The sequence below is a fragment of the Coptis chinensis genome, chromosome 5 (assembly GCF_015680905.1).
Source record: "Coptis chinensis isolate HL-2020 chromosome 5, ASM1568090v1, whole genome shotgun sequence".
Taxonomy (NCBI): domain Eukaryota; kingdom Viridiplantae; phylum Streptophyta; class Magnoliopsida; order Ranunculales; family Ranunculaceae; genus Coptis; species Coptis chinensis.
The window spans coordinates 63,360,791-63,432,879 of record NC_141460.1 but is presented as its reverse complement, the minus strand read 5'-3'; the positions used below and the strand labels follow the sequence as shown (position 1 = coordinate 63,432,879).

General features: G+C 40.6%; 1 protein-coding gene, 2 long non-coding RNA genes and 1 pseudogene across 24 annotated transcripts; 1 reads left to right on the top strand and 3 right to left on the bottom strand.

Moving 5' to 3' along the window:
* The first annotated feature begins 37,221 nt into the window (after positions 1–37,221).
* On the top strand, positions 37,222–42,948 carry LOC147498296 (uncharacterized). 22 transcript variants are annotated; one of them, XR_015195421.1, is made up of 11 exons: positions 38,104–38,194; positions 38,533–38,651; positions 38,819–38,920; positions 39,072–39,127; positions 39,208–39,414; positions 39,511–39,577; positions 39,670–39,750; positions 39,835–39,939; positions 40,479–41,308; positions 41,622–41,887; positions 42,540–42,948. It is a non-coding gene; the product is annotated as an uncharacterized LOC147498296 (long non-coding RNA). The 22 variants fall into 22 exon arrangements; XR_015195422.1 differs by having other exon boundaries at positions 39,198–39,414; XR_015195411.1 differs by having other exon boundaries at positions 38,819–38,985.
* Positions 42,949–50,203: 7,255 nt separating this feature from the next.
* Positions 50,204–51,534, bottom strand: LOC147498295 (uncharacterized). The gene is made up of 3 exons (XR_015194268.1): positions 50,713–51,534; positions 50,509–50,628; positions 50,204–50,342 (listed from the first exon to the last, which is right to left on the bottom strand). It is a non-coding gene; the product is annotated as an uncharacterized LOC147498295 (long non-coding RNA).
* A 1,964-nt stretch (positions 51,535–53,498) lies between these two features.
* On the bottom strand, positions 53,499–65,852 carry LOC147498294 (protein FAR1-RELATED SEQUENCE 5-like; annotated as a pseudogene).
* Positions 65,745–66,512, bottom strand: LOC147498293 (protein FAR1-RELATED SEQUENCE 6-like). The gene has a single exon (XM_086563199.1). The coding sequence runs from the start codon at positions 66,510–66,512 to the stop codon at positions 65,745–65,747; it is 768 nt and encodes a 255-aa protein (XP_086419325.1).
* Between the last annotated feature and the right edge of the window lie 5,577 nt (positions 66,513–72,089).

Genomic DNA, 72,089 nt, shown 5'->3' with positions numbered 1-72,089 from the left:
TATAAACATATGGAGGGACAAGCGGCTCTTGAGGAAACCTATCTGCGATTTCTTTCGGGGAGGGCCGAAAGGAGATTATGAAGCTTCAAGCTACTACGGTGATTGCATACATGAAGAGGATTGGCATTTTTCTAACAACATGGCTCAAGTGCTAAATCACATTGGCATGGAAGAGGCAGAAATTCAACGACCACATAGCACCGAGAAGATGAAAGAATATGGATATCAATGCATAATGGACAATTCATTTTGTCTCGGCATGAGGGACATAAGAGCCAAAGGCCCCACAAGCCCGTATGGTGTAACTTCATATGGAGTGCACATATCTACCAAGGGCGTAAGGAATAGCTTGGAAGTTGGCTCATGGTGCCGCCGAAACGGATGAAGCGACTAAAAAAGAAAATTCGGTGGCCTCGCGATGTAGCATCTGTAAGGGAACAAGAGGAAACATTGGATCACCTTCTATTTCAATCGGCCGGCTTAAAGCGGGTGTGGCGGTATCGCGAGGCGGTGCCGATCTCACCGAGCATGGAATCTACGAGCGATATTGAGAAACAAGGTAAGCCTTCTACAGCTCATTAATTCTAGATATGTGGAAGGCATGCTCCACGACCCGCCCTAGTAAGTCTATGGAAGAATGTGACAAGGTAATGTATGGCGACAAGAGTTCCAACTTCAGGAGAAATCGCTTCTTGGTTGAAGAGGCAGCGGTCGGGGGCTTATCATAAGTCCTCGGGGACATGAAGAACTTCGATGAGAGATCTGAAGGTACCGAGCATTCAAACTCAGCCACAAACTTCAAAATCTCCCAAAATCTTGAATATTCTTTGGAATCTTCCCCTTTGGAATATTAAAGATGAATCACGGATGGAAGTTCTAGGGGTAATCCGGTATCTCGGGGGTGGGGTCTTTGTTTATAGAGATCATAATGGGGCTTTCCTTGGGGCTGCGGCGGGGGATTAGGAGTTTCTACCAACTACATGGCGGAGACATATCACGATAATGGAAGGAGTCACAAAAGCTATAGAAATGGGATGGAGGCATATATGGGTGGAATCGGACTCTTACTGCTTGATAGTCAAGCTTTCCAACAAAGGTAATATGCTTTGGAAGTTAGGAGACCACGATGGCAGCTATTACAAAGCCGTAAGCAACATGGATTAATATCACCTCAATCTGGAGGAAACTAATTTGGGAGCAGATTGTTGTGCTAGACATGGAGCAGGGCTAACTAAAGGGCAAAGTGTATGGTGGCAGTCTCGACCTCCATTTGTGAGACATCTTGAGAACCACAATACTACGTACTTTAGATTTACTCACTAAGCACTGTTGTATTGAGAAGGGTACATGGTTGTTTTATCCTTCTTAGTCCAGTCATGTCAGAATGTTTTTATTTTTTCTTCTTGTAACTTTTATTCTTTTAAGTTAATCAATTACCTTTAAGCAAAAAAAAAAATGTTAGTTACTTAGTAGCTAGACCCGTTAGGGTTAGGAGAAAAATGTCTGACTCCGATGACACTCGATCTAATGAGGTCCGTGAAGTTTCTCTTAATTTTGGGATGGCGAAGATGATGAGAAAGATGAAGTATTGTGTGGGGTGGTTAAGGGTGATGATGAAGATGAGGCGGTTGAGGGGCTAGTAGTGAGGAAGATCGCTTCGATCTGCGTGCTGTAAGCTTCTGAAGCTAGCACTTCAGCTATTTGTGAAGGTCGATCTTGGCGGGATGTCGCCTAGGGCTGTGGATAGACATGCTTTGAGGGCGTTCCCATATCTGAGAGAGAAATATGGGATAACCGTAGCGATGCGGAGATCCATGAGCGACCCGAGCGCTACGGTTTTATAGCGATAATGCGCCCACCAAATCATGGGGTGATCATCTGTGAGGGGCAGTTGAGGGCGTTCATGACAATACCGTTCTCCAAGCTGGTTTGCGAGTTCCTAAACCGCTGTGGCAAGGCGCCTGTTTAGTTTGTGGGTAACACGTGGCGATTGTTCAAGGTTTTTGACCTCTTGAACACCAGCGGTGAGTATCGAATCGAGGTCGCTGATGTTATCGAGCACTACCTCGTAAAGTGATCTAGGTCACTGAACTTTAGCTTGCAAACTCGAGCTACGCTATCGAGCATTCTGGATGATAAGAGTAACGAGCCGTGAGACAACCGACCGCTGCTCCTTGTAGGAAACTACTGTGCTAGCGGGTTCAGTGTGGACAATAAAATATGCGACTTTACTGGTGGGTACCAGTGCGTTGTCTGATGACATCAAATTTGGTTTGGTTGAACTTATACTAAAATTATTGTCTTGTTGTCTACGGATATCCACTTGGAAAGGGTCAGTCGACAATTGATTGAAGTTAAGCTAAATTTGTGGAAAGCAATGGCTACCGAAGTTACTCATTTCTTTGATGAGCGTGGAGGACCGGCAATTAGGGAGAGAAGGCAAGTGCAAAAGCGGAGGAGTGAAAGCGACCATTTGGAGAGTCTTTGGGGCCTCACGGAGTGCAGGGGAGGGAGGTAAACCCTACCATGAAAGATGGGTAATGAGAAGAAAGTTTTTAAAATTACTCGATGCGGGTATTATTTTACCCTATCTCCGATAGCGGTGTTTGGGTGAGTCCAATACACGCTGTTCCCCAAGAAAATCTGGCAAAGCACAGTTGTGCGAAATGATAAAGATGAATGCATTTTGCCAGATCCCGCAAGAAATGGCAAATATGCATTGACTATCGCAAACTTAATGCTGTCACTTTCGTAAGGATCACTTTCCACTTCCATTTATCGATCGATGTTCTAACGCTTAGCCACCATGATATTACTATTTTTTTGATGGTTATTCAAAGATTATTTTCGTGATAGTCATAATCCCCGATCAAGAAAAGACCACGCTCACGCATCCATTTGGCACATTTGCATATAGACGGTATCGCTTCGGCCTTTGGTAATGCACCCGTACTTTCCTTTAACGCTGCATGCTTCACATTTTCGATATGGGTTGAACGCTTTTATGGAAGTATTCATGGATCTACTTCAAATATAGAGATTCTTTCGATAGTTGTCTATCAAATCTTGAAAGGGTTTTACATCGCTGCTAAGAGAAAACCCGGTTCTCAATTGGGAAAAATGTCATTTCATGGTTACAAAAGGAATAGTTTTAGGACATATCGCTTTCAAAGGACGGAATCGGGTTTACAAAACTAAGATAGAAAAAAATTGCTTCACTTCCTATACCAAAATCGGTTCGAGACATTTGGCGCATTCTTAGGACACGCGTTTCTATAGAGATTTATTCAAGATTTCAAGGGTTGCTCGATCTTTAACCAATCTCCTACTTAAAGATGCCGCTTTTTAACACCCAATTCGTAAACAGGCCTTTGAGATTTTAAAACCGATTAAACTACCGCCCCATAATTCAACCACCGATTGGTCTAAACCTTTGAATTAATGTGACGCGAAATTAATTATGCTATTGAGTCGCATTTAGGCAACGGTGAAGATAAGCCGCTTGTCATTTACTATGCTAAAGTAAAACCCTTTAATGAAGCTCAACGAACTATACCACCACCGAAAGAGTTTCTCGCATTGTATATGCTTTGATAAGTTTTTCCCTTACCTAGTGGGTTCTCCAACTATCGTCTACACCGACCATGTGACACTTCGCTATTCATTAGCTGGTGTGATGCAAAACAAAGTTGATCCATGGATTCTCCTTTTGCAAGAGTTTACTCTAGAAATTAGAGATAAAAAGGTTGCGAAAATGTGGTTGCAGACCATTTATCAAATTTGTCGATGTTGATAATCGATACCAAAACCTATCCGGATTCCTTCCCGCATGAACACTTCAGATCTATTTTTCGTCCCCTTGGTACTGTCATAATAAATTACTTAGTTACCGAAGAAGTCCCTTCATCTTGGTCTCAGAATGACCGGAAAAAGTTCTTATCCAATCGCGGAAATTTTATTTCTCGATGATCCCTACCTCTTCAAGCATTGTTCCCAATTAACTAATCCGCTGCTGCTTAAATCCCATTTTAATTGTGGAAATCTTTGATGTATGGGGCATCGACTTCATGGGTCCATTTCCAAATTCACATGGCTTCCTATACATACTAGTAGCAGGCTTGACTATGTGTCAAAATGGATTGAGACATTGGCATGTCGTAAGCTACGATAAAAATGGTCGTTTTGTTCGTAAAAGAAAATATTTTCTCTCGATTTGGTGTTCCAAAAGCTATAATTAGTGATGGGGGAAAACATTTCTGCAATAAAATTTTTGAATCTTTAGTAAAAAAATATGGAGTCACGCACAAAGTGGCAACTCCGTATCATCCTCAAACCAGTGGTCAAGTAGAAGTCTCTAATAGAGAGATCAAATCTATTTTGGAAAAAACTGTCAATATATCTAGAAAAGACTGGTCTCTATGATTATCTGATGTCTTGTGGGCATACAGAACAACTTTTAAGACACCTATAGGGATGTCTCCTTATTGCTTCGTTTTTGGAAAACCTTGTCATCTGCCGGTTGAACTTGAGCACCGTGCTCTATGGGCCATCAAAAGCCTCAATTATAATACAAACGCGGCAGGCGCGAAGAGAAAATTGCAGTTCAGTGAGCTTGAGGAAATTCGGAGTGATGCCTATGATCTCTCGAAATCCTATAAAGCCAACATGAAAAAAGTGCATGACAAGCACATATTGAGAAAAGATTTCAAAGTGGGTCAAAAAGTTTTGTTGTACAACTCAAGATTACACATTTTTCCAAGAAAAATTAAAACTCGATGGTCCGTCCTTTCACCATCTCTCCACCACCCCTTATGGGGCTATTTCTTTGAAAAACGAAATGATGACAAATAATTTCAAGTAAATGGCCCATGCTTTAAACATTATCATGAGTTGCGCCTCCGTGATATCGGGGTAGACTCTTCTCAATTATCCAGTCTACATAGACTAATAGATTTGATGGTGTACTTCTTTCCATGTGTTTAAACAGAAAGAAAGTACACCATTTGGGTAGCCGGGCCCTCTTCTATTTTTTTCCAAAAATCCCTAGAGTGTGTGGTTGCAAGCGCCGGAACCATAGTCCACAAAAAACTCTACTTCAAAACTGAAAGTATAAATGTTTTCGATAATCGAGCAAACGCGGCCTCCGGAAAATAATGGATACCAAAAATTTCAACTCCTTTCTCCTCCCTTTCAATTCTCTTCCCTCGCTAACTCCAACTCATCATTTGGTCCAAATCTCACCCATCTCGAATAGGTAATGGTCGTAGTACTTTTGCTTGAAAGCCGATGAGCTTAAAAAGGATGGGGTGGTATATGAACCGGCCAAACTCCTTTTCTATCCGTGTCTTGATCTTCTATCCGAGATGAGCCGGTATAAGGTATATTATTATCGACACCACCAAAGAAGATACACTTCGTTGTCGCCCCGCCGTTCCCACAAGTTGGGATTCGCCTTGAGGATTTGATGTTAAAAGACTCACATTCGCCTTTGGATCTCGACGCTAAAAGACTCACATTCATCTTGAGGATCCGACGATAAAAGACTCACATTCGCCTTGAGGATCCGACGAAAAAGACTCAACATGTATATATAAAAGACTCAACATTATTTTTCCTTAGCACCAAGCATGGTGCCCAAAGAGAGTCGATATGTAACATCGACATTTCCTAGTTCGTATGAAAGCAATGGATTCCACCCAGCCAACCCCGATCGGTTTTCTATGGATCAGATCAAGGGGCGGCCTGAGGCTATACCATATGTACTAAGGGTAATATTATTATTAGACCATTGCACATTGGTCGGATGATACCGCCCCGAACCCTAGGCCCCCAAAACATAAAGATTAAGCCACACCGGCTAGATTGGGTTCTCCCCTGCAGCCGACATAAAAGTTGCCTTAGTTTAGTCAGTTGTGATGTGTTGTTTTATTTGACTTCGTCGTGTTGTTGACATCTCCTTTCGGCCAAATATAAATTTGTATATAAAAATTGTAAATAAATAAAAACTAAAAAAAAAATAATAATAATAAAATAAATAAATAAAAAGGGTTTGAATGTGATTTTGTCATATTCCAGTTGAATGGCATTTTTAATGCCGATCGCTTTGATATATCATTGTTTCAATTTGAGTTAAAACGAATCAAATTCCACGCTTGAAATTTCGTAACACTTCGACATAAGGGGAATTTATGGAATTCATTTAGGTTTGGGCCAAAAATTGACCTCACCCAAAATCACGGACCTGCATACAAAAACCACACGCTGGGCACCCATGCGCCCATCCTCACATTTCTTCCCCTCAAAATCCGGATCTTGGTCTCCCTCACACCACCTCGCAAGACGCGACTAGATAGACCTGAATTCAACCATACAAGACGCTGGCTAAACAACCACCAATTTAACTCCCTTCCTCCAGCCACCACCATCTCTCCATCACTCCTAGCAATTTCCACCCTCAGAAATTCATCTAGACCTTGCTATGGCAAAGACGGGGAGAATCACAGTTGAGAGAAATTTTGAAAATCTTTACAATTCCCGGATGTTTCATCCATTTTTCATGAGGAAATTGCTAGTAGAGAGGGGAATATCTCTTGCATCAATTCCAAATTCCGATTATTCCTAAGATTTGGTGTTGAAATTTTATGACAATGGAGGTTTCCGGGTGATGAATTTTGATTACGGGCGGATGGGTTGGAACGTGAACTCACTGAGTTAATATCGAATACGTTAATTTATTCCAATAAACTCTAATAGTCCGAACCCCTATTGTTGTCGAGTATCCCACTACGGGGACTTAATGTTTGACACGCTTCTCGAGGGAGAGTACAATAATGGCTCGAACTGCATGTACCAAAGACTCGCCGATTTAAAACCAACTAGTCGCCACTCAATGGTCGGGTTTACAACGCCATTGAACTTCAAAGACGCTTTGACGTGAACAAGACATTCTTGCACTCCGCCGTGGATCCTCCAGAGAAGAAGAACACTTTCAGATGGTCCATTTCCTGGGCCATATTCTTATGACCGCCAAACAGGTCAGCCCTCTTGTTGTAATTTGTTACTCAAATTATGCTTAACTTAGGGTTCCAAATCCGCTACTCCTTACATTCCAACAAGGTCTTTCGAGAATTTTGGAATTTTCGAGACTTGTGTTCGACCACTGGGACCCAGAGCTAGAGATGATATTGAGCGCGATAACGCATCTCCTCCTCCCCCTTCACCACCCGATTATTTTAATGAGGCTACCATGCAATGAATCAACACTCCCATGGAAGCCTTGAGACACATGAACACTAGTATGCATGGGATGTTTCTTCATCGTGAAGAGATGCTTACTTCCCAAAATGACTTCCAAGAAGAAATGCTAATCGCCAAGGCCGCTTTCCAGAGAATGATGATGGCAAATCAGCGCAATTCTAAGATCAATTGCTACAGTCTATAGGCCACATTCCAAACCAGTCAAATTTCAAATTAAGTTCATCGTGGGTCGACGACGAGAAACCCGAAGTTCATCTTCTCGCTAACCCGCAGGATTCCCAATAGTCGCTTTATTTCCTTGGTTTAGAAATGACTATGTCATTTATTTCCCTTATGCATTGCATTTTTAGTTTTCTTGTGATAAAAATATTATATATCGGTTGATTTCTCATAATTTTGTATCTCCAGACGGTTTGAATGAGAAATTATTTATGTTATGCAATTATTGTACTTTCTAATATATAGTTTGTTCCTCGATGCATTAGGCCTACTCTCAAAGCCTAACGGTCATAACCCAACGGACTGATCCAAACGATCAGAAGCCCAACGGTCAGAAATCTAATTATAAATACAACTCTCCTTTTCCACCTTCACTCATCCCTTTCTCTCACTCTTCACACTTCACACACAAATTCTCATTTTCTTGATCATAATGAATCCAATCGAGCGATGGGAAAAGGAGCAACGCGAATGGGCTATCACAGTATTCGTGATAACAGTGTTTATCATTATTCTCCTGTCACTCATGCATAACATAATCCAAAACATCTAGATCTATGTAACCATCTCTTTTTCTGACTTTTATTTTGTATATTACTATGGTGTGTTAAATAATTCTCAAACATTTGTACGGTTACGTATTAAATGGAGAAGTTTCGTATTAAATATTTGTGTATATTAGTTGTCTTTTCCTCTCTAAAAAAAATAAATAATAATAATAATAATAATAATAATAATAAATAATAATAATAATAAATAAATAAATAAATAAACAAACCATAACAAAGAAAGACCATCCAAAACTTACCAAATTAATTAATTGATACTCATGCTGTTCAGAGAAGATCGTGTACGCTACAAGGTACGCATAACACTTGTCACACATGCAGCTCGATTATTCTATCCATATGCTATTACTGAGGTCTGATAATCATTTCTGAAATTACGTGTAAGTCTAACTACCCTGTGAAACTTTCCTCCGTATTTTCTAACATTGAAACATCTCATTAATTGTTTTTGGAAATCTGACATAACAGGACTTACTATGAATCCCCATTGTTGCTATTCATAATCACATGGGTCATTAACTACACTTGAATCCAGATTGGTACGACTCATAGATTGGCTATAAATCTCTTCTTTTTCAGCCATTCTCATTCAAACAATTCTCACTATCCTTCCCTCAAGAATACTACCAATGGATCAACCAAGAAAAAAAAATGCCCGAGAAAGACTACCTAAAAGTTTTGGAAGATGGCCGATTTTATCCTTATTTTGACAATCGAAATAATATGTCGGGATGGACGCCTCTTCTATATCATTCAGCAGCCTTGTTATTCCTAAGAATTGGTTTTGATGTTCTACCAATTTATAGAACCCGAGAATGGAAAATTTTACTTCAATGCTTATGGACAACGATTGAATTGAGTAGGGAAATTATCTCCTTGTTTACTTCAAATACCAATGACTACCCAGAGTGCCTTTTTCCAGAGTCATCATTTGATTCAAAAGTTTACTAAGAGCTACCATATCTTATGGCGGTGGGAAATAGACATCACGCTGTTCTTCATCGCTTTTGAAACAGAATCAACGAAGTTGTGCTCCACCGGTTGGGACACAATGTGATCGGGTACATCTCACCAATCGAAGTCACAAAGACTAACTTCACCGCTTTGATTTTGCAGACTCAAAGAGATGATTTTGTCTAATCCAACACCTCTAGAACGCGATCACCGTGAAAACAAGAAAGTCAACACCTCTACCTCTACCCACTTTAGTCATGCAAATTATGATGCTATTGGGGTTCTAGTCATTTCTCCGTAAACACCACTTCAAATAGTTTATAAGCAGCTACCAAACTTACGACTACTCCATAGACATCACGGTCGGTCAATCCCCATTTGACACGAATACATCGTTTTGGTCGATTTTCATATCCGCTTATGTATTCGGCCTAATTCAGCCCGGGTATGTCGGGCCTCGGTTCGATTCGATATAATTTTGGTTTTTTTTTTTTTTGTGTTATCCGATCGGGTTAGTCGGATTCGGAAGGGTTCAGTCGAATTCGATATTAAATTTCGATATAATCGGTTCGATTCGATTCGATACTCAAATTATTCGATTTGATTCGATATAGCCATATCCGAACCCGAACCCGATCCCCAAACCTACTACTACTCCATTGGTTTTGACTCTTGATACTCTAATGATGAACGGAACGACCCAAGCTCAAACCCCCCGACCGCTTTTGATGAAAATGCCATGCTAAAGTTTTTAATCCCATGGAAGGCATTCGATTTCTTCATCACGCATGCTGGAACTACACGCCGTAATATCATCATTACAACTCTTAAGGATTTCCAAGAACGCCAAACAAAGCATGATGTCAATGTGAGAGGAAATCTTGAAAAATCATTCTCGGTCCTTTAATCACGCCTCCTTATGGAAAATCAAACTACACTCTCATAGCCAAGGGACATTCAGATGCAGCTCCGCCAACAAATGGAAGAACTAAACAACCGGTGCACGAGCATGCATCTCCAAGATCAACATAATAATCCATAATTTTATAATATTACTAAGTCAATAAACAAATAATCGATATGTTATTACATTTTTCGTCAGATATGAATTTTGTCTTATCTTTGTGTCTTCTTTGTATGAAATGCTTAATAAGATTGTCATCATTTGGCGCTTGTGACTAATATAATTTTAACATGTGCTTACAAGAGGGTCTATTTTCTTACATACTCATTTATCCATCCAAATTTTGCCTTTGTCGCTACCTATTTCTTTTTACTTCATCCACTATGGCATCTTCATCAATTGCATCTTCATCAAACATGGTATCTCCCAAACTCATTCCCCGAAAGCAATCCTTTCAGCCTATGATGGATTCCAATACCTATGGCCATCTTTTCCGCGGACTACATTAGAAACATCGGGTGGTCTACCCTAATTCTTCAACCCCGACCAAACTTATTCTCCGAAGTTTGGTCAGATACTTTTATGCTAATATGGAAGACACACACCAAAGATTCAACCATGCGATGGTTTCTACTTACACGAAGTTCACAATCCTAGTTGGTGACACACCTCACATCTTTTCTCAACAACAACTTGCCCTAACTTTGATCTTCCATACCACCTAACATGCCGCATCATGGCATTACATCTATCATAATTTTACCGCTCCTTTCAGGGCAAGCTGCCATTACTTTTTATAGTGATGGTCTTGAGATTAAACAAGAAGGAAATGGCCATGTGCCATGGCGACATCACCATTCCATTAGCAAGCATGACCATGAACATGGGGATCAAGCGATGTTATTTGTACTCCTCAACATTATGGGAGATTGGTATTTTTCATCGCCAATGAGGTCGCCTCAAGGCCGATTCAAGCAGTAATCGCTCAAGGTCATACATTATTTAACATCTTAGGTTGTGTTATTCCAACCCAAACGAAGCTCGCACTTTTCAAGATCAAGATATATATACTTTTATCGGTCACGCTTTTTTAATCATGAAGACACATTTCCCACAGTTTGCGCTACTTTTCATGATCAATCAAGGTAGATTCTATGTGCCCGCAAAACGTAATCATTCATTCATTGAGGTTTTCGCAATGGAAGGCCCCGCACTGAGACATGTTCGTTGTTACCCGAAGGATGAAAATATGAAGAAACATTTGAGAAAATCTGGAGATGAAGAATGGGCAGAAATTTGGCAGACTATTATCTTTTGGCACAATGCTAAGGAAATGCATTTCCTTAAAGAGGACGCCAGACCTTCACATCCTGCTGGATGGTAAACTTGAGCTTGTCATTGTACATATATCTAGCTAAACCTTATGTTTGGTGTGCTATTGTTTTTCATGTTTCGTAAGCTATTGTTTTTCATTATTTCGTGTGCTATGTTTAGTGTGCAATTAAATATTTTATTGTTCTTTCTGAATAATATATTATGTTCTCCAACCTTTCTGTTCCAGCAATCTAGCCCTAATTTTGCTCACGGTTCTCGTGTACTTTCTCTCTTTAATTGTTGATACTTCGAGGACTAAGCATCATTCTCATTGGGGTGCTTTAACCCTCAGAGTAAAATTTAGGCAAATTGTAACCTCAGATATAGTTTTTATTTTCAAGTTAATAATTGTACTTAGTGACAAAGTCTTGTTTCCTTTTCAATGATGAAAATTGTCTAGAAATCTCACATTAGTATCCAAATTAGGATTTGTTTTTAAGAAACTTAAGATAATATGTATGCAATAGTTTATACATCTTTTCATGAACATTCATGTAATCGAAAGTATCATCGATTGTACATAGCAGTAAGTTTCTGGAACCAACGGTTAGTTACTTAAACTATAAATCCTGTGAGAATCTAACCAAAAACCTTGACATGAGTGATTTGTGTGTGATGACACAGAGGAGTAGCTTTTCCGATTAGAGAAAATCACGATCTACTTACTTGATCACCAAAATTTAATCCTAGGCGAGAATTTAGGGCCATCTTTGATCGACATAGCTAAAAATTCTTACTGCTACAAATTTTACCGCTAGTCACTCCACTGAACATTTCATCAAACCTTTCACTTTCACCAAAAAAAAAATCCTTACCCATCTATTAAACCAAATAAAAGAACCTACCTAAGTCATGAGTATGAGAAATAGGATGAAATGTGGAAAGAATAAAGAGAAAGACTTGTCCCAAATAAAAGTCAGTTACTTGCTTCAAGAAAGAAAAATAGAATCATGTTCTTAAGCCATCTAGATAAAATAAAAAAATAAAAAGAAAATAAATAAATCCATTAGAAGCTTAAGAACAAGGTTGGAAAACTCAGTTAGAAGAAGGAAAGAAAACAAGGATTTCTCTAGTGTAAATATATGAAGACCCTATTCTCTCATACTCGTAAATTTTGATTATCCATTTCCATTTTCTTGTACACTATCACCTAAGCCCCACAATACCTAATAAAGACATCTAGCTCAATTAGGAGTAGGGTGGTGTGATAATAAGTAGTAGACGAGATTGATCGACATCGCTCCTCCGACCGCTATCAGATGTGAGGAAATGTGTGCCCACTGCACACTCTCTGGAGTTAACAAAACCTGAGTGGAAAAATTTTGAGTGAAATTGTGTTTTGACACATACCTGTGAGAACCCATTTAGGTGCACTCTCCAAAGGATTCAGAAACAACACTACTAGTACATTTCAATGAAAAGTTAACTGCATGCATGATCATATGTAGATGTTTTAATTATTGAATACATATTAACTTGAGTTTCAAAGAAATCAATCCTCGCTCCCCGCTAAGGAGATGTATGGATATCCGAGATTAATTTAGGAAACGAAGCTCGCCACATCGAAGTCGCCAGAGTATAAATGAAGTTTGTGAGTATCTTCTCTCAAAACTCTCACGAGGTTATAACTCGGCCCACTAGGGAATTCCTAGTGGTTTAAGGCCTTGTTGCATACGGTCAATGCAACCGCACTCTACAAAACGAGAATTAGTTAGGACTACACATTTTGGCCACTTATCCGCTTTTATCGTCTCTTCTTTGCTTGAGGACAAGCAAAGTGTCAAGCTTTAGGGGTAGTGTGATAAGCACCCAAAAGTGTATTATGAAACCCCATTGAGACATATAAATTTGGTTAATTATATGTTTAATAATCATGAAATAAATATGTTTTCATACTTTTGCGTATTCGCAAGAAACATGGAAATATTATTTAAACCTCGCTGAAAAAAACGAGGAACGACATATATATGAATTCTTCCAAACCGCATGTAAGCATCAAACTTCAAGCTCCTACCTCTTGAACCAGACTCAATGCACAAGTGAGCTGCTCGCATAATCGGGCGATGAACTCTACGATAGGCGGAAGTTGTAAAATTGCCCAAAGACCGGACCGCCATCGATTGCACATAGGACCCACTATGGGCCTCACAAGATTGGATGAGTCATCAATCATGGAGCATGTCAAGACAAAAATGACAAATTATTGGTGCAAAGTTGACACCTTGCATGTAATTAATTAGATTAATGTGGTGGATAAAAATGAAGTAAATGTGGTTTGATGTTTCACATGGGAGGAAATGAGATTTCTCTCAAATGGAGAAGAAAACAAAACAAGGGGGACACTCCATTTACTCCCTTGACTTCTTTTCCTTACCTTGTATTATTTTAGTTCCTTAGTCATTTTTATTATTTAGTTTTAGTTTTGTAAGAAAAGCTTGTAATAGTTTTAATGGAGGAAACTTTGGTTTTCTTCTAGTTGAAAATAAATCAAAAGCAAGTGAGTTAGATAATTAGTCTTCTATTTCCTTTTTCTCTCCCTTTGTACTTTCTAACTTGTAATCCTTCATCCCAAGGATCATGAGCTAACTTCCCTTGGGGAGTTAATAAAACTCATGTGAGGGAAAAATCTTTGTTGTTGGTTTGGTGGGTTATTTTGAAGAACAACTAGACCTACACCCTATCCCAAAATGATAGTTGGTGTAGTGTCTAGTTAGGGGATCAAAGTGATGAGCTTAGAGATAAGTCATTACTTTGGTTCCACTTAAGCTAGTATGTATGAGCTTAGAGATGAGCCATACATGTTAGAGATCAAGTTTTCTTCTATTAGACTTGTCTATGAGTTCTAGGAAGAATAAAATAAACTTATTAAAATCAACAACAAAAGTTAACTTCACATGAGGAGGATTAACTCTCCATATTTTCTTTTAGTAAATCGTATTGTGTTTTAGTTGCATTCACTTGAAACTTAATTTTGTGTTTATGTTTTTGTAGAAAAGAAACCTAGTATTAGTATTTAAACTTACTCAGTAGTTCCCTAAGAGTAAAAACCAAGTTGTAGTTGTCTTAGACTTTAGGTTAGATCGAATCTTTACTCCAACTATATGAACACGAATTTTTGTGAGTAAGGAAACTTTGAATTTGCACTTTTGTCAAATTAGAGAGACAATCTCTAACGTAGTAAAAAATGGATATCACTTGACAGAAAATCAATTGGGTACATTCGACAGTGGATTTACGACAGTGACTTTCACTATGTATCCCAAGAGACTACAGCTTTTGGCTTGTGGAAGAAACTCGAAGACTTTTATGAGAGGAAGTCGGGCGGAAACAAAGTGCTGGCCGTTAAGAAGTTTTCCAACACGAAGTACCAAGAAGGTTCTTCAATGTCTGAGCATATTAACGAATTACAGAATATCATCAATCAGATGCATTTGATGAAGATTGATTTGGGAGACGAAGTTAAGGCTTTGTTTCTATTAGGCTCTCTACCTGAAAGTTGGGAGACATTAGCAGTCTCTCTACATGGAGCAGCCAAGGATGGAATTGTTACCATGGAGATGGCTACCACGTCTTTGTTGAATGAGGAGACTAGAAGGAGTTCAAAATGCAGCTCCTCTCACTCAGAGATCCTTTTCACAGAGAAACGGGGGAGAGGTAAAAGCAAAAAACCATCTCGTTCTAGAGGTGATGACAGAAGTAAATCTAGGGGTGAAGCTAGAACTCCTAAGGCAGAGAGGCAATGCTACTATTATGCCACCAAGGGTCACTTCAGATATGAGTGCAGAACACTGAAGAGGGATGAGAAGAATAATTGTGTACATGAAGACATGGTGCAGAGGAATGGAAGCACAGGCAAAGATACTACTGCACTAGTCGACGATCTAGTGGGAATTGTGTCAGATTGTGGTGTGTGCTGTCTTAGTACCTCATGTTAGGATACAGAGTGGTTGATAGATACAGAAGCATCCTATCATGTCACACCGCACAGGGGATTCTTCACTACCTACAGCTGTGGTGAATATGGTGAAGTGAGGATAGGTAATAGTAGCGTCTCGAAGATTATAGGCATTAGAAATGTTCATGTAGGAACCAATGTCGGCTACACCTTGACACTCAAGGATGTAAGACATGTCCCTGACATACGGTTAAGCCTAATTTCGGCTGGGAAATTAGATGACGATGGCTTTGTAAACTTGTTTGGTAACGGGGTATGGAAACTGAGCAGAGGTTCCATTGTAGCAGCCAGAGGGAAGAAACTAGTTTGCTCTCTTTACAAAACACAGGCTAGTTTGTGTAAAGCAGAAGTGAATGTTGCAGAAGAAGAAGCTTCCTCCGAACTGTGGCACAAGAGACTGTGTCACATGGGCATAAAAAGGATGGAAGTTCTTGCTAAGCGTAAGGCCTTGCCGCACATCAAAGGTACACATTTAAATACATGTACTCATCGCTTGGTAGGAAAGCAACACACGGTGTCTTTCCAAAGATTCCCGCCTCACGTAAAGGACAATGTCCTTGAACTAGTGCAATACGCACTTATGTGGTCATATAAAAGTGAAGTCCCATGGGGAGCTTTATACTTCGCGGACCTTCATTGATGATGCGCCAAGAAAGATATGGGCCTATAGTCCAAGACCAAGGATGAAGTACTTGGCGTGTTTGAGAAATTCCACAAAGATGGTGGAAAGAGAGACCGGAAGTTCTTGAAGTGTATTCGCCGATAATGGGGGTGAGTACATTGGGCCGTTTGAAGAGTATTGCCAGAGTCATGGGATTTGTCATGAGTAGACCGTTCCTAAGACACCGCAACAGAATGGAATAGTAGAGAGAATGAACCGTACCATTGTAGAGATATGAGATGCATGCTATCTCACTCTAAGCTACCTAGAACCTACTGGGTAGAAGCAATGCGCATACCGCGCATGTGATCAACCCGTCGCCAAAAGCCTCCGGAATAGTGATTATCCAGAGAGAGTATGGTCAAGCAGAGATATTGATTATGGATACTTGAGGGTATTTGGGTGCAAGGCATTTGTGCATATTCCGAAGGATGAAAGATCCAAGCTTGATGACAAAGCCAAGCAGTGCATTTTTCTAGGTTATGGAGATGAAAAGTTTGGTTACAAACTCTATGATCCGATTAACAAGAAGGTAATCCGAAGTCGAGATGTTGTGTTCCTGGAAGACCAAACCATAGCAGACTTTGAGGAGGGTGAGAAACTACATGCTTTCACCAATGATCTTGTTGATTCAGAACCAGAAGTTCCTACTGTGGAACGTGCAAAAGGCATTGAGAATGCAGAGAACCATGAGTTTGAAGCTCATTATGAGAACTTATTGCTCATGATAGGATAGAACCTATTGGTATAGAAGATGCAGATGAGATGCATGAACCACCACTAGAGCAAGCAGAAGTGCATCCTCCTGAGGCACCAGCAGATAGGGCAAGGAGGTCAAACAGAGAGAGACTAGCTTCAACCAGGTATCCACCACATACGTACGTGCTATTATCGGATGGTGGATAACCTATGTACTATCAAGAGGCACTTGAAGGTACAGACAAAGAAAAGTGGTTGAAGGCCATGCATGACGAGATGGATTCTTTGCATAAGAATCACACTTATGAGTTATTTGAGAAACCGCAAGGACGAAAAATTCTCAAGAATAAATGGATATACAAAGTCAAACATGAAAAGAACAATCCTCACCCAAGGCACAAAGCTCGCCTTGTTGTGAAGGGATTCGGTCAAAGAAAAGGGATTGACTTTGATGAGATTTTCTCTCCTGTAGTGAAGATGACTTCTATCCGGGTGGTATTGGGTATGACCGCAAGTATGAACCTAGAGGTTGAGCAGCTAGATGTTAAGACAATCTTTCTTCATGGAGACCTTGAAGAAGATGTCTACATGGACCAGCCAAAAGGGTTTGAGGTCAAAGGCAAGGAGCACCTAGTATGCAAGCTGATAAATAGCTTGTATGGGTTGAAGCAAGCACCGAGACAGTGGTACATAAAGTTTGATTCCTTTATGGCGAAGCAAGGATATAAGAAGTCTGCTTCCGATCATTGTGTGTTTGTTCAGAGATTTCCTGATTGGGATTTCATAGTATTATTGCTATATATGGATGATATGTTGATAGTTGGCCCAAACATCAACAAGATATCCAAACTGAAGAAAGACTTGAGTAAGTCCTTTGAGATGAAGGATTTGGGTCAAGCAAAGCAAATACTTGGGATGTGGATCACTCGTGACAGAAAGAGTGGGAATTTGTGGCTTTCTCAAGAAAGTTACATTAAGAAGGTGTTGAAGAGATTCAACATGGATCAAGCGAAGCTAGTCAGTTGTCCACTTGGTGGCCAGTTCCGCATAACCAAAGAGATGTGTCTAAAGGGTGAGCATGAGCAGAGTCAGATGGAAAAGATTTATTATGCATCCGCAGTAGGCAGCTTGATGTACGCAATGGTGTATACACGACCGAATATAGCTTTCGCCGTGGGCGTTGTAAGTCGATTTCTATCAAATCCGGGGAAGGAGCATTGGGAAGGTGTTAAGTGGATATTGAGATATCTCAAAAGCACTTCCAAATCGTGTTTGTGCTTTGGTGGAAGTAAGCCCTTACTTGAAGGCTACACTGATGCAAACATGGCAGGTGATGTTGACTCGATGAAGTCCACCTCCGGGTTATCCGTTACTTTGCAGGGGAGCAGTTTCTTGGCAATCAAAGTTGCAAAAGTGTGTTGCCCTCTCCACTACAGAAGCCGAGTATATTGCAGCCACTAAGTGTTGCAAAGAGTTACTATGGATGAATAGGTTCTTCGACGAACTAGGGCTAAAAAGCGTAAAACAGCTTTGTAGTTCTATGTGAAACCGAGCACCATCCATTTTAGCAAGAATCTGAGTTTTCATTCTAGATCCAAACACATACACGTGCGTTATCATTGGATTAGAGAAGTACTCGAAGACAAACATTTGTGTATCGAGAAGATCCATACCGACAAGAACGGGTCGGATATGATGACCAAAGTCTTACCGAAAGGTAAATTTGATATTTGTTGTGCTATTGCCGAAATGGCAGCACACTCCTCCTGTTGATTTGGAAATTGCATGGAGGAAGCCCCCTCACTGTTCGAGAGGGGGAGATTGTTGGTGTTATCCCTCACATGAGGAGAGAAAATGAAGTTCATTCTGCATGGAAATGTCATAGCGCGACCCGCGCCCATGCCGTGGAAGACTTCCAAGATCTTCAGCCGACCGCCGACTTGGTCTTGCCCGAAGGCGAATTCCGCTTCAAGTCTATTTTCGTAAGAAAATTGGGACCGCTGAATTTGCAATAAGAGTTAGAGTTTTTGGCAAAACCTAACACCCAAAGAAACACATGAGAGGGGCAAAGACAAAAGTCGAGAAAAACCCAATCTTGAAAGCTATCAAGATTGAGAGATAACTTTTATAGAGAGACAACCCCGTGAAAGAGATAAGAGTGATCTAGTAAGGTGAGAGACCGAAAGGAGAGATTGTAATCTTCCTTCCCACTTTATAAAGAAATAGCTCTTGTGGAAGTAGGCACCATTGGCCAACCATGGTATATCTTTGTGTTGGGTTTTGTAAAGGTGTGATTTAGCTTTCCCTTACACAATACCAATCGGGGACTAGAATGGGTTGTTGGATGGACCGAAGTTTGTCTTGGGAGTGAACTGCCCACGATCTTACTCTAGGTTCTTGTGGGGAGAGTAGAATCGTCCGGGCGAAGTTCATAGGAGAGGTATTTATAGATATCGAGAGTATCCTTGCCCTCCACGTAAAGGGTATCTCAAACGAGGGGTGGAGATCAGGGTAACATGTGAGAACCGTCCTCATAGGTATGCTCTAATGATGTGGAGGTCACCAGATAAGTAGCTTGGCGTCGCGACTAGTGGTTGACGCCAAGATATGTGCAAGTACACCTTTAGTCATGATTGCTTCGAAGGGGTATCCGAAATCACTTTCCTAGCATAGTTCGCTAGGCTATTGCGACCGCCTCAGATCATTCTATTAGCTCATGGATGCGACTGATCCACAGTCGATGTGTCATTTCCACCATGTTATGCTGTCGATAGAGAATATCACTCCCCTACACAGCCCCTCTCAATAGGTTGTGAAAACGACTACCGAGAGAGAGATCGGGTCGCATGCGGGAGCATACTAGAGGTGGAAATTTCCAACGATCCGCGAGGAGCGGCTCGCGGCTAACCATGCTAGCTGGTGGGTGCAAACGCTTGACGCCGCGGTCCAAAGATTATGACAAGATCCGAAAGCAGCCAGAGAGAAAAATGCCCCCCATTTTTTCGATGTGAAAAGACAGGACAGTTGGTTGAAGTCGTGGGCAGCTAGTATGGGGTGTAATCATGATGCCTTGAAACCGGAGGTGCGGTTGCTCAAAAATTTCACCGCTCTTTGAAACTTCATTTGGTCGCTTCGGCCCGTAGACACTACTTCATTACCGCATCATCCTTCAAAGTTAGTTCTCTCGCTATTGTTGAACCTCCGCTTTGTTTTTCGGCTTAGCCTCTCGCTCTAGAGTTGTTAGGATACCCCTCGTTAGTTACTTAGTGATTGAATAGCCCGAGTCTTATATTAATTAATCAATACTATTTTATTAATTAATCAATTAATAATGGGGACCATGTTTTGGGCTTAATCGGATGTCATATATCTTAAGTAATGTAATGATCCCAGAATCCAAGTTTTGCCGCTTTTAGTTAAAAAGAAAGTTGGTGGAAAACTCCTATCATTTCAAACCTCATCTTTCCTTCCCTTTTAGGCAAAATCCTCCACCGCAATACGCTGAGAGTTCTAAAAGGTTGGGTAATCTTCACGATCATCGATTTAAGTCTTAACTCCCCTTCGTAAAATCCTTTACCGCTCACGCGAGAAGTTCTGAAGGGGGAAATCCGCTTTTCTTCATTCTCCATGCCCTCTTCATGTTTGAGTAAAATCCTACATTGATAATGTGTTAGTTCCAAACTAGGAAGAGAGAACTCATGGATATATCTGAATTTGAAATACCACGAAGTTGTGGCAAGTATTGAAGCCGTCACCGGAGAAACAAGTTAGGATTGAGGAGAGTGAACAGGTTTGGCGGGTAACCGAAGAGTCGATCTCTATCCTATGCAGAGGCAGCGAAACAAACAAACCATCACCCGGTGGAATGTCATGAACTTCCTATGCCGGAAAAGATGGGTGAATACCCAGCCATCAACATTCCGGAGAGAGTTTATGAAAAGGGAATGTTATACTGTAAACATTGTTTGGTGGGTAGAATCGACCTACAGAAGATCCCAATCGAAAGAGTTCGAATACTAGCAAAGAAAATCTGGCAACCAACAGGGGATTGGCTTATCACTCCAATTGGCAAGGGATATATATTTCTGAAATTCTCTAATGCAGAGGATCTAAATAGGGTGTGGTCAAAAGGAACATGGGACTTTGAGTAAAATGTGATGCGCATTAGTCAATGGACTCCGAATTTCAGCCCAGAAAGCCAGAGACAATCTCACGCATTGCTCGATTAGACTACCGTATTTAGTCGAATTTTGGGAACTCTCAAGCGTTGATGTCAATTGCTAGAGGTGTGGGATACCCAATGCAAATAGACGAGGGAACTCTTAACAGGGGATTACGGGTATTATGCTCAATCCTAGTGGATGTGGATCTATCGGCAATACCGACCAAATATATGTTAAGACCAAAAGGTGCAATTCGGCAAATCAGAGAGGTTAGAAGCTTCCCAAAATGTGCACACATTGCAAGATAGTTGGCCACTTGGTCACGCAATGTCGAAAACTAAAAGGGCTATGAATAAGGACAAAGAGGTGATAACTCGACTCCACTCCCCAAATGAATATGGAGCCGCAAAAGCTCGAAGGAAAAGAGGGAGGCAACAGAAAAACAAGGAGAATCCAAAGAAGCAAGGTGAAGCAATTTGATGCTGAAACAGACGAACAGCCTTACGTAAAACTCGTACAAAACAGATTTGGCGGGTCGGAAGTGGAGGAAATCCATGAGATGGCTCGTGAGAATCGGAAGCAACAGGAGATGTAGAAATAATGGGAATGAATGAGGTGCATGAACCAATCCATGTAGAGGAACAGAACCTATCGATGTCGAGGAACAGAGCCTATCAATGTCGAGGAACAGGAGCAAAGTACTAGGCATGAAAATCAAGAGGACATGAGTGCGAAGCACAGGGGGAACGTAACCATGAACAAGGGAATGCTAAGTCCGCTGCAAGAAAGGAAGTTCGTGAGGATGCACAAGAGGTGGAAGTAGGGACTCGAGAAATACTACTACACAGACAAAGATTCAAGCCCTACAGCCCCTATAGTCCAGGTGGAAGATACTATGGCAGAAATAGAGGCAGAGAGAGTGTTGCAACTTATGGCACACAAGCAACACGCTAGGGACGAAGATGATAAACCACCTGATCCATAATCGACAAATTTTACAAGATGGGCTGATATAGTAGCATGGGCAGAGGAGGATCAAAATGGCGACCGCTCACAAGATCAAGAGGAAAACTCCCAGGATTCGAAATATGGTAAACCAAAATGGCAGCTGCAACAGTCAAAAACCCCCAAATACCGTGATCCGTGATCAAGGTCTCTGACCGGAAGAAGGGAGAATTGATAAAGGTGTCTTTCACCATTTCCCACAATAAAACTTCTATATTCTCAATGAGGTGCATATTTTGGAATATTAGAGGAATTGCAAATGACAAGACACGTAATCGTGCTCTCGGCTCATCAATAAATGGGATCCCGACATAGTTGGAATTGTCGAACCTATGATAAATCCCTGAGATATTTCAAGTGCTTATCTCCGCCTTTGGGAATGAGTGCTTTTTTACTCCAATGATAGACAATAGTGCTCCAAACATCCGGCTTCTTTGAAATCCACAAGATCCACTCCCACTCTTCTACGCCGCCTTCTCAACAAATCACAAGAGGTGGAGGGATGTCTAATTACAATAGTACATGCCCACCGCATATATGTTCGTGAGAAGACATCCGTGGAATGAAATAAAGCAAATAAGTTCATTCAATCTGCCATGGCTTGTTCTAGGAGACTTTAATGCCTATTTGAGTATTTTGGAAAAATGTGGAGGAAATCGCCAACGGCAAAGAAGCTTTGAATGATTTTCGAGATTGTATTAGCTTAATCTCAAATTATGGAGATCCCAAACACGGATTCAGATATACTTGGTGGAACAAGCAAGTTGGCGATTCAAAATCATGGGGAAACTAGATAGAATGTTATGCAATGCAGAGTGGTGCTCTAAATTTCAAGGATGGAATTACAAAGTAGGTAGTAGAATCCGCTTTCGCACCACTCTCCGATTATGGGATGCGGCCAATGTTCCAAGGCCCGAAACATGCCTTTCAAATTTTTCAATATGTGGTGCACCGATCCTAATTTCAGAGACATTGTGAAAGCAAGCCGGGAAATTCCCATTTGGGGGCACTCAATATTTATTCCGACTCGTAAGTTGAAAAGACCAAGGCTACTCAAGAAATGGAATAAAGAAGTATTTGGGAACATTACTTCTAAAGTAGAAAAGGAATCAAAGAACCTCGAACGATGCGAAACCGGTTCGAGATGGAAACAAAGGATGGAGGAATTCATTGAGATGATGGTGGAACAGAAAAGAAGGTGGAACTTCTTCCCGCAACAAGAACAGATGTTTTGGAGACGTAAATCAAAAACTCAATGGGACAATGACAATGATCGCAAAGACAAAATTCTTTCATGCTATGGTTAATGTAAACAAGAGCAAATCCTTAATTTCATAAATGAAAAATGAGGATGGTTTCAAGTTGATTCGCAGAAGAGATTGGCGATACATAGTCAAGCATTACTCAAAAAATTCAAAAGGGTGGAACACGAGATGGACTGAACCGATACATGAGCATGCCTAATATGATCTCGAAGGAAGAAAATGCAAATTTATCAAAGCACCCTACTGCAGAAGAAGTCAAGGCAGCAGTGTTCCACCTAAAGGCAGACAGCTCTCCTGGACCGGATGGCCTCAGTGGATACTTCTTTCATCATTGTTGGGATATAGTGGGTCATGATTTAGTAAGGGCAAAGCTATATTTCTTTCTAAAAGCTAGATTGCCCAACGGATTCAATGCCAATTTCATAGTGCTGATCCCGAAGAAAAGAATGCCAATCACCAATAAGTATAGACCGATATGCTTATCTAACTTTGTGTTCAAAGTTATTACCAAGATTTTGGCCAAGAGGTTGAGTCCGATTGCAGAAAGAAGCATCGCAAGGAACAATATGGATTCATAGCTAACAGAACTCTCGCCAAGCCATTGGGCTAGCATCGAAATGGTGAACGAACCGCAAACACCCGTGATATGGAGGTAGCATTGGCATCAAGCTTGATATATCACAGCCTTCGATACCATCGATTGAACTTTCTCGGGCGCGTTACGCAAGTCGGGCTTCAGTGTGAAATGGATACAATGGCTAAAGGAGCTTTTGCGAGCAATTCTATGTCAATCATGCTCAATGGAGGCCCTATTGGGCTTTTTTCTGCAGAAAGAGGTCTAAAGCAAGGCGACCCTCTATCTCCTATGCTCTTCACATTTGCAGAGGACTGCCTCAGCAGAGGTATATCGAAAATGGTTCAAGATGGAAAAATACAGCATATGGTGGTCAATGCCAAGTATTGTAGCCCTTCTCACCTTATGTTTGCAGATGACATTTTCTTATTCTGCAATGCTAATATGAAGTGTATTAAGAATATTTTGCAGCTTCTAAACCGATATCGACACACTTCGCCGCTTAGTAAGCAAGGGCAAATGCAAAATCTTTTAGGCCCTATGCCTCAAAGTAGGAGAGTGCGGGAATACGAGACTCGGGAATAAATGAAGGTACTTTGCCGTAAAATACCTTGGTGTCCACCCCATTACAGAAGAGTGACTAAAGCCGCTCTTGCACCTCTAGTGGACGTAATCAAGAAAGGCTTCAGGGTGGGCAGGAAAGATGCTATCTTTTCAGGGCAGAGTGGTTCTAGCAATACATGTGCTTAACAGCATTCCTGTCCACAACATGGCTATTTATAGATGGCCAAAATCAGTTCTGAAGGAATGCGAGAGCATCATCAGAAACTTCATCTGGAGTGGCAATCCAGCCGAGAGAAAAACAATAACAGTATCTTGGGATAAGACATGCAAACCGGTGGAGGAAGGTGGGCTAGGGATAAGACGATTGCAAGACATCAATCTTGCAATGCTCATGAAACAAGCTTGGTGTCTACTAACAGAAGACGGTGACTGGTCATCTTTTATGAAGGGCAAGTACACTAACAGAGTTGGGGGATGGTCCAACTACAAGTCATCAACAAGCAGTGGTTGGAATACGATGGGCCCTCACGGAAATGGCTCCTTTCATGGATGGATAGTGGGCAATGGCAAGGATATAAACATATGGAGGGACAACCGGCTACCGAGGAAACCTATCTCGCGATTTCTTCGTGGAGGACGAAAAGGAGATTATGAAGCTTCAAGCTACTCTGGCTGATTGCATACATGAAGAGGATTGGCATTTTTCTAACAACATGGCTCAAGTGCTAAATCACATTGGCATGGAAGAGGCAGAAATTCAATAGCCACATAGCACCCGAGAAGATGAAAGAATATGGATATCAATGCATAATGGACAATTCACTGTCTCGGCAGCGCATGAGGACATAAGAGCCAAGGCCCACAAGCCCGTATGGTGTAACTTCATATGGAGTGCACATATCCTACCAAGGACGTAAGGAATAGCTTGGAAGTTGGCTCATGGTGCCGCAAGAACAGATGAACAGCTAAAAAGAAGAAAATTCCAGCTGGCCTCGCGATGTAGCATCTGTAGGGAACAAGAGGAAACATTGGATCACCTTCTATTCCAATGCGAACTGGCAAAGCGGGTGTGGCAGTATGCAGGGCAGTGCTTCGATCTCACCCAGAGCATGGAATCTCTGAACGATATTCAGAAACAAGGTAAGCACTACAGCTCATTAATTCTAGATATGTGGAAGGCATGCTCCCTGACCAGCCTAGTAAGTCTATGGAAGAATCGCAACAAGGTAATGTATGACAGCAAGAGTTCCAACTTCAGAGAAATCTGCTTCTTGGTTCGAAGGGCAACAAATGTGGCTTATCATAAGTCCCTGACACATGAAGAACTCGATGAGAGATCTGAAGGTACTTCGAGCATTCAAACTCAGCCACAAACTTCAAAAATCTCCAAAAATCTTCGAATGTTACTGGAATCTTCCCCCGCCTGGAATATTAAAGATGAATGCAGATGGAAGTTCTAGGGGTAATCCGTATCTCGTGGGGGGTGTTTGTTTATAGAGATCATAATGGGGCTTTCCTTTGGGGCTGCAGCGGGGATTAGGAGTTTCTACCAACTACATGGCGGAGACATATACGCGATTGGGAAGGAGTCACAAAAGCTATAGAAATGGGATGGAGGCATATATGGGTGGAATCGACTCTTCCTTCGCAGTCCAAGCTTTCCAACAAGGTAATATGCACCGGAGAGTTAGGGCACGATGGCAGCTATTACAAGCGCAAGCAACATGGATTAATATCACCCCCTCAACTGAGGGAAACTAATTTGGGAGCGATTGTTGTGCTAGACATGGAGCAGGGGCTAACTAAAGGGCAAAGTGTATGGTGGCAGTCTCGACCTCCATTTGTGAGACATCTTGAGAACCACAATACTACGTACTTTAGATTTACTCACTAAGCACTGTTGTATTGAGAAGGGTACATGGTTGTTTTATCCTTCTTAGTCCAAATTCATGTCGAGATGTTTTTATTTTTTCTTCTTGTAACTTTTATTCTTTTAAGTTAATCAATTACCTTTAAGCAAAAAAAAAATGTTAGTTACTTAGTAGCTAGACCCGTTAGGGTTAGGAGAAAAATGTCTGACTCCGATGACACTCGATCTAATGAGGTCCGTGAAGTTTCTCTTGGCTGGGATGACGAAGATGATGAGAAAGATGAGTCTGTGTGTGGGGTGGTTAAGGGTGATGATGAAGATGAGGCGGTTGAGGGGGCTAGTAGTGAGGAAGATGCGGCTCGATCTGCGTCTGTAGCTGCTGAAGCTAGCACTTCAGCTCACTGTGAGAGGTCGTCTTCGAGCGGGATGTCGCCTAGGGTATGGCTGTGGATAGACATGCTTTGAGGGCGTTCCCATATCTGAGAGAGAAATATGGGATAACCGTAAGCGGTCTGGAGATCCATGAGCCTGACCAGAACGCTCTGGTTTATAGCGATAGGTACGCCCCACCAAATCATGGGGTGATCATCTGTGAGGGGCAGTTGAGGGCGTTCATGACAATACCGTTCTCCAAGCTGGTTTGCGAGTTCCTAAACCGCTGTGGCAAGGCGCCTGTTTAGTTTGTGGGTAACACGTGGCGATTGTTCAAGGTTTTTGACCTCTTGAACACCAGCGGTGAGTATCGAATCGAGGTCGCTGATGTTATCGAGCACTACCTCGTAAAGTGATCTAGGTCACTGAACTTTAGCTTGCAAACTCGAGCTACGCTATCGAGCATTCTGGATGATAAGAGTAACGAGCCGTGAGACAACCGACCGCTGCTCCTTGTAGGAAACTACTGTGCTAGCGGGTTCAGTGTGGACAATAAAATATGCGACTTTACTGGTGGGTACCAGTGCGTTGTCTGATGACATCAAATTTGGTTTGGTTGAACTTATACTAAAATTATTGTCTTGTTGTCTATGCAGATATCCACTTGGAAAGGGGGTCGAGTCGACAGGTGATTGAGAAGTTCGCTAGGCTGACGCGAGCTGAGAAACGAGCGAAGCTACCAGAAGTTGCTCATTTCTTTGATGAACGTGGAGGACCGGCAATTAGGGAGAGAAGGCAAGTGCAAAAAGCCAGAGCGCGGGGTAAGGTGAGCGGGAGGACGTCGAAGAAACCTGTGATGGAGAAGCATAGGAGTGATCTGGTTACGAGGGAAGATAGGCACCGAGGTCGTGCCGAGGTGAAGCGACCCGCTGGAGGTGCTGGGGCCTCTGGGTCTGGGGAGGGGAGGAGCCTAGAGGACGCTCCGTTCGATGTGGAGGACGTTCTCTTCGAAGTCCCAGAGTCTCGACCTGCAAAGGTTGCGAGGGTGGCTGAGACCGCACTGGGGGGCGGTGAAGTGCAAACAGGGGGAAGGGCGGCTCGCAACTCGAGGACGAGACTGATGCCCGACTTCAGCGTCCTAGGTGAGGATGCCCCGGAGGTTGTGATAAGAGCCCAAAACTGTAGTTTTAACCCTGTAACAGTCATACTTTTAGACCAATTATGTGAGTAATAATTAAGAGTTAACACTGATTACGTGTTTTTATGCATTTCAGGCTTCAAAGTCCATTATGTACAGAAATGTGTCACTTTAGCGAGATAAAGGAGCAAAGGTCGGTTACTAAGGAGTTCCGTGATTAAAGGCCAAGATTCAAGAAGACAAAGCCTTTCTAAAGCCCAGTCAAAGCTGAAAAGTCAAAGTCCACGCAGCGTAAACAATTGCACAAAGTCAACAGAACTTCTGAAGACCATATCTTTGGACTCAGACCTCGGAATTGGGCCTACCTTATGTCAAAACGACCGGCTCGAAAAAGCTTTCCAATGGTCTAAGCCTTGACCCAATCAGAGGAGCAGAAGTGGACGAAAAGTCTGTTGTAGCGAACTGCAGCTGAAGAGGCCTTTTTGGACTGAAAGAATTGGGTTTTGGGCCTGATTCTCTGGCCCAAAACATGGCTCCAAGCCCATGCACGATTTTTGGATCTGAGAGTATAAAAACCAAAGCTTCACTCTTTGTTAAGGGTAGATAGTTAGACCTAGATTAGTTAGCCTCCATTAATTAGTTTTAGAACTTAGTTTAATTAGTTTCAATTCATTGTATTAGATTAAACCTTTGAATCTTGTTCTTCATTTGATTAGATCAATAAAGTAGTATTTTTATCAATTTCGATTTTTGTCATTTCCATTTCTAGATCTAATTTCAATTCTTGTTCTTATTTCATTTTAGTCATTAAATTAGATGTCATTATTGTTTGATTAAGTAAATTTCAATTCTTTACATTATGTTTAGTTTAGATTCAATGGGAAATGTTAGTTTGATGAATCAAGGCTAAAACCTCCATTAGAGGGGTTGATGAAGCCTTGATGAAAACTTAGTTGTTAGTGTAGAATTGGTTGTAGATTCTATTCCACTCTAGAAGGTCGTGTTTCGCCATGAGAATGGGTGGACGACCTCACATGCTAGTTAGTATTTGGTAGAAATGCCATGAACACTAGGGATTAGAACTCGAAATTCTTGCCGTAAGAACGTAAGAATCGAGATACAATAACCTATGCTAGGTTATCAAGTTAGATTCGAGGTGGATTCAATTCCCCTCTAATTCTTTATCTAGATTCAAGAACATTAGTATTTCCATATATTTCGTAGTGACATTCAGCATATTGCTTTTCATATTGCATCGTAGTATAATTCCCCCTTCGTAAAACTCTCATAGACTTAAGACCGACTAATTAGATTAGAAAACAATTCCATGCTAGAGCACTAGGAGTGGAACGAACTTCCTACTCCACTATATTTGATAGAATTGAGAGTAGAAACTTTGATAAATATAGACACGTATTAGTTTTAGTTTACTTACGTTTTGAGTTCATCGTTCATTTCGTAGGTAAGCTATTTAATTTTATCCATTATCAGGTTGCCCTGGAGGTCGCTCACCCCAGGGTTGTTGGGGATCCCTCTGGCAAGATGAAGGGGAAGGTTGGAGTGAGAGAGACTAGTAAGGGGCACTCCAGTACTGGAAAAGACGAGCTGGAGCGCAACCTGATGTACATAGACGAGGTGACTGGGAAGAAGCGCTATGTGAGGAGGTCGGACTGCAGCTACAAGTCCGCACCCATAGCGGCTTGTTTGCTGGAGGGTATGACCCTGGATAGTGATAGGAAGGACTTGGATGCTAAGGAGCTGGAGTTGAATCTGAGGGGGATGGATAAGGCGATGTGTCTGGTAAGTAACCTTTGCGCTCAATTTGACTGTGTTATCGCATTACATGCTGTTGTTTGATACTAACGTGATATGTTGTGCGAGTTGTCGCAGTTGATCGCTAGGTACCAGAAGCTGAAGACGGCTGAGCTGGAGAAGGCGGACGTTGAGTCGCTGAAGGACAAGCTGTCGAATCTGCGAAATGCGCGCAATAGGCCGAGAAGGCCAACTCTCTTGTGAGGCCCACCACCGCCACGACTCGAGAAGACCTCTGCATTGAACGAGTCGATCGGGTTGAAGCATGATATGGAGGCGTTGAGGGGCCAGCTAGTCGCGGCGAACACCTATGCTGAACGATGTAAGACTTCCACCCTGCAAGCGAAAGAGGCCTATCTCACCATCCGTGCTGAGGTGGAGGAACTGGAGAAAAAGCTGGATGACCTGCGGGAGGAGGAGCAGAACGCCAACTTCGAGGACCCTGAAGGCGAAGCGCGCCAAGATGCCGGGCATCGTTTCTGCGGTCGTGCCTTCTCCCCTTACTGGTGTGGTGAGTGAGCAGCTTCAGGGGTCTGGCGAGCTCAACGTGGCTGTTGTTGAGGCAGTTCTGGCGTCTTCTGGTGATCTGAACTCTGCCTCCGTGTTGAATGTCACTCTTAGAGAAGATCTTGATGATATTGTCTAGGAAGTTTTGTTGTTTGTGTTTGTAATGGGCCTCTGGCAGTAAACAATAGAGTTGGTTTCCAGGGTTGACCTGGGCCGCTCATTTTTCTGCTTTTCCATTGACTATGATAACTAGTGACTAACTGTGCTGGATTTTCTGAGTATTCTCAGCAGCATAGTTAGTTTGTGAACTGGGGCATCCCTGATGTCGTCAGGTCGCTTCTTTTATGAATATGAATCTTGTTGCCTTTGCTTTCTACACTTAGTCTTGTGTACGATATGAATGTTTGCATTTGTAAGCATATGCATGTTGTTGCGATGCCATCAGGTCGCACATCTCGATGAGGATGCTAGGGCGTTCTGTACTCTGGAGCGGCCCGAGCTATAGTGCGTGCGTGGCACGTGTCAGAATGTGGGCGGTCGGGAGATATGAAATGATGGCTACCAGGTTGGCTGGCGTTTGGTGTCTCGATGTCATAATGGTGTGCCTTGGGAAGAGACATTTCGTGGGTATAAATATGACTGGTCTTGGGAGAGCAATGGCATTTGCTCTTCTTGTTCTTCCTGCTGCGGCTGCTTCTCTTCTCTCTTACTTTTGTTTCGCTTTCCTTTCCCGTTTACTCAGGTACGTTTCTCTTTTCTTCTTTTAGATCATGAATGTAAAGGTTACTGGCCGCTCTAACCAGTGTTCTTTTGTTTTTTGTGTTCAGCTTCGCTTATGGCTCGGTGCTTTCCGTACATCAGGGGAGAAGGGAGTGTAAGAGAGAGTTCCCCTCTGCTTATGGAGGAGATAGAGTTCCGTCCTCATGTGCATGGGGACCGTGGCAAAAGGAAAGTTGTGGCATCTGGGGGCAAGAAGAGCAAGAGATCCAAGGGATTAGGTCGGTCGACTGGCGGCATTGTGTTCAAGTCGCCGCAGCGAGCGGAAGGCTCCCATCGGGCTGCTGATGGAAGTGACGACCTGGGGCAAGGTCGTCACGTCGCTAGTGAGATTTCGCTCCCTCGTGTCGGGGATGTGGGGAGCGAATTCTACTATGTGGGGAGAACAGGGAAGAAGCGTGCTGTAAAACATTCTGACTGCAACTTCCACTCGACACCCATAGCGACTAGTCTGCTGAAGGGGATCGTGTTAGACGGGGACAAAGCTGAAGTCGAGGATGAAGATATGGAGACGCTGCTGGGGACTATGGACATGGCTAGTTGTTTGGTGAGTGTTTATCTGTCAGCTATGCCGCTTTGTTTCTTAAGTGATTTTGATTATGATTTTGTCCTTGTAGTTTCTGGCTGGGTATGATAAGCTGAAGAACGTTGTACACCGTGCTGATACTGACGTCAACTCCCGAGTCGAGCTGGAATGTTTGCGAGCTGCCTGGGGGGGCTGACAAGAGAAAGCTAGACGCGATGGCGACGGCGTCTTCTTCACCGATGAACGCTAAACCGGTCACGCAATGGCCGAACTGCAAATGGAGGTAGCGGAAGTCACTGAGTACGCTAAGCGATGTCAGGGGGTTGCTCGCAAATCTCAAAGTGCGTATACCACGGCCTATAGCGAGTATGCCAAGCTGGACGAGAAGTATTGTCAGCTAAAAAAGGCAAACGGGGCTCAAGGGACAGGTATGCGCATTGTTTTCATGAGTGCGAGGCCGTTCGCCGACCGATCGCTCCCTCATGACAAACATGTGGTTGCGGCTCCGTGATGGTGATTTCTCTTCTTTGTCTTGGTAAGAAACTTGGTTCATGTTGTAGTGATTATGTCTGTTCTTTGCCCCTACGAGGGTTAAACATTAGAGCTGTGTTTTCAGGCTTGCCTGAGCAGTTCGCCTTTGTTGATACCGAGAAGTGGTGTCCACGAAAGTGGCAGTTCGTTAATTTTTTTCCCTTTGTTCACCGGTCCGATCTGGATTTTCTGGGTAAACCCAGCAGATCTGTGGGTTAGAACTGATTATCTGAAACTGGTCGTGTAGCTTCATGGTAAATGTATGCTTAATGTTATCTTTTGCTTGACTGCTTGTAGCTATTAGTCTGTTTATTGGGCTAGTTTTTTAGATGTGCTCTCGTAAAGCGTTATGTTTGTGTAGTATTGCTCGGGAGAGTGATCTGGGGGATGTTAGTGTCCGATTAGTTTAGACTTAGGGGGTTCATGACCTTACAAACTTCTAGGGCGTGTTGCTCGTTGAGAGCGTTCTCGCGGAGACTCGGAGAGGCTATGAGCCTGTAAGCTCCTGAGAGCGTTCTTCGCGAGAGCGTATGTAGCCCCTGAGGGCGTTATGCTCCTGAGAGCATTCTCGCGTAGTTGATCCTAGGAGTATAGGTCCTCAACTAGCGAGACTCGGAGAGGCTATGAGCCTGTAAGCTCCTGAGAGCGTTCTGCTCACTTTAGAGCGTGTGTAGCCCCTGAGGGCGTGCTGCTCCTAAGAGCGTTCTCGCTGAGTTGATCCTAGGAGTATAGGTCCTCAACTAAGCGAGACTCGGAGAGGCTATGAGCCTGTAAGCTCCGAGTTATGCCGCGCTTGAGAGCATGTGTGTAGCCCCGAGGGCGTCTTTGCTCCCGAGCGTTCTCTTTCGATTGATCCTAGGAGTATAGGTCCTCAACTAGCGAGACTTCGGAGAGGCTATGAGCTGTAAGCTCCCCGAGGCGTTATGCTGCTTGAGAGAGCGTGTGTAGCCCCCGAGGCGTGCTACTCCCCGAGCATTCTCACCGAGTTGATCCCAATAGTATAGGTCCTCAACTAGCGAGACTTCGAGAGGCTATGAGCCCTGTAAGCTCCCCGAGAGCCGCTCGCTCGCTTTCTTGAGTGTGTGTGTAGCCCCCGAGGCTTTTGCTCTGAGCGTTCTCGCTGAGTTGATCCTAGGAGTATAGGTCCTCAACTAGCGAGACTCGGAGAGGCTATGAGCCCAGAAGCTCCGGAGAGGCGTTCGCGCTTGAGAGCGTGTGTAGCCCCTGAGGGTCTTTGCTCTTGAGAGCGTTCTCGCTGATTTGATCCTAAGAGTATAGGTCCTCAACTAGCGAGACTCGGAGAGGCTATGAACCTGTAAGCTCCTAAGAGCCGTTACGCCGCTCGAGAGCGTGTCGCAGCCCCCGAGCGTCTTTGCTCGGAGAGCGTTCTCGCTGAGTTGATCCTAGGAGTATAGGTCCACGACTAGCGAGACTCGGAGAGGCTATGAGCCTGTTGTCAGTGCATATGTACTGATGGTGCTTGCGGTGCGAGTGGCATGGCTTGGAGATGCGAGTAAATACCGTAGATTATAATAACAATCTTGAGTATCTTGCACTTGAATTTGTAGCAAATGGAAACCTAAATTACAAAACATTATGAAACTAATGGTAAAACTTCTTTAACAAGTACGTGTTCCAAGGCCGTGGCAATAACTTCCCCTCTTGGGTTTTAATCCAGTACGCTCCATTGCCAACGACGCATTCCACAATGTAGGGGCCTTCCCACGTTGGTGCTAGTTTAGAATCATCTTGAGTTTTTTTCAAGACTAGATCTCCAGGTTGAAAAGATCGAGGATGTACTCATTTGTTGTAGGACCGCTTTAGGATCTGTTGGTAAGATGCTACTCTGATAGTCTGCTAGGTCGCTACTCTTCCAAAGCAGATCGACCTCTCGAGCTAATCTTGAGTCATTATGACTGATTCGACAAGTTCGGATCGAGTTGTCGGATTGTCACTTTCGGTGGGAATGATGACTTCGTGCCATAACATAAGGAGAATGGTGATTCGCCTGTGCTGGAACGAGCTGTGGTGCGGTGAGCCCATAGTATGTTCTCGAGCTGGTTTGGCCATTGGCTCTTGTTCTTTTAGATCTTTTTCTTCAAGTTCTCTAGAATGGCTTTATTGCTGGCCTCCGCCTGTCCATTGCTTTGAGCGTACTAGGGGAGTGGAGAATGCATGAACGATCTTCCACTTGGCTAGGAACTCTCTGACTATTTTTCCCTTGAACTGGGAACCGTTGTCCATCACTAGTGTGTGTGGTAAGCCAAATCTGGTGATGATATGAGTCCAAATGAAATTCCTGACATGTGACTCTTTGACGTGTGCCAACGGAACTGCTTCGACCCACTTAGTGAAGTAATCTGTGGCCGCCAGGACAAAGCGGAAGTCGGTGCTCTTCTGAGGGATGAATGGTCCCATTATGTCCATGCCCCACATATGGAACGGCCAAGGGCTCGAGATGTTGATCAGTTCGCGGGCTGGCTGAATGATGTTGTGCCCAAATGTTTGACATACTCTCCTTCATGAATATTAGCGAAAATTAACTGACCTTGTTCTGGACTGATGCATCTCAGATGAGGTCCCCCAGCGGATTTGCGAAATAACCTGTCATTTACCAAACAATAGCTACGTGCCTGGTGCGGAACCTTCTTGGCTTTCGTACGCTCATCTGGGAGCGTACCATGCTGGATGTATTGTATAATAGGCTGCATCCATGTTTGACTCATCTGGTCTCCAGAGAGTGGGCCCAAGTCATTGATTGCTAAGACATGGTCCGCTTGGTAAGCTGGTCGGTCGACCACTTCAATGGTCAGTTGTCTAGGGGCACAGTTCGGTGTCTGCGTAGCTAGGTATGCTAAGCTATCTATGTGACGGTTCTCGTCATGCAAAAAATAGTGTACTGTAGCTCTGCTGAAAGAAGGAAGTAAATCATTAACAACTTGAAGGTATTTGGAAAGGTTACCTTCGTTGGTAGTGTACTCTTTTGCGATCTGGCGAACGACCAGTTGCGAGTCACTAAAGATTTGGAGCTCTTTTATACCGAGTTGGATTGCCGCACGCAACCCCATTATTAATGCCTCGTACTCCGCTTTGTTATTGGAGGTTGCGAAGTCTATGCGAACTGCCTTTTCTATCATAGCTCCTTCGGGGGATACTAAAACGATTCCGATACCACTGCCTCCTGGGTTACTGGAACCATGAACGTAGAAATATGGAATATGACATGCTCGGTGGAAGGCGCAGTAAGGCTGGTCGGGGCGATCTGCTGGTTGTCTGATCTCAGGTCGGTAGTAGGCAGCACGTTTGATCTTCTCTAGTATGTAACTAGGAGATCTAGTGAGTACGGCGAATTCTCGGTCATTGCTCGCTTTGAGTTTGGGGGGCTGCCCTTGTTGTCGGGGTCGTTTTTTAGAAGATGATGATACCTCGTAAACTTCTCTTTCTTCTACTTCTTCATCTTGGTTCTGATTTTTCAAACATTCTTGTAACTTGATGTACCTATCAACTCGAGCATACATTTCGCCAACGTTCGGGGTTGTTCTTTCGGAGCGACACGGTGAACGGTGTTCTGGTGCGGCAGCGTTTAATGAAAGCCATCTGCGCGAATGACTCTTTGAGGCCACTCTCCATGTCTAATAGTTCGGTTTTGAACCGACTTAAGAAGGAGCCGAAGGTTTCCTCCTTGCCGAGTGTAAGCTGAAAGAGTGAATTGAGATCGCCCTTCTTACGCCTGTTATGGACGTATTGGCTTGCAAACAGGTCGGTGAGCTGTTCGAAGTTCTTTATTGAGTCGGCCTCGAGGGAGAAGAACCAGTCGAGTGGGCCATCTTTTAGACTAGCGGGAAATAGTCTGCAATGAAGGTGGTCAAACTCTGGTGCACTGTAGAGTGCGAGACTTTGAACATACCGAGCTATATGCTGACCTGGGCATGTATGGCCATCGTACATTGGGAACCGTGGTTGGACAAAATCTGGAGGAGAAATCTTGCGGAGTAGCTCAGCAGCAAATGGAGATGCGCGGTAGGTTTTCAGCATCTTTTGCACTATCAGGGTGGAGTCTTTCTTTACTGCATTTTTGTCGAGCCTTTGCCTCAGCTCGTTGATCTGTTTACTGACGTTGATGACGTCGTCCTCAGCGGTGGCACCTAGTGGGTTCTGTGTATCCACTTGTGCACGTAGTGTGACGTTTTCCTGCCTGAGCTGAGCTATTTGCTCGTTAACTGTGCCTAATTGTCCTGCTAGCATGTGGAGTTGAGCTTCGAAGCTTGCCATGCTTCGTGGGCTTGAGTTTTGGTTACTGATTTGTTTGGAAGTGGTTTGGTTTCTCAAGTAATCGAAACCACGGACGGGCGCCAATGTAAAGGTGTGATTTAGCTTTCCCTTACACACAGTCAATTGGGGACTGGAATGGGTTGTTGGATGGACCGAGTTCGTCTTGGGAGCGAACTGCCTATGTATCTTACTCTAGGTTCTTGTGGGGAGAGTAGAATCAGGTCTGGCGTAGTTCATAAGAGAGATATTTATAGATATCGAGAGTGTATCCTTGCCCTCCACGTGTAAAGGGTATCTCAAACGAGGGGTGGAGATCAGGGTAACATGTGAGAACTGTCCTCATAGGTCTGATGTAATGATGTGGAGTGTAAGTCTGTATAAGTAGCTTGCGGCCGTGACCAGTGGCTGACGGCCAAGATATGTGCAAGTACACCTTTAGTCATGATTGCTTCTGGAAGGGGTATCTGAGTCACTTTCCTAGCGTAGTTCGCGTGCTACTGTGACCTGTCTGTATCGTTCTATTAGCTCATGGATGGGACCTGGATCCACAGGTCGATGTGTCATTTCCACCATGTTATGCGCGTGTTGGATAGAGAATATCACTCCCCTACAGTTTGCTTTAATTCTGCTTTACATTATTATTTATTGTTAATAGTTGTTTAGTGAGTTGGACATATTAGTATAGGTTGTAGTTGATATTTAGAATTTGTCTGGAGTTGAATTGTATTCAATTACAAGTTATATGTGTAGTGGGGGAATCGATTGGTATTGGTATAACAATTAGTGCCCACCCAAGTAATTTCTTGATGACGGAGGGTGCAGGTGTTGATGGAGTATGATGATGGGAAAAAGATGAATTGTTTAGCTTGCTCTTTCTTTTAGGCATTGTTCAAAGTGGAGTTGGTTTTCTTGATGAAGAAAAGAAGAAGGGTTGGCTTATTTCTTGATGAAGAGAAGAAGAAAACTTGACGGAGAAGAAAAGGGGTTATTAGCTGGTTTGTTTTCTTGGAGGAGAGTGGTGGAATGTGATGGGGGTTGATTGAATGTGAGGGGTTGGCTTGTTTTTGTAGTTTCAAAAAGAGGAACATGAAGAAAAGGAGGGGTTGACGAAACAATTTTGAGTCTTGGTACGTTTTTTCTTGGACACAGAGAGAGTGTGTTGGCAAGGCAGTTAGTTAAAACGGGTAAGTTTGTTATGGCCGTTATTTTCTGTTTCTTTGCCTTGGGCTTGGGTGGTGGGTCAAAAGGATTCGTTGACCCAGACCCGAATTTAGAGCCCCACTTATAAGAATGAGTTTGAAAGTTTTATAATGGTGGTTGTCTCGTTTCCTATCCCTCTTATCAACCAATATTTCTTCGACCATCCCAATGAATTATTATCACTCACACTCAGAGGTTTGACTTTATTTCCATTGTTGCCTTTTCTCCATTGTTTGTCACTTGTTTTTTGTAGTTGGTTCCTTGTTTAATCTGGACACCAAGAAGAAAAGTGGCCTCCACTCCTCATTTGCTGCTTCAGGTATACTACTCTCTCTACTTATTATTTTTGAGCAATTTCTTCTATAGTTGGTAGTCGTATGAGAAGCTAATAGAGGACTGATGATTAAGTCTGTTGATATGCATCATGAAGTGGGGCCTCCTTGTGTCCAATGGTGAAATTTAAATATCCACACAGTTTCCAACTTGAGTTTAGCCTCGATGACCAATCATTAGTTTTGACATTACAAGTTGTGGACTGAGAATCACAAAGAACATGTTTCATATTCCTTTCATAATATGTACAACTATCTGTTGGAAATAAGGTTGGATAGACGCCCACCAAGATAAGGATAAACCACTGAGTATAGGACTCTATCCTATCTGATATTAGATGAGTATAGGACTCTATCCTATCCAATATTGAGGAGGTGGGAACCTCTATAAATAGACCCCCTACCTCTCACATATTAATCATCCAAACAACAAGAAAAGCTCTCTCTCCTTTAATGGCAGCCTCCAACATTTTCTAAAGTAGAAGCCCGATGAATTTGTGGAGATTCCATAGGTGGTATCCTCCCTAGCCATTGTCGGTTCTTGGTTCTTGGTTCGTGAAAAAGGTTGCTTCCCCGTTAAGTGGTTGGAACTTGACTCCAAAGAAAGTTAAGAAGAAGAAGATCTTGAGTGTGCCAAGAACACCTTCTCCTGTAGATCAAAGCTTGGAACTTCAAATTGAAAGCTGTGACCAAGGTACGATCTTCTGTTTCCGCTGCACTATTTTATGCATGTGGTATAACGCAATTGTATATATCGTAGGAATCATGCATGAGATATCGATAAAATCCAACACTATCCATTATCTCTAAACAATACGAATATGGAGAAGTAGATACTTAAAGAATATAAACAAACAGATAGTTTCCTACCTCTTCCACTTTACTATAGAAACTCTTATTCTTCGTCTATAGTTCATATACAATTTGGAGAATAGTTGTGTGTTGTACAATGTGCTTGAGAAAAAAATATATATATGGCTTCTAAAATGTGCTCTGAAAATTCATGGTAGCCAGTTTTGGAATGTTTCTTAGGTGCTAGGAGGAACGACTCAACCGATTGAAGGGAGAACCTGCTTTCAGCTAAAGGAATGGATGTTCGGCCAAAGGTGGATAGCTTATAATATTTTGCAGGTGTGGACTGTGGAGTATGGGTATGGTTGTAGTGTCTAAGATCTCGATCATTTCGTTTGTCTTGATGCTCAAAATAATCCAGAAAAAGAAGAAGACTAATTACAAAATCATTAAGTTTTTAATTTAACTGAAAGCAATTTTATTACGTTTCTGATTACAGTTCATGTTATTAATTCTTCTCGTTCAGGTCACCTGGTGGACTACTGAAGTGGAACTGGATCTGTTGAAGCAATGAGCAGGGCACAATGGATCGTTTGATCGCATTAGTGTTACTCCTCCCTAACTGCAGGTGATTAAAATATGCTGATGGATTAAATCTCAAGCTCTGCTTTAGTTGGCGAAGATTGTTTCATAGTAAGGTCCTACTTCTTTCTTCTTGGAAATAGGATGTGTTTTTACATATATATTTGGAGCTAACATTCTCCTCTGACCTGTTAAAGACTAGGTTGTGGAACATCCCTTAAGAACTCTCATGATGGAAACTTGCCGACATCTAGTAAATATACTATAGTTGTTTAATCATCTTTTAGAGGATAGGTGATATGTTTTTAACTTTTAATAGTTAGCTTGTTGCAGATATCTGATCAACAATTCGAACGGACACACTTGGTAATATATGGTCCCAAGTGGACAGAAGAAGAGGAGTTTAGGCAATTCAACTGATACAATATCAGGAAAATTTCAAATGGAAAGCAAGGGTAACATTTTCACAGCAGCATAACACATAATCCATCTCCCCGTGTTTTTGTCACCTAGGCAAGACCTGCTGTGGTGAACCGCATGGTGAGAATGCATTTACTTCGTTGTGCCAGTATTGAGAATGCTCTCTCGAGCCATTCACAAATTTTGTCTCCTCTGACCTGAACACATTCATTGCAGATCAAAATCTACAAGTGCCTGAGCTGCTTCTAGACATTAATGCTGAATTTGAAATAGAGAGCCAAGGGTGAGCCGAACTGGACTTTAGTTTTATGGTCATTTCTACTTGGGCTTGTTCCTTTGTTGATTTTCTGTAAATTTGTTTGGGTAATTTTGTAGACAAGTTGAAGAAAAGGGTCCTCAGGAAGAATCGAAGCTACCACATCGTACGACTCATGAGTTGTTGACTTGTTGCTTCAGGTATGAGGTATCCCCCTATGTGTTCTGTACGTTGTGATTCTTCTATGTTTGACTGTTGTGTAATGGTTTGTTCAAATGCTTTAGACAGGGAGAACATAAAACTGGAATGTGATAGAAATATATATAAAATGCCGGAACTCTTCAAAATTGATATTTCGGGAAATGCTGGTGACAATCGGTTGAATAGAGGTGATCTCTTTAAGAACTCTGGTTTTCTTGGAAGTTCTCTGATATATTTTGCTGACAAGGCGAGACTTTGGATACTGGGGAAAAACAATTGTCTTTCGTGAAAAATAAGGGAAATATACATCAAACCATTAGTTGTCGATGGCTACATCTAAATTAAGACATGTTTCGCTAATCCACTGGACTTGATTGTAATGCACGGGAGTCAATATTAAATTTGGTTGGTGAGTGTGTTCGAATTTTGAACAATAGTACTAAATGTTGCGAACGGTCAACATAATAGAATTTGGGAATTCAATAATTTGGAAAATATTAGACCAGTTCTATAAGAGGATATTGATTCGAATATGTGGTATTTAAGTTTTTTTGTTGATAAGACGTGGTATTTTATCTTCTGTGCGAAATAACTAACAAGAGCATCCCCTATGGTTCTGTCATAAGCTATATTTGACACAACCATTTGTTTTTTGTGAGTGCTCCAATGGTTATTTGTCACTATCTTCTGTGCAAAATAACTAACAAGAGCATCTCCTATCTTTCAGGGTTACAGCTACTGCTGTTGTATTAGAATTCAACCACGCAGGCATACAGCAAAGATAGTGAAGAAGATCAAACTTGTAGGTTATCCATGCAAGATCCTATGAAGCACGGACACTCCTCTAAGGGCAACCTATCCGTGTCGGACACGTATCCGACACCGGCACTCCCCGATATGCCTCCGACACGTGTCAGATACTTGATTTGGAGTCTCGGATTTATTAATTAATTTGTAGAATTTCCGACACTCCATGGACACGCTGGGGACACACAGGGGACACTTGTACATTTTACTTTAAATTTAAAAAAAGTGATTAAAATACTTAAAAGAAGACATGACTTGGTAGGGGTTTTATTTCATTCTTGAAATAAGGAGGCATAATGCACAACTGCACACTTTTGATGATTGCCAAGTCCTTTTTAAGTTTTTATATATATTTGTTATGAATCTTCTGTAATTGTTATTTGTTTTGTTGCCATTAGCTTGCATTTTTGGACATATATGTTGTTGTTTAATCTTTTAGAGTTACACATGTTCAAAACTAGTTTTCATATTTTGATTTAAACTTAGTGGAGTGGGTTAAATTTCATGATGTATCCATATATATATAATTTTTCTTTAACGTGTCCATGATGTATCCGTGTCCTACTTTTTTGAATGATGTCGTGTCCGCGTATCCGTGTCGTGTCATATCCATGTCGTGTGTCGGTGTCCGTTCTTCATAGGCAAGATCTTTAAGAAGACATTGCTTAACAGAGAAATGTTCACATTGGATCTTAAGATTGCAAGGTTTGAATGTCTAGTATTAGTGGAATCCGAGGGCAAGTTAAGAAGGTGCGTGCAATGCTTAATATTTATTTGCTTGTGTTTGTACGTTATTTATTTTTCCCTCTCCATCTCTTTGCTGAGATGCACATACACACAACTGACCAAAGTAATCTTCTGGATATCAGCAACTGTAAACCAAAAAATAACTTCATGTTACCATGAAATTATGGAGGTATTCAGCTCTTGTGCAGTTTATTGCATACCTCTGAAAATATAACGTGATCATAGCATTTTTCACCTTCTTTTTTCAAATAAGTAGGCAATATTTGCGTTCTTCTCCAGGTTAAATTCTTTTTTTTTTGTTCTGATTACTGTACAGCCTTCAAAACAAGATATTGGTAACAAACCCAAAAGGAAGGGAGGAAAACGTAAAGAAGGCATTGCTAGATGCACGTTTGAGACGGGATTCTCATGAGTGACATTGTATTCTTGCAAGCATGGACTGAAGTTGAGTTCCCGAGCTTCTTCAACTCAATGACAGCTGTCCTCCAACCTTGTCATCAGACCTGGCAAGGCATGAAAACAGTTTCTGAACTGAGAGAGCATAATCTTCCTGTATCTGTCAACAAGGATTCACTGTACAAGGTAAAATCTAACATCATATCTCGATTTAGTTCGCACCCTCAGGATTTGTGTTGCTGATGTCTCGTATACTTGGTGATATCTAGAGTCATATTGGGATTATTTTTTAGCACAAGTTTTGCCTTGTTACCTTCTAAATTCACTTATCTCAAAATAGTTGTCATTCTCTGGGTGCTCAAAAACCTATGGTGCCATAACTTGGTTTTAAGATGGAGCTTGGTCATGAAAAGTCCCTTTCAAGAACTTTTGATTGAAGGGATCTTGAAAAGAAGGATTGCACCTACACGGTTCAGGGAATCTTACCAGCAACTATAGGGTTGAAAAGCAAAATGATAGTCGCATGCTGCGTATGAAGTTTAGGATTATCAATCAGAGGTTGTATGACTTGTGGCATATTTGGTTTTCTTGGCCATGCACAATTTCGATTTGAGGTGATTAATATGATTTTAGGGTTGATTGGCATTATGATTTCAGTCTGATTTGTGGGTAATCTTACGGGGGACAATTTATGACCACCTTGCTATTCTTTTTATTGAGTTTCTCCAGCTCTGTTATTAAGTTAGTAGACCACTTGATCCAAACATCCTAAAGTGTAACTGTACTCTGATGGGTATTATAAGATCTTGTCCTTTTTGTTGTTGTGTGTTTTCTACAGGAGAGGGAGAGGGAGCGGAAGCTAAAAGAGCAGGAGAAACAGAAAGGCAAAAAATGTGCAGCTTGCAAAGAAAGGACAGAGAGGATCCACAGGGGAGATACGGATGACTAGTGATATGTATTCTTATTGATTTACTACATATCCAAGTGAAATCCGACTGTTTGTGATATTCTTTGTCTGGTAATCCCAGTGCTACCATAAGAGGAAATTTTCAGGTGGTTGAAGATACCATGTAATCTATTCAGGCTGTCACCTTCGTTTTGTATGTACGAGTTTGCTGGATTAGTTTTATATGGTTGAGATACCATGTATTCTTTTTACACTTAATCAGAAGTGAGAATGTAATTTGTGAAAAATCTCCTGCTTAGGACATATATATTTCTTAATAAATTGGCGTTGAATTGAGTTTGATCTACCTTGTAAATTGTCCAAGTCAATCGGAACTTTATAAGTGACTGATTTTGTTATGTCCCTGGTGTATTTTCATTTTGGACGTCTGATAAAATCAGGGTGGTTTGATCTTTACCGCACTACCCAAACTAAAATCGCATGTGGGCATGACTTGTTTTCACGGGTCATTTAACGCAACTCCGACATAGATCGAGCTGATTTTTATGGAAGAAGTTGAATGAGTCTTCCCTTGTTGTGAAAAGAGTCCTGAGTTATGATAATGCCACTTTTGCAGAGTTTTAGTCTAAATCAACTGGAATGACTTTTGGCAATACTAAATTCCCTTTATGGATGAGTTTCCCCTTCGATGAACTTCTTTTTTTAGGGAAAAGAGATAAACATATTATTTCAAGTTTAATGAAACTTCGTTTGGCAAGAGTTCTTCTAAGTACACGACACATATAGAGGTAATTAAGTGATTATTATATTCCTGCTCAATTCACCTTCTTCTTAGAAACGGAGAAAATGGAGAGGACTGAAATATGTACTTTCTTAAGAACGTTTTTAGGGATGTGATAGGTAATGGTAAGGGCCACAATGCCGTCGATGGTCACACTCTTTTCAACATTGCTGTTCATGCAGTCCTTTTGGAGTTCGGGTTCGTTTGGGTTGATCCTTTGTCACAGAGGGAGATAGATACCCAGCCAAAAAAAACGAGGAAGATAGACAGATTTCATCTTCCAGAAGGTCGGACGCGGAGATCTGGACATGTGCGATATACTGCTTCTGATCTTATGAGCGTTGGTGGTGAAGTGTTGGAAACAATTGAATTCAAGTAAGTTTCAAACTTTGGGAAAATCGGTGATTGTGTATGGGTCTTTAAGCGAGAACCCAGCATTCAGGTTGTGTTTGGATAGATTATGTTTTGTTCCATCCTTACAGTTTGTGTGTAAATATCGATGACGAATGGTTATTCTAAATCTTTTCATGAAAGTAAAGTTGTTGAATTTTGGAGAATTGTAAAAGATGAACTTGCATTACCTTTTTTAACAGATCTATGTGAGAAAACTGGACTTATACCTCCGCCATGCTTCACGCGCCTTCCAGCTGATCTCAAACTGAAAATATTGGAATTTCTTCCCAGTTGGAGAATGAAGTTTCCTATATGTAGGGATATCTCTAAGACAGAAGATGAGGGCACAAGAATTGGTATTTATCTAAGTAGTGGAGTCCGCCCACCAAAAAATTATAGTAGATCGAACCTTTAAAGTTGGTATTTGTTACTCACGGACCCATATTGTGTTGGGCAGACCCAAAAAAAAAACAACTAAAAAGTTGAATTGGAAAACCCAAGCTTTTGTGCAAACCAAACGGTCTGGTCACACTGTCTGGACTAAGTCCAAAACAATGTGGTCATGTCGTCGTTTGGGACTTATTTCAAACGATGTGCTCACACCGGTCAAGAGGCCAAAAAACAGAACTTTATATTTTTTCAAAGTTCAAATCCCAAATGGTGTAGCCGTTGAGGATTTTTCTAAGTCCAAATCCCAAACGAGATGACCACATCGTTTTGGACTTAGTCCAGACGGTGTGACCAGATCGTTTGGTGTGCACAACGAACGACCTAGCCGGGTCGAATTTTCTCATTCAGCCACTGTACACATGCATATTCAGCCTTAGTCACGTGCATATTCAGCCCTAGTGTTTAATGTTAGTGTTAGGATATAGTTTACATAGTTTAAGATTTAGGATGGTGGAAGAGAAGAGAAGAGAATAGAAAAGAAGGGCAAAAAAGGAGAAATTCACGTTTGTTTGGGAGGTGCCCAACACAAAACAACTTTTTGGGACCAATGACACACTTGTAATAATTGTTTTTTTTTGGACTTTTTGGGACCAATGACACACTTGTAACAATGTTTTTTTTTAGGGTCTGCCCAACACAATATGGGGTCCGTCAGTAACAGGACCCTTAAAGTTTCAAAAAAGTTTGGTAACTTCACGCCGAGAAGTAGTGTTGTCCGCCCACCAAAAATTATAGTAGAACCTTCAAAGCTTCGAGTAAGTCTGGTAGCTATTGGGTTTGTGGAACCGTCGAGCTTTGCTCCAGTGTCCGACCTTGTTACCTTCAGTTTTCAATTTGGAGAAGGGGGCGCGACCCGTGCTCAACCATGCTTTGGACAAGGCGCGACATGCGCTAAAAACACTAGAAGTCGGGCGCGACCAGCGCTCGATCATGCCTTGGTCAGGGCACACCCTTGCTCATGCCTTCCGGAATTTTGACAGATTTTCAAAATTTCGGCCCAAAGCCTATTTCCTCACCTTTTTCTATGTGTACCTATATAAAGGAAATAGAATAGGGTTTTGAGACAATTTTGAGAGATTCATTTCTTGGTTATTGTGGGAGCTCTATTGAGTTAGTATTTGAGTAGGGCCTCTTGTTTTTAATTTTTGTTACCTCTTGTAAACTCTCCAATCTTTACTATAAAGGAAACTCGGCTCTTGTGTGGATGTAGGTAATATTTACCGAACCACCTTAAATCTTTGTGTCTCTTCGTATTATTTACTTCTATATTTATTGTTGCTTGAATTGTGATGATAAACTAGTGGTTTTGCTTTGTTGAGTTTGTTGTGATAACTACCAAAGTCTTGGGTGGGTGATTTCCTTAGTGTGGTCTCCAAGTTGAAATCATTTGGGATAAAAAGTAGCTAGATTGATGTGTGACTTTCTAGTGAAATCTTCCAACAAGTGGTATCGGAGCATGGTTTGAATCATTGGAACAAGGTGAGTGACGGAAGACTCCACCTTTAGTAGAGAGGCTAGGTGTTTGTAGAAATTCCTCTGAGAGAGTCTCCACCATTGTTTTGGTTCAGTGGAAGTCTTGACGACTGATAAAGGAAGCTACAAAATAGAGAAGTTTGATGGTACAAACTTCGGCTATTAGAGGATGCAAATTGATGACATACTCTATCAAAAGGATTTGTATGAACCTTTGATGGGAGAGAAGTCAGTGAGTTGCGAGCAAAGTGAATGGGATTTGCTAGATAGAAAAGCATTGGTGACAATCCGATTGAGTCTCTCGAAGTTTGTGGCCTTCAATATTAAAAATGAGAAGACAGTGGCGTCTTTCATGAAGGCACTAACGTGCATGTATGAGCAACCTTCGGCCGCGAACAAGGTCTATTTGATTACCAAGCTCTTCTCCATGAGAATGTCGGAGAATGATTCCTTCTAGGACCACTTAAATGAATTCAACCAAACGAAAGATCAATTGGAGTCGGTTGAGATTACATTTAGTGATGAAGTGAGAGCGTTGGCTTTAATAGGACAAATGCCTCCAAGTTGGAAGGCTACGGTTGCGGCTATTAGTGGCTCGAAAGGAATGAATAAGTTGAAATTCGACGATGTTGTTAGTATGATACTAGTGGAGGAAATTTGAAGGAGTTCGGATGGGGCCTCGACATCGGATTCGGCTTTGAGTACCGAGAGCGAAGGGATGCATGTGCACAAGGGTCGTGGTAGACCGAGAAATATAAGGGGGAGAATGAACTCTCATGCCCCTAGTGATGAGCCTAGAGATGATAGTATCATTGTATGTTATAATTGTGGTTTGCCTAGCCACTATAGTAACCGATGCCAAGCACCAAGGAATGACAACTACAAGAAGAATCAAGAAGCTAATGTAGTTGAAGTGGAAGATGATGCCTTGATATGTTCGATGGAGAACAATAAGGAGTCTTGGGTTTTAGATTCCGGCGCATCATTCCATGTGACCTCAAATTGAGAGTTCTTTGAGAACTACACCAAAGGTGACCATGGAAAGGTCTTTCTTGGTGATGACCAATCTTGTGCCATTGTTGGCAAAGGTGATGTCCGTATCCAGTTGAAAGATAGGACATGGTTATTGAGGGATGTTTGACACGTTCCGGATTTGAGGAAGAATTTGATTTCGGTGGGTCAATTGGCTAGTGAAGGATTTGTTACAATCTTCACGAGGGATACTTGGAAAGTCTTTAAGGGTTCTCTAATAATTGCTAAAGGCGACAAGGATGGTACTCTCTATATGACCGCACACGGGTATGGGTCGAATGCTGTGGCAAATGGCAAAGAGGATCCAAATGTTTGGCACTGCAGACTTGGTCACATGAGTAAGAAAGGAATGCAAGTCCTTCACTCCACTGGTAAACTCCCGTTAGAGTCGACGGACTTTGACTTCTGCAAGAATTGCATGTTTGAAAAGCAGAGAAGGGTGAGTTTTCAAGAGATGGGTCAAACTCTGAAAGCTAGAAATCTTGAGTTGATTCATACAAATGTCTGGGGGCCAGCTAATGTCTTTTCACTTGGCAGAAAGTTATATTTTGTGACTTTCATTGATGACCATACTAGGAAGGTGTGGGTCTATTTCTTGAGACACAAGTCCGAGGTATTGGAAGTGTTCAAGACGTGGAAGACCATGGTTGAGAATGAGACATGCTTCAAGGTGAAGAAGCTGAGATCCAATAATTGTGGAGAGTATGTTGATCCAGGTTTTGAGAAGTATTGTGCTAACAGTGGCATCAAGATGAAAAAGACTTTGCGAGGGACACTTCAGGAGAATGGGGTCGCAAAGCGGATGATTAGAACACTGACACATATACTAGCAAGCTTGCCTGAGCAATTCTGGGCAGAGAGTGTTAGCACAGCAGCTTACCTGATCAACCGATGACCGTCAGTACCTTTGGATTTCAGGATTCCAGAGGAAGTGTGGAGTGGGAAAGATGTGAACCTTTCCCATTTGAGAGTGTTTTGGTGTGAGTCCTATGTGCACACTAGTAACCAAGCTAGGAGTAAGCTTGATGTCAAGTATACCTTCATTGGATATGACGATGATGATCTTGGTTATCGTTTTTAGGATGACCAAAACCGGAAAATTATTCGAAGCAGAGATGCCTTGTTCAGTGAGATGGTTTTGTACAAGGACAGAAAAGAAGCACAACTCGTGGAGCCGGTTACAGACAGTGACACTAAGTATGTTGAGTTGGAAGGCTCTTATATGAGTCGTGGTGTTGTAGAAGTTCCACAGTCAAATGATGATAGTAGTGACTCGGGTGAAGAGACTACGCCACCAAGTTCATCTCCACCTCGTGCACTAAGGAGGTTATCCAGGCAAATTGTACCGAGCATGAAGTATCCTCCCTCCACCTATTTATTTGCTGATGATAGTGAACCTCATTGCTATGATGCGGCATTGGAGGTTGGTGATGCTAGCAAGTGGGAGCTTGTTATGCATGATGAGACAAAGTCCCTCATCTCTAGTGTCACTTGGGAGTTGGCTAAAGTACCCAAGGACATGACTCTACAGCAAATGGGTGTATCGAGTCAAGGAGGAACATGATGGTTTCAAGAAATATTTGGCAATGATATTCTCCCCAAATACTTTTCAGTCAGTGTTTAGTATTGTTGTAGCGGAATGTTTAAATCTTAAGCAGTTAGATGTGAAAACTGCTCACCTCCATTGTGACCATGTTGAGGAGATTTACACGCGACAACTGTTGGGTTTCCTACGGAAGGATAGAGAGAATATGGTGCGCAAGCTGAGAAAGAGCTTGCATGGTTTCCAACAAGCCCCTAGGCTTCATGGTTTGCACGCACCCGGATATATCCCATGCAGTGGGAGTTGCTTGGAGGTTTATGGCTAACCTTGGCAAACATCATTGGGAAGCGGTGAAATGGATACTGTGCTATTCATGGAGTACTATGGAGACATGTCTATGTCATGGTAGAGGTGTTGTGAAGATGAAGTTGAAGTGTTCGACTTCGTCGGGTCTTCTTGCTTGAAGACCATCTTGGATGAGCTGAGTGTTTCATTAGTAAATTGGATTTGGATTGAGTTGTTACAATTGAGATGTGATGTGCATGTAGAATCTCGAAGGTTTAAAGTGGAAGATTGTTGGGTTTGTGGAACCGTCGAGCTTTGCTTCGGTGTCCGACCTTGCTACCTTCAGTTTTTAGTTTGGAGAAGGGGGCGCGACCCGCGCTCAACCATACTTTGGACAAGGCACGACATGCGCTGAAAACACTGGAAGTCGGGCGCGACCTGCGCTCGACCATGCCTTGGTTAGGGCACACTCTGCGCTCATGCCCTCCGGAATTTTGACAGATTTTCAAAATTTCGGCCCAAAGCCCATTTCCTCACATTTTTCTATGTGTACCTATATAAAGAAAATAGAATAGAGTTTTGAGAAAACTTAGAGAGATTCATTTCTTGGGTATTGTGGGAGCTCTATTAAGCTAGGGTTTGAGTGAGGCCTCTTGTTCTTGATTCTTGTTTCCTCTTGTAAACTTTCCAATCTTTACTACAAAGAAAACTCGGCTATTGTGTGAATGTAGGTAACATTTACCGAACCACCTTAAATCTTTGTATCTCTTTGCATTATTTACTTCCATATTTATTGTTGCTATGAATTGTGATGATAAACTAGTGGTTTTGCTTTGTTGAGTTTGTTGTGATAACTACCAAAGTCTTGAGTGGGTGATTTCCTTGGTGTGATCTCCAAGTTGAAATCATTTGGGATAGAAAGTAGCTAGATTGAGGTGTGACTTTCTAGTGAAATCTCCCAACAGTAACTTCTCTTTTAAGGGTATCCTGAAGCAGTGGTGCTCGCTGTGCTGTAGGTAAAGAGAGAATTTTTCCAAGTTTTCTGAAGCAATATAATCTTTTTCCCAGCACATCGATCCAGATACTACTAGAAAATTATAGTACAATCAGAAACTAAGTTTAATTTTCAACACTTATCTATGTATCTTTGGTAGGATTGCAAACTGTGAACCTCTTTTCATCAGAATTTTTTAGCCGCAGAGTTTAACAAAAAAATTGGCCACCATCGTGGTCTGATTTTCTAGTCGGATGCTCCAGATCACAGCGTCACTGAAGATTTCTGTGCAAAATGGAAACTTTTGCACAGTAAAGAAGCATATATGGCTGGGTTACTGCTCGCTGTATGTGATCTTTCTTTATATATATGAGAATCTGGAATGAGAGATTCAATACAGGTACGACTAACGATAGATTAAATACCTAAGAAGAGTAATATATGTTATCCCGCTGAAAAGTACTAGCAATTTATTAAGATGACTACAAGAATAGCAGCAGCCGAACTTTTTCCAGTAAATAAAGTTTTAGCTAGTTTGAAAATTTCAAAATGAGAATTAATATCCAGTCTCTTTCAATTGATCAGCAATGCAATGGTTTGACATACTACGAATTTAGATTCATGGTCTCAATATACATTTTGATTCACAGAGTACGCCATCTGAAGGCTCTATCATTACAAAACAACATATAAAATCCTTAGCTTGCATTGCTCTTTAGTGCAACTCATACAGCCTCACACTTCCTTTTACCCGTTCTGGTTAGTAATTTCCAGGAGCCGTGCCTGGATATGGGGTGGTAGACGGTAGTCATAAAACCAAAAATAACTTGGTACAAGTAGAGGAAGGTAACACAAAGAATAATTTAGTACAAACAAGTAGAGGAAGGTAACACACGAAAGAAAAAAACTAAAAGCAAAAACCAGCACTGATGCAAGATCAGTGTACCACCTGCATGTATGACTTTGTAAGAGCCGATATTATTGTGCGGTAATCACGAGCAGCAAAAGAGTTGATTCTATCCCACAGTATCTTTGTCTCGTTTTGGGTGTGAATGATCCGCGTCAAAATCTGCAGTACAGGAGAAAAAGTTTGGTTAAAAAAATATTTGGTAAGAAATCTTTTATACATTTGGTAAGAAATCAATGTACCAACCTGATCTCCAATATTTTTTCTACAGAGCCTGTCGATCGCTTTTGTCACTTTAGTGTCTGCCTCACTGAAGGAATTTTGCAATGCTGGATTACCATCCTCCTTAGTTGTCAATAAACCACAATGATAAGCAATAGCGAGTTCGCTCAATGTTCGCTCGTCCTTGAAGTCAAGTGATTGTGCTTCTTTAAGAATATCTTCAAGCCTTCATTTCGCACCTCCAAAATTTATATTCCCTGTCCCTCTTACGACCAAGATCTTCTTTTCGCTTCTGAATGATTGTTTCAAAGCTGTCATGGACATGTTTATCGTGGTTGAGAGTCAACGTTGTATGAATTCTCTGCAGAGAATCCATATAGTTCAAGTGGTCGCATTTCTTTTCCAACAATTCCTGTAGCATCTGAATATTCTTCCCAGAAGTCAGGAAAAGTTCTTCTCCCATATTTTTTCTTTCTTTTTGGAGAACGGTCCATGATTGTAACTGTTCCTTGCTCGAAGGACCTGACCAGATCCATTGCAAGAGAGTATCACTATCATGTTCTCCCATCTCTTTGCCGTTAGTATCAAGGATTGAAGCATCGTCTTCTTCACCTTCTGCTGACTCATTCCCCAATAAGACACATAATGATTCACCATCCAAAACAATCTTCTCTTTAGACTCACATCCTGGGATGCTTGTTTCGAGTATTCTACGAGCTGTTTCTTCAGTGTTTTCAATTTCAGATAGGACAGCCACAGAAATTTGACGAAACTCCTGTAAGTGCTTGATGATTTCTTCAAGTGGACCAGTATCTAAGAGGCAGATGCAGAGAGGTGTTTTGTCCAAGCCAAGTTTCCTAAAATCTAATTTAGGAAAAAAACATTGATAAGTCATAAGAGCGTATTGGATCACCTTATTGACACCTTCTTCGGTGAGAATATCTTCATTCAGCATCTCATCTAACAACTTGGAAATTTCTCGTAGGAGCATTGAACGCTGCTTGAAACCATCCGTGGGGCTGTCATCAATTCCACCGTTGTTGTTACCCTTACTAGTGGAGCGAACTAGGAGAGATAGGCATTCCCTCTGCTCTTCAGTGGTTAACGTAGAAATCTTACATGTATACACCGGGTTCCATGGTCCTTCGGCAATCTTCGCACAGAAATCATCACTTGGCTTGTTAGGCAAAAACGACTTTTGTTCCGAAGTTAATTTTAATATATCCAAGTGCGTCTCCATAACATGTATGATATGCTCACCAGAATTAGAAAATTTCTTATTACAGCGACAGCACACCCAGAATTTCCATTTCTTATTAGTCCCAGCAAAAGACAAAGCTTCTGATAGCAACTCACTGGCCAAATTATTGTTTAAGGAACTGAAATAAAACTTAAGATCACTAATGCCCACCTTAAGAAAACTCTGCTTTTCATTAGTATTCAAAGAGTTCCACGCAAGGATTATCGCGATCTTCTGCTTATTCTTGCATACCTCAATAAGGTTTTCGAGATTAACTTTAACAGAACGAATTGTTGCTTCAGGTTCTTGAAACTCTAGTGAAACATAAATTCCCAAGGTATCTTTAAGAGGATCAGTGGGGTTTGGAATCTGGAGAGCGTTCTTACATGCTTCAATAGCCACATTACACCCTTCAACATTTATAGAAGCACTGTAAAGCAAATAAGCGAGATAATAGGCAAACTCGACTGAATTAGGAGCAAGTTCAACAGACGTTCTTGCTGATTGAATTGCTTCTTGGAGAAATGTCGTCTCTGTCTGATCTTCCACTTCTTTAAGAGCACAAGTAAGAGAAATCTTTGCAAGAACACGATAGAGAAAAGGGGAGTTGTTGTACTTATGACATGCTCCTTTGATGAGTTTACACGCTTCGAGATGGTTACCATTTCTTGCAAGCTTAAGACTATCTTGGGCTAGAGTCTTGATGGTCCACATATCTGATTCCACTGCAATGGCGGGGTTGTGTGAAAATGAAAAAGGAGGTGTGGTCTTCTGTTTCTTATTCACCATTTTGATGGATACTGCTTTTGTTTGGAGGGTTAAAGAAAGATTGAGGAAATGTATATTTTCTTGAAAAGAAAGAAGAAGAAGAAGAGATTAGTTGGACGGTTGGTTTGTCTATGTTTATTATGAGAACTGAAAACTAAAGTGTTGTCATGAACGGTTGTGTTATTGAAATGGAAATTTTCTTGAAAAGAATCAAGAAATATATATATATATATATATATATATATATATATAGTGAGAGAGAGAGAAAAAGAAGACGGCTATTGAGGTTATTCAATTTGTTGATCGAACCTTTAAGGTAATAGAGTATACGATGAGCAGCATCTAAATGTGGAGTCCGTGGAGACTGCATGAAACGGCTGAGATAATTAACAGAATAAGTTATATATGGACGTATAATTAACAGAAGATTAATTCTATATGAACAAACTCTCCTGAACAAACTGAGGTGGCAAGTATCACGTGCCTTACTTCGTATAACACTCCTCACGTTACAATACAACACTCCTCAAGTTGCAAAACAATTCCAAAAAAAAAAAAAGATTGGATCCATTTTTTGTGGCGCGCAACTCTCTCTTTCTCACTCCAACCTGCAGCTAGTATAACAAATACTACTCCATAAAACAAAATATTACTTGTAAGCCATTAACTAGAATTTTCATTCTAACAGAGTAACAGAGGTTGTTCAAATTTAAGCTACAAAAACACTGCTGAATTTCCAACTAAATCCAACAACTACTCTGCTAAACTATTCTACCGGCCATCGTTTCTTATCCTCACTTGCTTATTTCTTTGAATTGTTTGGTCCTCCATTCTTCCCATTGTCCATCTCATCTAAGAATGTCTTCCAAAATGTATCATCATCATAAGCCTGCAACATTGTAAAAATATATATATATTGTAAAGATAATAAGTTCATCAGTTAGTTGAAGTATACCAAAAGTAAAATTAAAGCTATACTTGCATTGGAGGATAGTTGTTTGTTCTATGAAGTTGATCAGAATGAGAGTCTTGAAAACAAGGAACATGAGATCCATTGGCTATATATCCCTATAGTCCATATAAAAAATTTCTTAATTAGTACCAAGCTAATAAATAAGTTAATTACAAATATATCAGTATATCACTAGTAAATGATACCTGAGCATATTTCTGATTAACATTTGCCATGGGAATATTATATTTTGGAATATTCAACTGGCTAGATATCGCTTGGGAAGCATCGAATTGGAAGGATAATCCATAATTAACATTTAATTGACTAGATATGTCTTGTGAACCATGCGGAATGTGAGATGCACATTGTTTCTCCTACAATTTAATAAAACATAAAGAAACTAAACAAAAAAAATCATTAGGCAAAAAAAAAAATACAGAGAACTACATTGTGTAAAATCACCGTACCTTGGAAGCATTGAAGTTGGTACATATATGATAAGAGCCCAAAACTGTAGTTTTAACCCCTTAATAATCATACTGTTAGACCAATTATGTGAATAATAAGTAAGAGTTAATACTGATTACGTGTTTTATACATTTCAGCTTCAAAGTCCATTATGTGAGAAATGTGCCACTTTAAGCGAGATAAAGGAGCAAAGTCGTGAGAACTTCCGAGTGCCATATCTTTGGACTCGAAACTTCGAATTGGGCCTACCTTACGTCAAAACGACCGGCTCGAAAGAGCTTTGCAATGGTCCAAGCCTTGACCCAATCAGAGGAGCAGAAGTGGACGAAACATCTGTCAAAGCCAACTGCAGCTGAAGAGCCCATTTTGGACTAAAGAAATTGGGTTTTGGGCCCGATTTTCCGCCCAAAAACATGGCTCCAAGCCCATGCACGATTTTTGGATCCGAAGTATAAAACAAAAGCTTGAATCTTTGTTAATGGCAGTTAGGTTAGGAAGCTAATGTTAATGGAGTTTAGGGTTAGAAAAAGATAGATCTAGATTAGTTTTTAGATCTAGATCTAGTTTTTACATTCATTCCATTAATTAGTTTCATTCTTTGTTTTAGATTAGTTATTTAAATCATTGAATATCATTCATTAGATTAATAAAATAGTGTTCTTGATAATCTAGTTTCAATTCCATTAATTGTTTAGTTTCAATTCTTAGATTCAATTGTTTGTCATTATTAGTTTAATTAAATTATTGCATGATTAGTTTCGAATTGAGTTTAAGCAAATAAAGTTCAAATCTTTATATTATGTCTTGTTTAGATTCAATTGTTGGGAATGGTAGAATAGAAACTTTCACACCAAATCATTACTCTCACCATTGTTCCTCTTGTGTTGGATCAATTGAATTCTATTTAAGTCTTGAAGGTTTAAGAGTGGAACGAAATCCTTACTCGTTGTATTGCATGATTATGTTTTGAGAGTAAGAGATTTTGATTTAAACGTAAGAACGGTAGGATTACGTATTAGTGTTCTTGTAGCATTAATATTTAGGATTCAATTATTTTTACGGTTATCAAATGGCGCCGCTGCCATCTTAATCTCGTTCAAGACAAGAATTTAATTGCTTGAATCCAAGGGGCAATCCCCCATTCTCTACCCACCCACCTTTTTAATTTTTCATTCTTATTTCTTGAATTTTCGAACCTGCTCAATGCTTCAGCTTTTAGGCTCTGGATTCACAGAGAAAACACTGCGGTGAAGGTATTTCTAAATTTTCGAAAATTCTGAAAATATTCATACATAATATTTAATGTGTTGTTGATTTACTAGAATATTTTCAGATTTTTCAAAGTTGGTTTACCTTGTGAAAAAAATACGATCTTTACAGTGCTGCATTTCAGTTTTCACACCGTATGTTCTTGAAAAACAGACGAATAAGGTTACTTAGGGAGTTCTAAAAATTCTATAATTTTTACAGGAGTATCTATCCTAATCCAGAAGTTTGTAGTAAAAATTTGATGAGTTTTTTATTTGTTTTGACCACCTAAATAGTAGAGTGTTTCCAGTGTGTTTCTGCAGTGTTGCAAACACTTAATATCTGAAACACCAGCCAATAAGGAGAGGTTGTAGAACTCCAATTGCTCTAAATTTTTTACAGGAACAACTAGGATCTGTTAGGAGTCTCCAGTAAAAATTTGGAAATTTTTGGATTTGTTTTGATGGGTTAACCATTCGGTTGTTTGTATTGTGTCCGAAAACGGTTTCGCAAACTTTGGAGGGCTGTAGAGGGACTTTCACTGCTCCGATCGATCTGAAATTTTACAGGCTACTTGATAGACGTCTTAGCAAATCACTGTAAAAATTTCAGATTTTTTGGAGTACGATAAAAGGCCTAAAACTTGAAAACCCTGGAGCGCGCCCGCGCCCATGTTGAGCGCGACCCGCCCTTAAACACTGTAATTTCAACTTACCTTGAGCGCGCCCGCGCCCAACCCGCGCCCTACCCGCGCCCAACAAGGAAAATTCATCCGAACAGCCCAATTTTCATAGGTAAATGCATATTTTTATTCCTTAAAGTTATTAAGTGTTTCTAACTTGTTAAATACACTTAAATCGCGTATACAAGACGCTATTCAAACGCGTAGCAAGGAGGCATTCAGGTACTCCTTCTTCCACTCCTCGCCTCTTCTGTCAGAGGAGTTTTAATTCTAGTATAATCAGGCTTGTTTTTCATAGAAATAAATACAACACGCCTATCTAGAATTTCACACACTACACTTGCATCAATGGCTAAAGAACAAGAGACTCCTCTCTCTGATTTTTATAAAGCCCTAAACGATGGCCCTAAGTCGCATCGTTCTTGCAAACCTAGTGGGGATTTTCAATCCCCTAATATATTTAACTTGTTACCGGTTTTTCATGGTTTAGACCACGACCACGAGCCTTACCAAAGACATCGTAGGATAGACCAAGTTCTCACTACATTCCATCATCCTAGCGTAAGTCCGGATCAAGTTAAACTTAGGGTGTTTCCTTTCACCCCAGCCGCGACAAGGCGGCGTCTTGGTTAACTCGCCCAAACGCCAAACTCTGTGGACTCATGGGCTCAACTTGTTCAATTGTTCATGGAACAATTTTACCCACCACTGAAGACAGATGAAATGCTTCACAAAATTCATTTCTTCACCCATAATCCTCATGAATCCTTTTCGAGAGGTTCGAATCGCTTCAATCGATCTTCTCATTGAATGCCCAAGATCATAATCTTGCGCGAAAAGACACGCTTTGTTCGTGCTTTTTCTTCAAGGGGCTTTCACATTATCATAAGGAGGTTCTAGATATCATGACCGGGGTAGTTTTCTTAGTAAAGGAGCCTTTGAGGCTTATAAATTCTTAGAAGATCAATCTAAGAAGAACAACAATCGGGAGGTAACGATTCCTCCCGGCCCTCTCCTTCTTCTCTTGAGGTTAAACATGATCCCGAAGCTTAAAACTCTTATCGATGCCCTCACTAAGAAGGTAGATGCTATCTCTGCTCAACAACAACCCACCCAGGTCATGAACATTAACTCTACTCGTTGTAATGTTCGTTGTAGTCTTGAGCATTCCGACTTCTATTGTCCTCTTGTCTATGCACAACCACCACCACAACCACCACACTTCAACCAGTTAACTCAACATCAAGGACAAGAGAACTTAGGTGACCAGAATAGAGGTTTAGTACCCATAACCCGTAACTATCAACATCAAGACATGAACGCCAACAAGCTTTAATTCCAATACAACCATCTACGTATTAAAGTAGTAGTGACCTTGTTGGAGAAACAAAATCAAATTATGCAACAAAACTCCAACTTGATGAAAGATCAAAGATGATCAAAACTCTAATATGATGAAACAAACGATGCAAATGATGCAATCTTTTGTGCCAAAAGGTTATTGACATGTCTTCTAACCAAAATAATAACCAAACCGGCATGTTTCCAAGTCAAGCAATGCCTAATCCTAAGTCAACAAACACCGTGATTCAAATAAAAAGTATTCAGCAGTAATGGTAATATAAACCAAGGGGACCCATGAGCAATCACTACCCTTCGCTCGTATGAAGTAGTTGATAACCAAGTGACTATGCCTAAAGATTACCCACAAACTAAAAATGATACCATACCACATACTATAATAGAAACTGAAGACCCTACAACTGTAGAAGTACCAGTTAAACCACAACCAAAAGGGAAAACATTACAAGATTCAATAATAGAAAGTGAAGACCCTACACCTGTAGAGGTTCCAATATGGATACCTAGATGGAAAACCAGATAGAGATAAAGCAAAGCCTAATAATAATTTTATCCCTTCGTTAAAAATAGCGATAAAGCACCATATCCCCAAAGACTAGTTGTGTTTAAAAAAGGACGAGAATTTTGATGAGATTAGGGAAGTGTTTAAAAATTTGACTATAAACCTACCTTTTCTAGAAGCCATAAAAAGTCTACCCTGACACGCTTAAGTTTCTAAAAGAGTTGTGCACCAAGAAGAGGAAAACCAACATACCCCACTTAAGCATTCTTAACCAACAATATCCTCTTTATCCTAACATAACGGAATTGTTAAGTACAAGGACCCCGGTCGTCCCTATCAGATTAATGCACCTTAGGTGATACCTTCATAACAACCGCTTTATTAGACCTGGGGCGAGTGTTAACTTACTCCCTTTTTATTTATATAAAACAACTAGGTCTAACAAAACTTCAACCAACCAAAATGACTTTGCAGTTAGCCGATCGTTCTATTAAGTATCCCAAGGGTGTAGTTGAAAATATTCTCGTTAAAGTTCGTGGATTTTACTATCCAAATAGACTTTGTTATTCTTGACACGTAAGTTGCTCATGATTCCATTCCCATCATCTTAGGGCGCCCTTTTCTTGGCAACCGCCAATGCCCAAATCAATTGTCGGGATGGCTCAATGACTCTTTCTTTTTTTGAAATCTTTCTAGAAGTTAACATGTTTAGACAAAAACAGGGGACAACTAGGTTTGCCTATAGAAGGAGAAGTGAAGTCCATTGAGAGTTTTGTACCTCACATTAGTGCGGCTGACACTTTAGTCCCCACACTAGTAGATACCCCTCTTATGGAAGAAGACAAGGATCACAATTTCTACTCCCTAGACGTAGATAACATCAAGGAGGATTTCCTTCGACTCTTTTGCAATCCTTCTTTGTCACCAAGGAAGTTCTCTCCTATCGACATCCATTCATCTCTTTGACGCCATGACGGAAGAAGAATTTTTTTTGCCCTTTATCCCAAAGGATTCTTCTTACCCACCTATTGAGGAATGTCTTGCATATCTCAAGGCCTCTCATGATATAGACCTAAGAACACTAGTTGAACACCATTCACCCACCTCACATCCTCATGTCACTCATTCACCTTCCATCACGAATGTTCCTCGCCTCTACCTTTTCAAAGAACCATTGAGTTTGTACTTGACCTTGGTGTTTCTCCTATGCTTCATAACTATCTAAAACCAACTAGTGAAGAAGTAACACCCAAGGACAAGCCACCGGACACTTTTTCATTTTTTCCATTTTTTCCTTCTCACAATTATCCACATCCTAATGATCTTCCACAACCATCAATTTTCTCATGTTCATTTACTTGGCATTCCCTTTAGGAGGACAAAGAAGAAAAAACCGTATGCTCGACATTAGGTTTTAGATCTATAAGGCTTTACTCTCATTCCACTAAGCTACATCATAGGAAATCTTGGTGCTTAATTCTGTTTGATGGTGCTTTCCATGTTAATTATTTGTGGAAAGACCCACAACTTTTAGATTATTGATATATGGGGAACTGCATGTAAATACATATATATCACTTTAAGTCTAGGAATCGACTTTAAAAGACCCACGTTTTAAAACAAATTTTTACAAACCTGTTTTCAAAAATTTGTTTGGGGGTGGGGTGTTTGGTTTTTCCATTCTTGATCACTCAAATTCCTATTCTTACCCCCACCTCACTCCCTTTAAGAGTAGCTAGATTTCTTCTTGTTTATTGTTTTGATGTTGTTTTTTATTATTTTTAGTATATAGGATGTTACGTTGTTAAATTCCGTAGTTAACTTTGAATTTGGTAGTTAAATGTTGTTTGAATTTCAATTTTAATATAATGTGGTTCTTTTCAAATTGTGCATGGATTTTATTGTTAATCCCACCTTCCCGAATTGTTTGGGGGTGGTATTATTTATTATATCATGATTTGTAGAAGTAGTCATTTTTAAGTACCAATACCCACCCTTGGTTGTTTCATCCCGTGGTTGCCCATTTCAGTCTCGGACAAATTCATGAAAAAATACACTGAAATTTTATGCCAGCTGCCTTTTAAAGTTTTTTTTGAGCGCCCGATTCGCTTTTAACCAAACATCAGAAATCGAAAAATATCACGATCATCCCGCACCATCCACCAAGTTTTACCCGCCAAAACATCAATCGAATTTAAAATTCTCACCGAGGCGCCCAGCTTAATCAGAGCGCCAACCGCTCCAAACTCTGTAATTCCAAAACTAAAGAGCGCGACTCGGCTTTTATACAAGCGCCTTCCAAGAAGAAGCACGAGGAAATTTTGATTTTCTGAGTTTTCTTCCGTGTTTTCGCAGTCTGCTTCTACGTGAGTAGTTTTGAGATGACATCTCCTACATTGATACCGAACAATCTTCCAAGATTTGTTTCAAAGCACTACTTATGGTGCTTGGTTTCAAGAGGTGATCACACACGGTAGCCGGGAACCGCTTTATGGTTCTTGCTAGCATTTGTTCTTGGACTTGCCATGCCCAAAAATACATTACCCATGATGCTATTGGGTAGATAATATGCATGTCTACATTTATGACTTTTGCATGAGGCTTATGGGGTCCGACAATTTCCGTGTAGAGGACCAAGGGACATATAATGTAGCCCTTGGTAACTTGTCCCTTTAATGTGATACGGTAATGTTCTTTATCATGCTAAACATATTAGGGGAGTGACATTTTTCTTCCGAATAATGCCACTTTGCGATGTTTTCCTTGCTTTAGCGAGGAACGCTTCGCTATATGACCTTCCTAAGACCTTAATGTCTAGTTTAGCACGAGCCCATAGCATGAGGCATAAGTATCTTCTTATGCCTATATTAGTTTGCCGTGATTATACTATGTTTCTTCCCCTGCTTTTTTGTGCCCCTTTCACGGACCGGGTTGGGGTCGATATTGTGAGACCCACCAATTCTATTATTCGACCTTTCCGCGGTAATGACTTGGCAAGGGTGGAGGATACAACCTCATCAAAGTTGCACCTTACACCCCATCCCACCAAGTGGCTTTTAATAGGTTAGCAATCATAGATGATAAATGGCGGAAGCATGGCAAATTATCATGGCATGGCAGATCGCCAGGAACCCTCACTTCTTTATAGAAGAGGAGGATGACGAAGTAAACCGGAGTGGAGGTAAGTTTTAGTTTCAGCTTAGTGTCCGCTTATGTCCCAAGCAATTTAATTCTCGCTAACCCCATAATGGGTGGAACTCTTATAGAGTTAAGCGCCAATTTTTTTATTTCCTATATTAGTATATTCTAACCTTGTTTTGCGATGTTCCAGAATTTCACGATTTCCATGGTATTTTTCTACCCTCTTTATTTAAATGCTTTGAGGACAAAGCATGCTTCTTGTTTTGGGGGCATAGAAACACGGTAATTAAGACATCCGTTAGGATATAGATATGTATAATGTGCACTTGTTTTCTAGTTAAAATTTCAAAAACTCAAAAATATAAATAAAAAGTATGCTATACACTTAGGAATATTGGTATTGTTTTCTTTCTCCATGCTCTTAACAATCTAGAAGTCTCAATGAGTCACAGATCGTAATAATTGTTAGAAACTTAGGTTAATATGTAGGTAATAATCTTTGCATCTATCTATAAATTTATTACATGAGTATCTATGATTGTTAGCAAGAAAAGTTTCTCAAATCTAGGCTAGAGTACTTATTCTACAAATCCTGTGGAGAATATAGCCTAAAGCCTTATATGAGCCAAAACATTTGAGAAATGACACAAGGGAGAAGTAAAATCCGGATAGAGAAATCACACGCCCACTTGCTTGATCACTAAACCATATCCTAAGCGAATTTAGGCCCTCTTTGGATCGATATAGCCGTAAATTCAAACCTATGAATTATTTTCCGCTAGTCACGCCTCCTCGAGCCTTTCTTTAGCCTTCCATAAACCACAATTCCTTTACCCTGTTACAAAAACAAAACAAAATAAAAAAAAAAATCAACCTACCCAATTTAGAATAAGTCCGAGAATAGAATGAGGAAGAAAGAAGAAGAGAAAACCTCGTGGTAAACAAAAATTAGTTAGTTGCTTCCGTAAAATAAAGAAAAGAAGTTTCCATCCAAAGAGAAAAGAAAAAAAAAAAAGAAAAAAAAAAAAAAAAGAAAATAAATAAAAAACTCCAAAAAAAAAATAGAATAAAAGGGAGTCAAAGGCCAAAGAAAAGAAAAAATATGGCTAAGGATGGAAACAAAGTGTAGAAGCAAAAAGTAAATAACAAGGTTTTCTAGTTACATAATATGAAGACTCTATTATCTCAGACTTTGTCCTTTTGAATATCCATTTCCTTCCTTCTTAAACCATCTCCTAATCCCCGCAACACCTAATAAAGACCTCTAGCTCAATTAGGAATAGGTTAGTGTGATAGTAAGTGGCGATGTGTTTGATCGACCCCGGCTTTTGTTGTCATTGAGATTGTAAGGTAAAGTGTGCCCACCGCACAATCGGAGTAGCGAACTTGAGTGGAAAAATCAGAGTGATTTTTGTCTTGACTTTTATGTGAGGACCTACTTAAGGACGCTTATTCCGAAGTTTTCGAAACGGACCGCTAAGCATTTCATAGCATTACTCATCAGATATATGTTTATTCGTAGATGATTGATTATTATGCATATATTAGCTTAGGTTTCTCGACATGATTATTCTGTATTCAATTGCTAGTGAGATGTATAGATAGTTGAGACATGAATGAGGAAACAATAGTTTTATTTCTTAGTCGTTTGTAGTATAGATGAAGTTTGTGAGTACCTTCATCGAAAACTCTCACGAGGGCTATAACTCGGCCCACTAGGGAATTCCTAGTGGTTTAAGGCCTTGTTGCATATGGTCAATGCAATCGCGACTCAAATAAACGAGTAGTTAGAACTCCATTTTGGTCACTTATTCTAATTTTCATCTTTGCTGGAGACAAGCAAAATGTCGCTTGGGGTGGTTTGATAAGAGCCCAAAACTGTAGTTTTAACCCCTTAATAATCATACTGTTAGACCAATTATGTGAATAATAAGTAAGAGTTAATACTGATTACGTGTTTTTATACATTTCAGTGCTTCAAAGTCCATTATGTGCGAAATGTGCCACTTTAGCGAGATAAAGGAGCAAAAGTCAAGAGAACTTCCGAAAGTGCCATATCTTTGGACTCAGACTCGAATTGGGCCTACCTTACGTCAAAACGACCGCTCGAAAGAGCTTTGCAATGGTCCAAGCCTTGACCCAATCAGAGGAGCAGAAGTGGACGAAACATCTGTCAAAGCCAACTGCAGCTGAAGAGCCCATTTTGGACTAAAGAAATTGGGTTTTGGGCCGATTTTCCGCCCAAAACATGGCTCCAAGCCCATGCACGATTTTGGATCTGGAAGTATAAAACAAAAGCTTGAATCTTTGTTAATGGCAGTTAGGTTAGGAAGCTAATGTTAATGGAGTTTAGGGTTAGAAAAAGATAGATCTAGATTAGTTTTAGATCTAGATCTAGTTTTTACATTCATTCCATTAATTAGTTTCATTCTTTGTTTTAGATTAGTTATTTAAATCATTGAATATCATTCATTAGATAAATAAAATAGTTGTTATTCATTCAATCATGACTTGTTCTTATTGTTTTATTAGATCAATAAAGTTAATTATCTTTATTCACAATCTTAGTTTTAAATTCAGTTTTAATTTAATTATGTCTTATTGTTATTATTGTTCTTGTGTTGAGAATGGTAGTATAGAAATTTCACACCAAACACATCACTCTCACCATTGTTCCTTGTGTTGGATCAATTGAATTCTATTTAAGTCTTGAAGGTTTAAGAGTGGAACGAATTCCTTACTCATTATATTGCATGAATATGTTTTGAGAGTAAGAAGAATTGATTTAAACGTAAGAACGGTAGGATTACGTATTAGTGTTCTTGTAGCATTAATATTTAGGATTTTATTGTTTTTTCGGGTTATCAATATACCTAGTGTCTCATATGGGATGTCAGATGCACCTTCTAATTCCTATGTGTTTAATAAAAAATAACATTATTGAAAACGAATTTGTAGTACAAAAAAATAGAAATTAAAAACTTGCCTTTTTCTTTTTCCGTTTGTTCTTTGGAACAAGTTTCTCCTTTTCTTGTGCCCTTTTTTTTCCTATATGATTAATGAAAGGAATAAAAGAACCAGCAAAGTAATAGTAATATAATTAAGAAAATAAATAATATGACAAACTCACAATTTCCTTTTTCCGTTTGTTCTTTTGAACAAGTTTCTTCGTCTTTCCTTGGGTATCATGTGGGATGTTAGATGCACCTTCTTTCTCCTATATATGTGTAATGAAATGAATGTCATTATCAGAAAATAATTAAGTAGTTCTACTAAAGAAGATAAATAGTACAAACTTACTTTTTTCTTTTTCTGTTTGGCCTTTTGAATAAATATCTCTGTCTTTCCTTGTTTCCTCTTAATAGTTGGTCGACCTTTTCGTCGAGCAACCAACGGGTCAAGAATGGTACTACTTCCACTTGGTTGATCAACAGTTGATGGAGTTCGTTGAGTAGTTTCATTGATGCGTGCACCATTCTTAAACTCATTAATGAAACGTTCAATCCAACCCATTGCCATTTTAGTCTTCTCTTCAATTTCTACGACCAATTCTACCCCCTCATAAAATGCATTACATAACTTATCACGATGCTCATTCTCAGGATTCATAGCCCAATCGGAATAAACGATTTTAATTTTCGTGTGACACCTCTTCATATCTTTTCTCCATCGCCGAAAAATATACTTTTCAGGTACATTTTCAAACTTTTTGTGAATCAAAACTGTAAGGCAATGTCTGCATAAATATCCCTCGGAACTCAAATAAGCGACAAATACACCTAACATCACAATCAACAGGGTTAAACAATACCATAAAAGTGACGTCTTGCTGTTTTAGTCCAACCAAAACATCTTGAACTTCATACTTCTCAATGTTGCTATTACCTCCGGTGCGTGATAGACCACAATAAAGCAAACCTTTCAGCTCATTTTGAACCTCCAAAAATTTGTCATTGGTGTAACATTCATGGAATTGTTGCTCAATTTTGTACTTGGTTATACAAGGAATTGAAGCTCTAAAGGTATCCAAATCTGCTTTCTTCTCCTTCTCTGCTTTCGTTCGCAAAGCATTCTCATACTGCTCAACAAACTGCTTCAAAGTGGTCTTTGAATTAACATATCCATCAAAAAAAACATTCATGCTCTCACTTCTTTGAGTAGTTGACATCCCTGCCCAAAATGTATCTTTCACAAAAGTAGGAACCCAACGATGTCGCTCCTTGTATAGGCTATTCAACCATTCATTTTCTTCAAGGTTAAACTCCTTAATTAATCCTTTCCAACTTGCTTCAAAATCAGCCATAGTTAAAGAATCATAGACGGCATATTTTATAGAACTCTTCATTGACTCATATTCGGTATACCCCTTCAACTTCTCAGGTATTTTTTTCATAATGTGCCACAAGCACCACCTATGTCTTGCATTTGGAAAGACAATTTCAATAGCATTTTTCATGGCCCCATCTTGATCAGTTATAATAGCACTAGGAGCTCGATTTTTCATGCATGTAAGCCAAGTGGAAAAAAGCCAAGCAAATGTTTGTGTATCCTCATTTGATGTCAACCCACATCCGAGCAATATTGATTGGCCATGGTGATTCACCCCAACAAAAGGAGCAAAAGGCATGGCGTACTTGTTCGTCAAGTATGTTGTGTCAAATGTGATAACATCACCAAACTCTTCATACATCTACACACCTCGATCTGCCCAAAATAAATTTCTCAACCTACCATCATCATCAAAATCCATCAAAGAGAAGAAATTAGCATTATTAGCATGCATTTTAACGAAATAATTTTGAACTGCTAAAGCATCTCCATTCCCAAGTCTCATGCGTCTTTCAGTATTCAAAAAATTATAACTATCTTTCATCAAAAATGGCACATTCTCATTCCCATCGGCTTCAATCACAAAAGTATTATAAGACTTATTTGCTTTTATACCGGATTTAGCATGTTGTAGAAGTGTTCTTTTAGCCGCTGGAGGTATTTTTCGGTTATTCTTAAAATACCGTGCTTTACTTGGACTCACGTCGTGGTTGTGGCTAAGATAAACAGAGTTAAGCTTCCACTTTCTATCCACACATAAAACACCACTAATCTTTGCATTACACTTCGTATTACAAATTGGTTGTTTTATGAACAAATTTTTACCTGTACTCCTTGATTTGCCCTCTCGACAGCACTCAAGAGTAACCCATCTCATATCACCATCATCCCCTTTTCTTGAAGTCCTAATCTTCACCGGAAAACCTTTTTCATTGCCGTATTTTCGGTAGTACCGCAACATGTCATCAAAACTATCAAACTTCATTCCCACCTTAGGTTCATTCAAGTTTTCCTTTTCCTTTACAACTTCTTCAATTTCCTCACTACCTTCTATCTCAATTCCCTCATAGTCTTCATGGTATTTATTCAGATCAATGCTTGGAGATTCAATAGAAACTTCAACGTCCATCCCTTATTTAATATTGAAATCAATATAGTAGTGTAGTTTAAGACAGAGATTGACAATCACGAAAAGAAAGTGTTATTTATCTAAGAATCAAAACCATTTTCAAGATGGAGTTTTTAGTGAATGAAGAGATTGAAGTTTTAGCGTGAGAGAGATGAAAATTGGAGTGTACGCGCCAACAAAGAAGACGAACAATTTTTTTTTTTTTTGGTTGTTTTGGAATAAGAGGAGTGTTGGTTTGAGAAGTGGCACGTGATGCTTCCCACGTCAGTTTGTTAAAGAGAGTTTCTTCAAAAGCGTTTGTTCATGTAGAAAAACTGTTAACAGAATAAGTGATATATGGACGTATAATTGTGAGATATAAGAGATGCCCAATCAAGTGACAATAGACAGTAGGATCCTGAAGTAACGTGCCATCATCGGTATGGAGGTTGATGTTTTGTTCCATAGGGAACTCAGAAATATAACCACTAGTGGTACCACAATCAGACAGAATGTCCAAAAGACATTTGCGATGTGTAAGAAATAATCCTTCTTTGGAACAAGCCACCTCAATGCCCAAGAAATATTTTAGACGTCCCGAGTCTTTGATATAGAACTTTGATTCTAAAAAATGCTTCAAGTTCTAAATGAGAGATGGATTGTTGCCTGTGATCAGAATATCATCCACATAAACAAGGACAAATGTAGAATTATAACCACAAATATTTGTGAATAGAGAATAATCAAACTTAGACTGAGCAAAGCCGGCAGTGATAAGACTGGTAGATAGTTTGGCAAACCATTGCTGAGAAGCCTGCTTGAGTCCATATAAGGACTTATTGAGGCGACAGATCCTGTGCTCCCCTGTTTGGCGAATCCAGGAGGTAAGGTCATATAGATAGTTTCATCCAAATCGCCTTGGAGAAAAGCATTATGAACATCCAGCTGATGAAGAGTTCAATGTCTGATAGCAGCAATGGAGAGAAGTAATCGAACAGTGACCAGTTTAGCAACGGGTGCAAAAGTGTCATGATAGTATTGGCCTTCAATCTAATTGTAACCCTTGGCAACAAGACGAGCTTTGTAACGTTCAATAGAACTATCTGAATAATATTTAATCTTGAAAACCTATTTACAACCAATAGGCTTATGATGAGAGCTTACAACCAATAGGCTTATTTTGTTCCAAAGCTGCAATTTCAGCAACCATAGCAGCTCTCCATTCTAGAATTTTGACAGCTTGAGAAAAAGATGTAGGAACAACTGAAAAGACACTTTAGACAAAAAAGCTTTATGACAAGTAAAAAAGTTAGTGTCAGAAACATCGAAAGTCATAGGATATGGAGTGGAAGAACGTGTTACCTTACAGTTCGATTGGGTGAGGCTGGCCGAACGAGGGACTGTAGGTACCTTGGTGAGAGTAGGGCAGTGATAATCTTTGATGAGAAGTAGTGGGGGATTTCGCACTCTAGTAGATCGAGGTGAAGTAGGAGGGTTGGGGTGTGGTGGCTGAGGGAGTTCCAAAATTGTAAGTGTCGGAGCTGTTTGAGTTTGAAGAGTGTCAATAAGGAGGGCGCTCGCGCTCTGTCTACTAGAAAAGTGGCAGTAGGGAGAGCGCGGGAGCGCTCGATTTATGGTGGCTGAGGGCGCGGGCGCGCTCTATCTACTGGAGTTACATGAGATGATGGAAGGTCGAATGTTTCATTATTGTTTGGGATGGGTAAGGGATAAACTGGCAGATGGGATGGTGGGGAAGATAAATATTGATAGGGGAAGACATTCTCATGGAAAATCACGTCACGGGAAGTATAAATTTTCTGGGAAGATAAATCATAAATGCGATAGCCTTTCTGAGCATAAGGATAACCAATGAAGATGCCAGATTTCCCGCGGTGATCAAACTTATTTTTAATGGAAGTGTTGTGAGTAAAACATAAACAACCAAAAACACGAAAATGGGTAAGAGTGGGAGGTGTTGTAAACAAAAGCTCATGAAGGGATTTGTCATTTAACAAGGTGCTAGGAATTTTGTTAATGAGATAGCCTGCGGTGAGAATGTATTTGCCTCAGAAAGATAACGGGAGATGAGCTTGAAAACGTAATGCTCGTACAACGTTTAGTAAGTGATGATGTTTTCTTTCAACGATGGTGTTTTGTTGGGGAGTAGCAACGCAACTACGTTGGTGGATAACCCCATGTTTGGAAAAAAATTGTTGCATGTTATGGGATATAAATTCGGATCCATTGTCGGATCGAAGGACTTAGATTTTATGAAAATGGTCATCAATGTTGCTATGGCTAAATATGAGCGAATGTATTGTAGAATGAAATTGAGTATGAACCATGGCAAAAAAAGATTGTAAATGCATGGCAGTTTCAGATTTGACAGTCATAAGATAAATCCATGTAGCACGACTAAAATCATCGACAATAGTTAAGAAAAAACGAGCATTGGAATATGATGGTAAATGAAAAGGACCCCAAATGTCACAATAAATCATTTGAAAAGGTCGAATAGTTTTTATTAAACTATGAGAAAAAGGTAAACGTGTTTGCTTAGCTTGCGGACATATATCGCAAGTGGCATTATTGGAACTAGAAATGAAAAGAAATTGCTTAGCTAAAATCTGCAAAGGCGTGGAAGAGAGATGTCCTAAGCGATAATGCCATAAATTATTAGTGGAGGAGTTGTGGGATGAACAAACGGAAGCTAGTTAGAGATGGTAGAGTCCCCATTAAGCCGTCCCAATCCAATCTTCTTCTTTGATAACTGCTCCTGAAAAAGGCAAGAATCATTAGTGAACGTGACAGAGATAGGGTGAGATTTGACTAGTTCACTAATGGAAAGCAAGTTAAAATGAAAAGTGGGAACAAACAGAATGTTGTCAAGATGCAAAAGAGGAGAGAGAATAACACTACCAACATGAGTAATTAAATGGTATGTTCCATTCGGGAGTTTAATAGTAGAATGTGTTAGACAAGTATGATAATGAGAAAACAGATGTAACGATGAACATACATGATTGGTAGCACTAGAGTCAATGATCCATATGGATTTAGAAAAACACGAGAGAGATATATCTGTCAGATTTGCTTGTGAAGTGGTACTACCTGAATCAAGCAAACTGAGAAGTTGGTTGTATTGTTCTGTGGAGAAAACAGGAGAATTGGAGCCTGTAGCAACCGAATTAGCTTGAGCAGGCTTGGGTGGATAACCATGCAGTTTGTAACATGTACCAATATGATGTCCAACTCGGTTACAGTGGTTGTAGAATGGACGAGCACATGTGTGCTCTGGTTTCCCTGTATCGGAGGGCGTGCGCGCTCTAGGCTGAGGCGAACCAGTGTTGTGCTGCAGAGGTTTAGACGGGCCTGATTTCGAAGAAGAAACCCAGTTGATCTTTTGAAAGTGAGTACTCAGGGCAGCAGCGTCTGGAGCAGAAAGAAGAGAGAGTGCATGATTCTCTTATTGCTTCTCTTCCTGTCGGATTAAAGAATAAATCTTGGACATACGAGGAAAATGATTTATTAAGAGAATTTGATTGCGGATGGATTGAAAATGAGCATCTAGGCCTTGCATGAATTTCATAGAATGACCGTCTTCAACCTCTTTGGCAAAATTAGATGCATGACCACAAGTACAAGTAGGCATAGTAGACAAAGAACTTAATTCTTCCCAGAAAGATTTAAGCAAAGTGAAATAAACAGATACCGGACGATTGTCTTGCTTGAGAAGAGCGACGGAATCCTTCAGTTGAGAAACCTTGGGTGCATTAGTTTGTGAAAAATGATCACCTAGATCTTTCCAGATTTCGGATGCAGAGTCGGCATAGAGGATGCTTCCATGGATATCTGGAGTAACAAAATTGAGAATCCATGAAGCAACAAGGTCATCACATCGCGACCACTTGGATTTTTCTTTGGGAGTGCTGGGAGGTGTGATAGAGCCATCCACAAAACCAAACTTATTCTTTGCTCGAAGGGCTCTAGAGATAGACTGTAACCAAGTCGGATAATTGTCACCGGAAAATAGAGGAGATACGAGAATAGCCGTGGGGCTATCTGAGTGGTGGACAAAGAAAGGATCATCATAACCTGGAGGAGAGTCATTATTGGTGTTTGAGGCGTCAGCCATTGAGAATTGAGAGGAGGCGGAAGCTTCGAGTGGTTAGGGTTAGGATTTGGATCAAAATTAGGCTGATACCATGATAAATTAGAGAGAGAGAGAGAGAGAGAGAGAGAGAGAGAGAGAGAGAGAGAGAGAGAGAGAGAGAGAGATTGATTTGAGAGAATATCTACTTGATTAGTTTCTATAGAGATTACAAGTTCCTAAAATAGAAAAACTAAAATAAGAAATATCTGAGATCGGTACAAATACAAGCGGTGAGAGTATTGCAAATAGTACGCAAGGCGCGGGCACGCTCGAAGTGTGCAGTCAAGAAGCGCGGCGCGCTCTTTACTCTGACGTCCATAATTACTTCTAATAAAAGATGAATCCACTCACTTAGTTATTGAAAACAACTCCTCAAAGAAATTCCCCAGCCGCCACCGCCGTTCGGACGTCGTGATTGTCCGAGTTTCGCTGCCATCTTCCTCTTTGCCTTGCTCTCTCTTTTTCCTCCTCTCTTACTTTCTCTCTATCTCTCTCTCCTGGTTTCCCTCTCTCTTTTTCATTTCTCTTTCCTCACTTCTCTCCTCCTGATCTCTCTCCCTCTTATTTCACTTTTTCTCTCTTTTCACTCTCTCTTCTTTTTCTCTTTCTTTCTCTCCTCACTCCTGCCGGTCAACTCTCTCTGTCTCTCTTATGTTCTCCACTTCTCCCTCTCTTCTTCTCTCTGTATGCCATCTCTCTTTCTTTCATTCTTTTTCTTTTATGTTCTTTAGGACCGCCCCCCCTCCTTCTCCACTATTTTCTTTTCTTCTTTTCTTCTTTCCTATTTTTTTTTAAAACCCAAAAAGCCTAGCCCAATAATCAGATCCGCGCGCCATTTACATAAAACCCCCTCAAAAACAGTTTTTTTACAAAAAAAAAAAAAAAAAAAGGTCCCTAAAACAGTTTTTGGGATGAAACCCAAGACTTTCTAATTATATAATAGAATAGAATAGATATTAATAATTATACTTCTGGAAGTCACACTATTAGTGATTTTTTTTCCCGATAATACACACTATAAGTGATTTAGAAAATTTGGCAACGTCATTTTTAAAGTGATGTTTAATACATAGATATTACATCACTTATAAGTGACATGGTGAGTGACAACACCTTTAAAGTGATGTTAAATACATAGATATTGCATCACTTTATAAATAAATATCACTTTTTAAAGTGATGTTTAAAATGATGTTGTACAACTCTACTACATCAGTTTCTAAAATAAGTGATGTTAAAAAAAATTGTGATAATTATTACATCACATGCTGAGAAAAGTGATGTCATAGTTTTATGATGACATCACTTCACTAAAAGTGATGTAAAATTAGTGATGTCATATGTCATATTTGTTGTAGTGTCTGTTAAATGGGTTGGCCAGTTGGGCTGAGAGGGTTTTGTTATGGGAATGGAAAGTTGTCCAGAAATGTCCTGTTTTTGACTTT

Excerpts from the sequence above, each read along its gene's own strand:
- LOC147498293 (XM_086563199.1), bottom strand. The coding sequence starts at position 66,512 with ATGGACGTTGAAGTTTCTATTGAATCTCCAAGCATTGATCTGAATAAA.